At 36.6% G+C, this 72089-nt stretch overlaps 3 protein-coding genes across 5 annotated transcripts; 2 read left to right on the top strand and 1 right to left on the bottom strand.

Annotated features, from left to right (window-relative positions):
- Positions 1–6293: 6293 nt before the first annotated feature.
- LOC130644256 (chromatin modification-related protein MEAF6-like) lies at positions 6294–15220 on the top strand. Its single transcript, XM_057449791.1, has 8 exons — positions 6294–6731; positions 12319–12431; positions 12868–12961; positions 13417–13456; positions 13543–13611; positions 14040–14076; positions 14602–14656; positions 15115–15220. The coding sequence occupies exons 1-8, from the start codon at positions 6657–6659 to the stop codon at positions 15136–15138; spliced, it is 507 nt and encodes a 168-aa protein (XP_057305774.1). The 5' UTR covers positions 6294–6656; the 3' UTR covers positions 15139–15220.
- Positions 15221–32170: 16950 nt separating this feature from the next.
- On the top strand, positions 32171–36399 carry LOC130644255 (cysteine and histidine-rich domain-containing protein 1-like). The gene is made up of 13 exons (XM_057449790.1): positions 32171–32323; positions 32397–32446; positions 32528–32584; positions 32663–32743; positions 33301–33368; positions 33567–33673; positions 33754–33812; positions 34778–34848; positions 35027–35132; positions 35511–35536; positions 35614–35710; positions 35823–35888; positions 36041–36399. Exons 1-13 carry the CDS (start codon positions 32254–32256, stop codon positions 36152–36154), a joined length of 972 nt encoding a protein of 323 aa, XP_057305773.1. The 5' UTR covers positions 32171–32253; the 3' UTR covers positions 36155–36399.
- Positions 36400–37938: 1539 nt separating this feature from the next.
- Positions 37939–54818, bottom strand: LOC130644254 (ralBP1-associated Eps domain-containing protein 1-like). Of its 3 annotated transcripts, none has more exons than XM_057449787.1 (19): positions 54627–54818; positions 47013–47554; positions 46141–46333; positions 45766–45813; positions 45548–45671; positions 45133–45308; positions 44853–44916; positions 44555–44691; positions 44079–44170; positions 43936–43995; positions 43165–43793; positions 42690–42853; positions 42127–42182; positions 41370–41552; positions 40723–40753; positions 40408–40451; positions 40180–40289; positions 39851–39965; positions 37939–38376 (listed from the first exon to the last, which is right to left on the bottom strand). In XM_057449787.1, the coding sequence occupies exons 1-19, from the start codon at positions 54703–54705 to the stop codon at positions 38308–38310; spliced, it is 2916 nt and encodes a 971-aa protein (XP_057305770.1). In that variant the 5' UTR covers positions 54706–54818; the 3' UTR covers positions 37939–38307. The 3 variants fall into 3 exon arrangements, with proteins under 3 accessions (XP_057305770.1, XP_057305771.1, XP_057305772.1); XM_057449788.1 differs by having other exon boundaries at positions 44079–44167; XM_057449789.1 differs by lacking the exon at positions 41370–41552.
- Between the last annotated feature and the right edge of the window lie 17271 nt (positions 54819–72089).

Genomic DNA, 72089 nt, shown 5'->3' with positions numbered 1-72089 from the left:
GATACGTCGGACCCAGCCTTCTTCGCCTCAAGCCTCTTGATCTTCTCATCTGCCTTGGAAAGCTCGCCATCGTAGTAGATCATCTTACTTTTCACGTTATTCAAGTCGTCCTGGAGCGTTCTAACATAGAAATGAAGCTTTCTTCTTTCACGCTCCGTGATATCAACGCTAAAGGAGATATCCTCCATGAGGCTCCTCGTGTCATCTAAAACATTCTCGAGTACCGGCAACATTTCGATGTCACCAGGGTTGTCATTGATGGTATCAATATCATTCATAAGTTTCTGGGCCATCTTTTTACTACCCTTGTGTGGTGTAGTATAGTCGGCAAAACCTAAGGCCTTCAGACGCGTAGGTCCTAAGATCGTCTCTATGGATGTAATAGCTCTTAACTCACCGATCGTAGTCGTAAGCAATATAGTCTTTACTACCCAGCGTAACCGCCCTAAAAACAAGCTTTTTACCTTCATCGACCCTGAAATAAAGATATTTTTTATCGGTTGACATCAATCCTATATGCTCGCTAAGCCTAGCATAAAGATCGTCGACAGTTTTCTCTAAATTCTGTTCTCCAAGTCCAACATCTAATCGCCTACGCGCACCTCCCTGCTGTTGTCCTGGTGTTAGGCTGACATCAGGCTCGGGTCTAATGATCTCGCTCTCATTGCTGAACTCCTCAGGCTCGTCTTCTATATCTTCCTCCGGCGTAAAAAAAATCTGGTTCATATACTGAGTTTATAGGCATTTATTTCAACCCATGTACCTGTATAAATAAATGAGTTTTTTTGGTAAACTAGATCCGCATATGATACTGAAAATCATGTATGGGATGAAAGGCAAACGGCAGAGAGTAAAGGTATCTCACGTGCCATCCACAATCAATCAAAATGAAAATCTCTACGTTGATGTACCAAACATGGGTCAGAATGATGTAATTTTCCCAGGCTCTCTCAAACTCGTCTTTGATCTTGAACTAACGGGTACCAATACCAAGCGTACAATTGTGAGCAATATTCCGGAAGGCCCTGGTGCAAAACCTCAGAATCAGTCTGAATGGTAATGAAATACAAAACATACAAGATTACAACGTGCTCGCGACGTATAGGAATTTGTGGCTGCCAAAATTTGATAGGGACAATAACCTTATTCTAGAAGGCATCAATCCAAACGATGGGACCATTCGGAGTTTACAGGTCAAAGCCAGCGACCATGTTGGTAATAACGAAGAAAAGGTGATCGCTGAGGCCTACGGCAGCACATTTTGTATTCCTATCGGCAAGATGTTCGAGTTGACGAGGGATCTCTCCTTTTACCAGGCTGGAATCCATGATCCATTAACTTTTGTCTTGCATTTTGCGAGATACGATCAGGTCATCAAAGATGTTGGGGTACCAGCATCTGGAAGCACTGCGGCAAAGGCAGCTGATGCCGCGTACAAGATCACCAAAATTTCACTCGAATTTGACAAGGTTGTAAATGCGGAGCTTGCAAGTGCAATGATGTCAAGGTATTCCAGGCTTGCTCTACCATATGAGCGTATACTAAGAAGTAAGGTCGTTACCATAAAAAATCCGATACGAGTTATAACTTGCAAATTGATACTCCGGCCAAGAGCCTAGTGGGCGTATTACTCTTATTTCAGGATCCTACCGTTGTCAAGGCATACGCTGCTAATAACGAAAAATTCTACAACCCGAAGATCGAAAAAATCTCTATTACTATTGAAGGTTCACCTAATGAATTGTATAGCCACGCGATGATGCCAAAAGACCACCTAGAGCAAGTAGCGGGGCTCTTCGGATCCCATGATTCTATCGTGACTGTTGGACAGTTCTTTACCGAGAGTTATGGGCTCTTTGTCGACTTTAGAGCAAGTCCCGACGATACAATCCACGTGTCTGGGCAGCCTTTGCAGAGGCTTAGCGATGGGATCACCTTGCATATTAGCAAGAAGGCGGATGGAAATGGAGATATACGCTGCTACGTCTTCCTTATCCAAGACGCGCAATTAAATATCCTAAACAGTAGATTTCACAGTGTGGAATATTAAGAGAATCAAAATTTGTTTTGTAGACCTACAAAATAAACATGACAAGCATAGCAGTACTCGCAGGTGGAGCAATAATTAACGCTCTAGCATTCTCGGGGGATTAACTATCTCTTCAGCAAACTAAGTGGCCACGGCGAAGAAGAGCGCAAAAGACACGATAAAGCTATTGAACAACTCCAAGCCGCTCAGCGCAGTGGGTGCGGGATCGTCAAGGGAAGATCGATTGGTACAATCAGCAACGGAAGCTTAAGCGTCAAGCTAGCGAAAGTCTTAAAGAACTTGATGAAGGTATGCGACAGTACTATATCGCGACGATCGAAAAAGCTCCCAAACTCTCCGACTACTATATACCCAGCAGACAGCAACAAGACGGCGATCTGACGTTCATCGTAGGCTCTGCTGGGTTTTGCGGTGTACAAGTATATGTAAGGAATATTTTTGATATGTATAATAAACATGTCAAAATCAAAGCATATTGTTATTCCTGAGGAAGCAGGAAAGTTAAGTCTAATCTACTCTCAGCCCGAACATCTCTGGACCGAGAGAAAAGCGATGAAACTACTCAGCGAGCAGAGTAGTCTCTCCAAAAAGAAAGTTATTCACTGGCTATCGCGTAAACTCTTGTGCCTCAGACATATCAAAGGCCCTAAGCGCATTAATTACCAACATTTCACCATTACGAGACCTAATGAGATCCACCAATTTGATCTCTTGTACATGCCCCATGATAAGATCTATGGAAACACCTATTAATATATACTCACAGGCATCGATATAGCCTCACGATACAAGGTCGCAAGACCCCTGAGAACGAAGAAAGCCAGTGAAGTAGCCGACATGCTCAAGGACATTTACAAAGCGGGACCTCTCCAATACCCAATGATTCAGGTACCATTTAAGCAGGTCAGTACAAAGCAGGATCTTCTCAGCTTTCATCACTCCCAACAGCTTCCTGGTACCCGCGATACGTTTTCGCCCGGTCTTGTTTAAATAATCGTGCATATGCTGAGGAATTTGATTGTCAGCGATCTGTCTAACCATAAATAACGGGGACATTTCACTGAATTTTTCGTACACCTCAGTAGGCACTTCAATGTCAACTTGGGCAAACCCGAAGAGCGATCCATCAAAAATGTCTCACACCAGATCATCTAATTCTTTAGTAGGGTCTGCCCTTTTTATCAACTTCTCCTTACCACAAGGAAAATTTTGTAGCAGAGTGCTTGAATAGAGCATGTTCGCAATCATAGCCCAGTATAGTCTTGCACATTTTCGGTTCGTTATAAATATGCGATCTGATACCCGTCACATTACTCTCATGGTACCTACAAAATACGATAGCTGGGCCACCTACCATGCCTGTTTGGAGGAGTTCATAGGCCTCGTTCTTTGTACATATTGTACAAGCGTTTTGAACCTGTTTACAAACCTCGCATCGGACTTTGGTGCAACGAGCCTCACATTTATGCTTACAGGGATCACCCGGTGCATAAAGCTTTATATCTGGGTTCAACCGCATAGACTTGTTCAGAACGTAGCGCATTGACACACCCGGGATGCTAACAGCATCTTTCAAAATGTACATCTCATCCTCGTAGTATGTATTGCGGATTTTGTCGACAGCCTCGATAAATGGTATTACGTCCGCCATATTGTATTCGGCTAACCAATCCAGCATCGTGACGCATTCTCTTTTAAAAAACTCATTTCTGAACGTCTGGTAATCTTCGAGTGATAGGGTGTTTTTACTACTGAGAGTGCTATAAACCGCCTCATGATCGACTGGGCCTCGATGTTTCAACTTTTCGTAGCATGTTCCCCAGTCGTATGGAAACACAAGCTTCTCGAGATTGCAATCCAGCGATTTGCACCATCTTTCATAACTCAAGCCTGGTGCGGAAAAATTCTTAATATCGATAAATTTGAACCTCGAGGTGGTTAGAAACATGTAATCATTATCCTTTTTCGCTACTTTGATATTATCATCATCTGCAATTCGTTCTACAAAATTCCTCTTTATCATGTTGATAACGTACTTGCCACCGTTAAAGCCTATCACTGTTACTTGATTTATCCATTCGTACTAAGCATTTTGAGTTTGTTCCGGGAGCATATCGAAATCATCCGACTTGGGATATATCTTTTCAACTCCTTTAACAATCCGTATCTGTCTCTGCTCTATTTGCTAGACGAATTTTTGCACAAGCACCTTTGGGTCTTCATTCATGATGAAGGTAGGATGTTGTTGTAGGCTATCGTTGTTGGCTACGCTGACGGGTATATGCTCTGATATATATGTTAGATAAGACGTTTGCTGCTGGTTCAATGGTGCCAGGAGAGCCTCGAAATCAAAGACAATGAAGTGGGGATATGGTCGAAATTTTTTCTTGAATACCCTCTTAACCTTGGGAGGAATTTCACACTCCCATGCAGTGACAATATTGTAGCCAAGTTTCCGAATGTGATCCTCTTTAAATTTGGTGAAATTAAAATTATTTTTATCCACTTTGGTTCTATTAGGCTGACATGGGCATCCATGCCATTTGCATCCGTGGTATTCGTATACTGTTTTTGTCTGAGGATCATACCCATCAATCTTGTATACAGCCTTACTGCCGTCGCGTGTCACACGTTCTCCCCCATGCCCACATAGAGCATGATATATATGCCTACCTGTTTGCTTTGACATGGCTTCAATCCATTCGCATGCCGCGTAACTGAAACCCTTATCGGGATAAATTACCTTTTCAGAGCTACTCTGCGTGCGCTCAACCCTATCGCCTTTGCAAATGATCTTGGTCTTGATACCTTCGCATTCATTCTGTTTATGTCGTGTGAGGTTCTCCGATCTGTTGAATCTTTGTGTACAAACCTCGCATTCCCAATGCTGCGTTATAACCTCCATCTTTTTGATATAGAAACAATGACCCTGCAGCATACCAATATTTATCGTGTCTAAGTCTTTTTTGTATTGGCCTTGTCCATATACGAGACGCCATGGGGCCTTGTCGTTGTTTGTTTTTGGTTCAAAGACTCTGATATTAATTTTGAATTTTGTAGCGATACCTTCCAAATTGACGAGCCTCGTGGCACGTACCTCTCCCCTCTTTAACTTGGGTTCCTCGTAGTATTCACGAGCCAGTTTGAGAGCTGGCCTTGTGAGGACCTTTTCGCACTGTTTTCGCCCTTCCCGGTAATGAACAGCTAGGCTTTCCAGAAGCACAAGCTGTCTGTTCTCTCGTCCGTCTTGTCAAAGCTATAAATACACCTTTTTCCGCGCAACCAATCTGGTAATTGGCCACATCCAAGTAGGGGCTCCCTCGTAGAAATTATCTTGATCTGCACGTGCTTGAAGACTATTTTACCTTCATGTGCCCCCAGGGTCTCGATAGTTCTGTCTTGTGGTAAATAAGCTTTCGTCCAGAATTCCGCGTCTTCCAGATCCAGGCGCTTCATCTCACAGGCATCGATAAAAGCCTCGATTTCAGCCATGCTTGAATGTGACCCGGAGCTCTTTGTTTTGTGGTAATTTGCCACGTCGCCTCCGCCTCTGTAAATATCAGAGCTAAAGCTGTATACCACCTTCACGCGCATGTCTACGTGTGGTGTGATTTTTCGCATAATGGTATATGTCAATGGCTGGTTAAGGTTTTTGTTGAACCTCCATGTTTTGATGCGGTTTCCGTCTTCTATCATTTCCGTGTCGTCATCATCAAAAAAATTGATATCAAAAATGGATATCCTCGATCACCTCCGTGTTGGTGGCATGCTTAGATTCTTTCCCAAACATGTGTTTGAGGTCCTCAATTCCTTGGTATTCATCTTCGATGGTTACCCGTTGAACTTTATCGTGGAGAGTTGTTGTTCCTGAAAATTGATCCCTGGCCTTGTTATAATAGTAACTAAAGGTATCCCGCACGCTCCTTAGTTGTTTAACGAGAGCTTCGCGAGTTGCCGCTACTGATGCCGACAAGGTGTGATATATTTTACTGATTGCATTTTTGAACCAACTCATCTTTATTATAGGTATATTTCACTTTCAACCAGCATTTTTTTTTTGATTTGGTCAAGGATTGGAATTTCCCTTACTCATATTCTGTATGCCTTTGTGCATGCGTTGATGACGTCATGTATCTTACATTTAATATTATTATATGTTGGTTATTTGTATTAATATTATTTTGTGTTGATATCAGCATATGATTTAGTTTTTACTTGTTTTTGGGATGAAGGTGGTGGTGGAAATGGTGAAAGCGGTGCTTTTGGGGGTAAAGGTGTGGAAAGAGCGAAAACCTGATTATAATCACTCCATACTACTACTCTTACCGTGGTTACAAGATGTTTGGCGGAACGTCGCCAGATTCGTCCAAACATTTTCAGTCACATCTGCGCATAGTCGAACCTTTATAATAAATTAAAGAATGTTCGGACAAGATGTACAAATCAACCACGGTACTCTCTGGACTTTGTGGTAGCTTTTACCTCTGAAATGATTGACCTCTGAATGACACACACACACTGAGTATTTATCAGATGGGCGCTCCAAAGCATTTTTTTATTTTTTCCTATTTAGGCGCACTTTCAAATTTTGAAGACAAAAAGCAACATGGCGCACGACCAAAACATATCTGACACCAGGGCAGAACTTGCTGACTTATTAAAAAAGAAAGAAGAACTGGCAGTAAGTTTCAATCCTTTCTTAACCTTTTTTCCTTATATACAAATACGTTACAAAGCCATAATTAGATATACGCAAACCACGGAGGTAGACTGAGACAGGTTTGGCAGAAAATAAGGACGTAGTACTGGCTAGCTAAACGTAATGTTGAAACTGTCGACTCTGAATGACGTTTTGTTTAGCCCGTAAAACCTTAGGACCAAAAGTGATCCTTTGGACAATTTTGGAAAGTTTAATATTTCATCTAAATCATCTTTAATGGCCTCGGAATCCAAAGTAATGTTTTTTAATCAGTTAATAAACAAATTTTATACATTCAGGCTCTAGCTAAAGGCCGTTTTTCACATATTTCTCACATTGGACACGAGGGTGCCCATAAGCCCCATACGCCGTAAAAAGTGTGGGCGTTTTCGGGCGAGTTTAAAAAAAAGTCAAGTATATATTTGCCTGAAAACCCCTCAATTGACCCGAACAATGCTCAAAAAAGAAAAGAAAAACAGACACTAATGATTCAAAAAACTATAAAAATAAAACTTACCATGTGGTAGCGAAGTTCTTAAAAGAACTGTTTTTAATAGTTCAAAATAAGATTTACTTGATAAATAACTTATAACTATCGTCCGCATGGTATGTTACAAGGAATTGCATTTGGGGAATGATCCGGGCGTGTTCGGGAATGTTCCGGGCGTGTTCGGGAATGTTCCGGGCGTGTTCGGGAAAGTGCGGGCGGTTCCGAGCGACAACCGCCAATTAAATTAGAAAGGTCGCCCGAACTCGTCCTTATATATATATGCAGGCATTTGCAGCTTATCAGCACCCTCTTCATTTGACCCCAAAACAACCCTTTGGACAATTTCGGACATTAATAAAATTTAAGTATTTCTCATTGCAGATATTTAACCTAACCTGTGGACCATAAAGAGATGTTGTGGAAGACATTCATCTAAATGATAATTTTTAAGCCATTTTTAGAAATTTTGGCCTTAATTTACCAATTTCAGACAGGTGTCCAAAAATTTTGTTGTTCTAATAACATGGACAATTTATCTGCGATTATTCTTTTTACAGAATATAAAAATCTTATTTTGTTTTTGAGATATATATATATATATATCCTGTTTTAAATAAGAGGGTAAATCGAATTTTTTTTTCATAACATTTTTGTCCGCTACGAAACAGCTGTGAGCTAACTATAAACATCTTTGATTTCAACAATTTTATCTTGAGAAAGCCCACAAAGGTCTTAACTAAATATGAAAAAGAAGTATTAAGTTACTTAGCTACAGAACACGATGCAAAATGCAAAACTGTATGGCCAAAAAATACCTATATACTCTTTGCAGAAAATTATAAAACAGAAGAAACAAGATTAAAAAAGATAACAATATCTATAAAACAATTTCTTGAAATCAAATGTGCTCTTATAGCAAAAAAATAATATTAAAATCCCTGCAAAATAAAGTAGTTTACTGTTTTTTCCCTTACCTTGTTCTCTGCCAACCTTCAGTTAGCTTCAAAATGGCTGAGACACTATTGTCTTGCTTATTCCAATATTTGCAAAAAATTCCGGTTTCAAACGAAGATTCCTGGGTCAAGCAATTCAAGTCCAAGGTAAACACTATCCGCCGTAATTTTTTGGGAAAACCATAAATACCAAAACATTATACGCCATCGCTGTGACTTGCCTTAAAAGTTTAGATATTTATTTAATTAAACAGAAAAAGGATCAAACTACATCAAATTGCTGTGCACCACTTTAGCTACTTTTTCTCCTCTTTTTTAGCGCCTAAAGCAGGGAATTCCACGAAGAAAACAACACGCGTGCTACACATCGCACGCGTAAATCTATTTTAGAAAATTTGCGCGTGCGTTTTTTCGATTTTTTTCCTGGTTTATTTCACTCTTATCAGTCCCATGAGTGTTCTTTAAGTGGTGTAAAAGTGCTAAATATATTAACAAAACACCTTGGTTCGTTGTAGGAAGTAATTTATAATAGGTAAATAACATAGAATTAAATTTAAACAGTGGACGAAAAGACGCTGACACGTGCCACACGTTGCACTTACTGCAATAGTCTGCCATTTTGTTTGTAGTGCTATTTATCGCCAACCTTGTTCCCAGGGTTATATTTTCTCTGTAGGTTATCTATAAAAATGGTAAAAATGGGAGTCATTTTTTATTTATTGAGGTTTCAAGTTTTGTTTGTTAGCTTTTGGGAGACGGCTTGTTTGGAATAGTTTAAAGTTGTTTTTAGATTTAAAGTTGTTCTTTAGATTTTTAAAAGTAAAACAAGTATGTTATGTTCTTTTATACAGTTAGAATTTTAAAATAAAATGTTCAACATTTAATTTCACACAGGCAGAAAAAAACACATTTAGTTTAAACACGGGGAAAAAAACACGGCGTTTAATTAACGTTTTTAAAAAAATTTAATTTAACCACAAGTGGTTATAAACTGTTTTTAATGATACAGTTGAAGCTGTCGATGTAAAACGATTGGTTTTTGGATTACAGTTTTTAATAGTTAAATGCTTAAAGCATAGCCTTAAGCGGCGATATTAACTACGCTGTAGAAAATCAACTATTAAAATTCATTCGTTAATTTTTTTACTTTACGCGAGTAAAGAGCGTAATTAGCGCGTGCGATGAATCGCACGCCTGAAAAGCTGTTGCACGTGTGTGGGCGCGTGCGCGTGCGATCGCACGCGTCTCATGGAATTCCCTGTAAAGAAGACTTTAACTTAAAGTTTAAGTAGTTTATAGTTCGCAAGACGAACGGTGCATGGTACCAGCCAATAGAACCATGTTTTCAGGCCCCCTATGCCAAGTCCGTAGCTAGTAACCCGGCGATGCACAAGGCTGGAAAGATTAAACTTTCGCCAAAAGTAATGTAGTTTTGTGTGTTTTGTTCGACGAAATAACTCGAAACTCATAACACGAGGATATATATTTAAAAAGGATTTTGGATTGAAGCGAAAAAGTAAATTGTTTTAGTACTTTTTATTTCAGTAAAATTAAAACAATATATATATATATATATATATATGCAAGAAAAGTATCATTAATGATAAAACTACAAAATTTCCAAAAAAATTGTGGAGACTATTTTAATTTTGTCCGCGGTGTGACCGTAGCGAAACAGCCATGAGTTAATGCCCCCCCCCAATCGGTTGAGTATTTTTCTCGCTCAAAATTCCAAAAAGGGCAAGCCAATGGCTAAAAGTGCAATGTAATTTTTGTTTACATAAAATCATATACTAAATATGCGCCGATTCACCTATAAAAAAAAATCACAGTGCGCAATGTCTAGGCTTGAAACATCCATTTTGAGTGTGCTAAACATGTGGCTTCAGTTAGTTTAGTAGAAAGCATGTATAGGTAACTATAAGAAAAAAGTGTGCATGTATTATCAATATCTGATCAAAGTATATTCAAATCTTTATGGAAAAAGTTCTAAATATGCTGTTACAGTATAATTAATATGCTACCTTTAATTTGAAGGTTAATCATCCAATACATATAACTTAAATAAGACAATCACAGCATAACTATGCTGTGTTATATTTTAAATGCTAATATATACATTTATTCCCTGTCCGCATTGTCTTTTGTTTTTAAATAGAAGTAACTTAAAAGTTAGCTTTGCTGATAAAACCAGGTTTGTATACTCAGCAAAGGGTTTATAAGGTAGCATGCTTCCAGTAAAAATATAGCTTTGCCTGTAAACAACCATATGTATACAATCAAAATAAGCTTGCCATATTACCTGTACACACGGTTTTAGTTGAATAAAAAGCAAATACATACATTGGTTTCCTGCTATATTTCACGTACACACACAGTTTTAGTTGAATAAAAATAGGGTGGATATTACAGCTTATGTAAGCATGGAAGTTTTCACATAAAAACCGGTGTTCCCTTCATCAATTTTTTTATTGGCTTTAAATAATTGTAGTTGGTCACAAATCTTTCCTTCTCAGCACTAAAAGAGAATGCGAATTTCAACTTAAGTGTGTGAATTTTGCTTTCAACAGTTTAAATAAAGTGATTTGCTTGTTATAAGTAGGATGTAATTGATGCATAACTAGGAGGTGTATATACTTTATTTATACTGGTATAACAGCATATTTAAAAGTTTTCTCTGACTACTTTAGCATAGCTATAACTAAGTTATTCGTGTGATTTAAAGATCATGTACTGCCTGAGCACCATAAAAGATAGGTTATTGCTTCCAAAACCTTGAAGGAAGAATGTTTACCTTTGTAGTGAAATCTTATTTCTAAAAGGCATTCAAACTGTGATCATCCTGATTATATATGTTATGTGTTTGTTTATACAGAGGGATTAAATTCAAGATTAGGATATTAGGATATTTGAATCATCACTAAAAAGAATATTCTAACACCACTTTCACTTCCCATGCTTAAATCAACCATGCTTTCTCCTCAAAGTTCATTTTAATGGAAGGAAGTATAAAGTTACTTAACTACAGAACACAGTGTAAATTGCTAAATTGTTAACAAATGGCTGCAATAGTAAATTGATATGAAAAATTACATTCTTTGCACCGTTCACACATCTATTTTCAAGCAATCAATAATGTAGAACTTTTGTTTTAACATATACAAAGTTTAACAGTAACCATAGTCACAGATTAAATAACTTTTGTATTACAATGGAGCTGATCTTAATGGGAAATTATGAAACAGCAGCAAAGAGAAACAAGAATAAAAATGGGACTAAAATATAGCCATGCTAAAAGTTTGACAGCCTAACCCTTAAAATCAAGAAAGCTCTAACAGCAGAAATACCCCTAACCCCTAAATATCCCTAACAACAGTGCAAAATAAAGTATTTTCTGTTTAGTCCATTACCTCTTTGTTTGTTTCGTTTCTCCCCAACCCACCAACATTCCCCATTTTTTTTTTCTGAAATATATACTTATACCAATTGAAATCCAGCTCCTGCCACACATGTTTTATAGGCATTACTCAGGGTCAAAGGCGCAAATAAGACAAAAAATAGATCGTGTCCCATAAGCCACTAGTAATTTTACTAGTGATTTTGGGTTGTTGGCCTGAAAACACATGCATATACTTTACCAATTTGAAAATATCCGTTTTGGTTGCAGTACATTGCCAATGTTGTATATTGGAACCATATAAAATCTTATTAAGACAGAAAAACAAAATTTATGTTGATATTACTTGGTCTGTCTACAAGAACTGCGTGATTCAAACATGCCCAGAATTGTATGCGTGAAGCATATAACTTTGATAAAAAGCATAATGATATACATCGGCAAACAAAAGCTGTATTTAGTGAAGTCACGCAACTCTGTGGAATCAATGGAAAAAAGTGCTGCCTTGATATTAGATGAATTTATATATGTATGTGGACATTTGTGGACATGATGCTCTTGTAAAATACCACGATGGAGTTATTGTTAGGGTATTAAATTATGACTTTCAGCTAACTATACATCACCATGAGTCTTTGTTTCTCAAACATATATACCTTTGTTCACTAGGGGCAGGGTTTGTGTAAAACATGAAAGCGTTTCGGATTGTAACTCTTTCTTCTATTTTAGCTTAGTTTGGCAAATCTGGAAAGGCAAGTATATGCATTTGAAGGAAGTTATTTAGAAGATACTCAATTATATGGCAATATTATAAGAGGATGGGATAGATTGCTGTCACAAAAGTATGTTTAACGATAAATTTTGCCATATAATTTTGCTTTTGTTACCCACATTTTCAAGTATATATATATATATTAATTCAAACTGTGTTTGTTTTTGTATATATATTTTTTAAATATAATTTCAAGAAGTCCTTTTCCTAATATTTGCCTCCATCTTTTTCCTTTTTTTAGACAGTTTTGTAAATATACGATTAAAGATTCCGACAATTTAAACTCTCTTTTCACCTCTGTAACTCTATTTAACTCTTTTTGACATTAATTACTAGCTGTAAACTGGTGGAGTGTTGTTGCAGTATTATATATACTGTTACTAATAAATAGAACATTAACAGTGTTGAAATTTACTAAACATTCAACCGTGTTAAACACGGTTGAATATTTTAGTAAATTTTTACTCCTTTTTCCCCAGCTACATGTGTGTTATTTTTTTTTATAGAACTGGCGGACCTAACCAGAAAATTGAGAAAAGAAATCGCAAATTTAAGGAATCTGAACGATTGTTTTCAAAATCATCTATAACTTCAGCAGCTGTAAGTTGTGACTACGTCTATCAAACGCATTCAACATTTACCGGAATTCATAACATTTCGCTGTGTAAAAAAACCTGGAAAAGTATCTTTAAGTTTTGTGTTACTTAGGCAATTATAAAGCTTCCATATATTTAGCTGTTTTTTATTGAACGAAAGCACATTCAGGTTGCTCCAATCCAAATAACCACGGGGATGATATACTAGATTAAAAAATAATCAGGAATGATTATATTGGTTCTAAAAAGGTTTTCGTGACTTCACCATTTCATAATACGAATTATGAGTGTAACTGTGATATTCTAGTAATAAACTAGGAAAACTTGGTAGCTTGGTAGCTACAAATTTTGTTGATAGTAAATTAGCTAGTTGGATTTGGTGGCAGATTTTAATCCGAAGAAGAGGAAATTGAATTGTTTATTTTCATGGCTATCTTTAAATAATCACCTTGTTTTTAGGCTGTGGCGGGTATGGGAATAGCGCAGCAAGAAGACAAAAGTAAGTATATACCAAGTGTTGATATTACGGTAATAGAAGATAAAACAAGATATTTGCCTATAGGATGTTTTGTCTTCTTGTTTTAGAAGATAATTTTCAACTGGACAATGCACTGCATCATACACATTCAGAACATTCAGGTAAAATCATGAAAGGTAAGGAAATTAATTTTGGATTAACCTGCGAGAAAAAAATGTTAAACGGTTCCCCTTGGTTTTTAAAAGTCAATATTGGAAATACAAGAAATCAGTTTAAAATGTTCTCATCCTAATGTTAATAAATATTTTTTAGTAGAAATTAATTGACCAGCAATGAGTTTTTATTTTAAATATATATTTCGAATATCATTATCCAGATCTAACAACGATCAATAAGAAAAGTGAAAACAGTTATACTAGTAGTATATAATTTTTTTCGCTAAAAACACTTACTACAAATGTCGTAAATGAAGAAAAATAATCTCGTAAAACGACTTAGCATGTCCGAAACATAGTATTATAATAAAAACTCATTGTTGGTCAGTTTTTTTTTACATATTTTATATGCGATTGCATTTGTATGAGAATTAAATTATGTTTTATAGGCCATCATCACAGAAAGAAAAAGGGTAGTAAACACAGGTAACATCGTTTCAAATTCTTTGCAATTTCTACTGCAGAAATTTTCGCGCGGATTTAAATTCGCGAGGTTAAAAAAGTCGTATTTCAAGAGGATTCAATTTCGCGAATTTAGTATATTAAAAAATTCACGAGGATTAATTTCATGAATTTGATATTTTCAAAAATTTCGCGAATTTACGATTAAAACATTTTCTCGCGGATTTAAAATCACGAGGTTAAAAAATCTTATTTTGACAGGATTCAATTTTGCGAATTTTGAATTGGTATTTTTAATAATTTCGCGAATTTTTTTTATTTTTTTTAATAAGATCAAAGTATTTCTGTGTTTCCTTATATGTAAAAATTTCAATGTTAAACAGTTATATTTTTTTTTATATGTTTTTATGATATTGGTTTAATTTTTTTTCAATGAATTTATAAACGTTTCCTTATAAAGATGCTTTCCTTCTGAATGTCTTAAAATTTTAAGGAATCACTGTAAAATTTTTGATGTCATAACTATCGCGTGTTGTTTGTTTTATCTAGAATCGAACTGAAGTTGAAAAAAGGTTTAAGTAAAAATCGAGAGATCGACGTAGATGTAAGTTTGTTTATATTTGGAATTCCGGCAGACTATTCAAACAGAAAGGATAAATATTGAAGATGAATTTTGTAGTGTAAAAATTACTCAATTTTGTCACTTTAACGACAGACAGTTTCGCAAGCAGAAAATTTCGTGAGTATAAGATTTTGACTATTCTCGTTAAAGCTGACTCCCGTTTTTTCCATCATAATTTTTCGTTTGTTGTTATTTTCGTCAAACGTAAAATGCTATAACTTTCCTAAATGAATCTCCTTGCCTTCCCTTTTACCCTAAACGTCAAAATAATGATGAAAGTAGCGATCAGTAGAAACAAGTTACTAAAAGAGACGATTGACTTTTTTAAATCTCAAAAAACCTAAAATGCTCTTGGAGTATTTTATCTGCCAATAATTATTGTTTTTCCTTCTTGGAAAATTAGATACTTGCGTAACCTGATAATCTCAATTTTTCTGCAGGGTGACGATGCTTACTCGAACTAATGAGATGGATTGAAATATTTTTCTATGTAATGTATGACATGTAAATAAATATTATGATTAATATACCGTCTTTAGAACTAAACACATTCCCATATTGTCACTAGCATACGATGCGTTGTTGGAAGCTGTGATAAAAATGGTGAAATGAACGACAGAGCAAACAATAGTAACTTCTACGGATAGATTGATCCCCAACCATGTGTCTTCGCTTTTCAAAACATTTTCTTTACTTTCCAAGCACTACCTGAATGAAATAGATTATTATGGTCTGAATTATAAATTGTGTCGCAAAATGCAAGTTACCTTTGTAAATCGCAATAAATAATGTCCAAAAATGTAATAATATAGTAAACGGTAAAAATTCCAAATAAAGCAATAAGTGTATCGCTATGTCGATTTAAAAAATTCAAATCACAGTAATTTGTTGCAGTTATTTTTCTTTTCAATAATTCTTGTTCTTAAGGCCAAAGGAATGTATGATTTGTAACTGTAAGAAGAAGCGATTGATGACTTAAAAGTATGTGGTTACCTTTACTCCCATGAAAAACACGTCACACCTAAAGTTATGTTGGGCGTATATTAAACTGCCTATCCAAGAGGCTGGCAAGGAGCGTAGATATTTAAAGTTTCTGTTCCCCAGGACCTCTTACGCTTTTTATATTTGAACGGTGTGAACAAGGCCCTAACCAGTGCCGGCCATGTGACGACAAAATAGCCACGCATAGTGGATATTTTGAAAATAATTATTGTCTCGCCCTTCCAATGCGTACATTAAAAATATACACAGGCAGTCGAGAACATCAATAAAATTAATTATTAAATCAATATTACGTCGGAGGCGACCTTTAAACCCCTATTCAGAACACCAAAACCAAATCTAACACCTACAACGACACTACATTCTTGTGAAAGTTGGTTCTGATTTCCCGTTGGAACTTCTCCAATGCAGGGTTGGCGCACGATCTTTTTTCACACTTATGTTGGTGAAGCAATGTCTTTCCAACGCTTCTACTTTATACAACATCTGGGAGTACTTCGCCAATCACTCCGGGACCAGACCCAACAACATCGCTAACACAGAGCCCACGCTGTTTAGAGTCGCTTAGGATCAGGTTCTCGACATACACGTCCTCAATATTGTATGGCATTACGCCACTGTAACAGTCTTTTGATTTAACGTGTTGTCTCCAAATAATTGTCGTGATTTTAAGGTTCAGCTAGCATCGGGTAAAAGACAAACCTAGGTCATGACATGCGTAACTGCCTCCGTTATACGTGATGTAGAGATAGAGAAATGTATGTTCTAGCACAGTCGCGCACGCACATCTCGCGCACGCATGGTTAAACACAACAAAGTCCCCATCATACAAGACCTAGTGGGGTAAAGTCCCTAATATACAGTCCCTAATATGCTTAGTCATGCATAACGAGGTAAAGTCCTTAGTTCTAGCGCATCTATAGGGGAAATTCCCTTATATAATGCTGACGTCATAAATAACCAACGCATGCGCAGTAAAGATGTGAACTGTGTTAGTTTTGACCACTATGAAATCCTCCGACAATGAAAAAATTCATATAATTTGTAGAATGAATACGCGCACCGTGAAACAGTTACGTGATATTGCAAAAAGCCGTGGCTTAACCGGGTATTACAAGCTACGCGCAAGGCCGAACTGGTTGCCCTATTGGAGGATATACCACAGAGATCGGTCAAGCCTATAATACTAGAGGCCATGGACCTCTTTGAGAAACAGGAGGTATCAAACTATAGGGGTAAATTAGGGAATGGTATGAATGGATTTTGCCAAAATCGGAAATGGACATATTTGAAAAGGAGGAACTGAGAAAAAATCGTTCCATCGTGAAAACCAAGATGGGTGGATGGCACAACTGGTTACTGTTCGCAAACCTATAAAGGAGGTGTCGAGAAAACATATGCGTCATTCAAGCGTAAGGTGATGGATCTCTATGATAGGACAGCTAACTCTAAACCTATGCTTCATGATGAAGTTGAAAAAGAGGCTGAAGAAGACTACCTCGAGGATATGCAAAATCTATATGATCAGCCAGGGCAAGATTTTACACCGCAGAGTCATAAGCATGACCTCCACAGGACATTTCGAAGTTTTCGCATTCCCGGTGTAGAAGGAGTTGACGTCGACGGGTATATGGGGATGGTGCAACCCAACCTAAGAACCTTGATAGAGGACCAGGTAAGAGTTATGAGATCGGCAAAAGTACAACTATCCGTATGGATCACGTGGAAGAAGAAGATAGTTCCAAACTCGAGGGAGGTTAACGATGAGTACATCGAGGTGAAGAAAGCCATCAATGGTAATATGACAGATATCTTCTAGGGTAGCGGCGTAGACGATGTACTGGATAGGATATTTACATCAATCAAAACACACGTAGAACATCCGGCACCGCCTTAGAGTGGCTTCACGATTAGTCGAATTCTATACCTTGATATAAACTTTCATAAACTACGGTTAACAAGGGGTTCATCATACATAGAACTACCTAAATGGATAACTTCAAAGAAAGCTATCATCAACCCAGTGAATGAGGATGATGAATGTTTCAAATGGAGCGTCATTGCATCACTACACCATACGGAGATCGGAATGAACCTAAGTCGAATATCACAAATGCATCGCTACATTCCCCTCTACAATTAGGAGGGTATAGAGTTCCCAACAAATATCAAAGATATATCCAAGTTTGAAAAGAACAACACGGATATCGCGGTAAACGTCTTGTACGTAATGGGAAAGAATCCCGGTAAAGGATGCGAGGGAGACAAAAACCAAAAATATGAGTAAGCATGTACCATGTGGCTGGTGTACCTATAGCACATTGGCCTATGGGTATGTACTGGACCCACTAACAGTCCACAGGGGTAAGGATTGCGTCAAGCGATTTGTGAACCAATTAGAGGATGAGGTGAAGCGGCTTTACTATACCTACCCGTATCAATCCATGCTGGAACTGACAGAGATGTTAAAAAAGGGAATATGATGAAGCCACAGAATGCCATATATGCTTGAATCCCTTTAACGATGAGAATAACCATAAGGTTCGAGACCACTGTCACTATACAGGGCTGTATAGTTTCATACCTTTCATCTTCCACAATCTAAGTGAGTATGATACTCACTGATGCTTCGAAAAGGCGTATACCCTTACGAGTATATGGATGATTGGCAGCGATTAGAAGACACGGATCTACCATCCAAGGAGGCATTCTAAAGCAAGCTGAATATGAAGAGGATTAGCGACAATGAGTATTCATACGCGAAAAAGGTATGGAATGTCATTGCCTCAAAGAGTGATAACGTAACCATGGGCGACTGTCATGATGTGTACCTCACCATGGACGTCCTGCTATTGGCCGACGTTTTTGAAACATTCCGGGACGTGTGCCTAACAAACTACAAGCTTGATCCTGCACGTTTTTACTCAGCACCAGGCCTGGAAGGGAAGGCAACACTAAAGTATACCGGAATTAGGTTAGAGCTCCTTACGGACCCTTCTCATGTTCGAAAAAGGTATCCGTAAAGGTATAACCCAGGCTGTACACCGGTAGGCGAGGGCAAAAAAAAGTATATGGGAGACCAGTGCGATCCAGAAATTGAATCCTCCTACCTACAGTACCTAGATACTAATAACCTGCATAAGTGGGACATGCAGCAAGACCTACCAACGGAGGGTTTCAAGTGGGTGTCAAATACCGAGGTATTTACAGAAAAGCGAGTTGCGAAGCTCGTTATGGACAATAAACATGGGTACATTTAAGAGGTTGATATAGACTACCCTGAGAGGCTATACAATACAGATAATGAGTTACCTTTTTTATCTGATCGCATGAAGATGAACAAGGTCGAGAAACTGGTACCGAAGAAGGTGCACAGGGTCATCCAGTTTAACCAACAGCCATGGCTCAGGGGACATATAGATCACAACACGAGGCTGAGAATGGCTGCAAGGAACGAGTTTGAGAAGGATTTTTACAAGCTCATGAATTTAAGTGTATTTGGGAAGACAATGGAGAACATTAGAAATCATCGCAACATTCAGCTGGTCACCAACGAGGACAAGTATATGAAGCTTGTGATGAAGCCAAATTTGAAGGGTGGAAACCGGTTCAGTAAGCACCTCTTAGGAGTAGAAATGGGTAAGACGAAGGTGAAGATGAACACGCCTGTATATATAGGCCAGGCCAAATTGGACATGTCGAAGCTAATCATGTATGAATTTCACTATGATTTCATGTTACCGAAGTATGGCAGCAAGCTGCAATTGTGTTACATGAATACGGACAGCTTTGTGTACTGCATCCGAACAGAATACTTTTATCGTGACATTGCATAAGACGTTGAGACACGTTTTGACACGACTGCGTACAGCAAGGACGATAACAGGCCTCTTCCCATTGAGAAGAACAAGAAGGTCGTAATTTTAATGAAAGACGAGCTAAGTGGAAAGGTTATGACAGAGTTCATAACACTAAGGGCTAAGCTATATGCCTATGAGAGCCTTACAACAGAGGGTGGTGAATGCAAAGCGAAGGGCGTGAAAATGTGTGTGACCAAAAAGGCCATCACCTTCGACGATTACCGATGATGCCTGAAAGAGGGGGTTAACATATACAAAATCCAGGTGTTAATTCAAAACAAAAAGCATGAAATATATACCCAAAAGGTGAACAAGTTAGCCCTTAACAGGGCAGATGATGAGAGGCTCGTGCAATCAGATCAGGTTACCACGCTAGCTAGAGGCCATTACCGCCTGGTGTTTGCCCAGTAATAAAGCCATCGAAGTGTGTCTACTAATCGCTGTACTTCTACCCTATGCCATGATTTCTTTTGTTCTTTTTCGTTACAAAAGAGTATTAATAAAGATGTCAGAGCTTGCACGAGTATTCGACAATGCCTCTGCAGAATATGAGCATATAGAGCCCCCACCCAATAAACGCTAGGTCCTAAAGGAAGCCCTACGCAAAGGTAAGGGGCATCTTCTGCCCATAAAATGCACAGAAGGGTTTCTCGACAAGGCTCCTTATAAAGCCATTGACAAGGTCAATACTGAGTACGTAGAAAGAGAACTCCACAAGAGAAGGGGGAAAAGACCGCAAAGGCGTTGACTACTCACACGATAAGCCTATACGCGAAGCTTGTTGGAAATATCGTGGATATCGACTGTGTCGATGAATTAGATCTCGGGATTCTGGTGGAGACATATGGGTAAGAAAAAAGAGGATGACGCGGAGGAGAAAGAGCCCTGAGGACCTACAGTGAAATTTCTTATAAGTCATAAGGCTTAAAAGAAATTAGTGAAGAAGAGAGACAAGAAAAGAGAGTCATTACAAAGCCAGTAAAGCATCCGGGGCGTGTGGCCCAAGGACACAAGTTGGCGGCACTTATGAAGAAAAGAAAGGAAGAAATTAAGCCACAAGAGTGTACTGTAGAGCCTACAGTCAAAACCTCTTCTCTGGCCAGTTGCGTACAGTCAGTCTACATGTACGGTGTAGGGACTTTGGTCGTGCTTGCCATAGAAGTTGGTGTATGGTATAGGCTTGGCAGAGGTAAAAATAATAAAGAATCTAACAAGCCAGTAACTCTAGAGCCCCAAAAAGGCAAAGCTCAGCTTCCCGAGATAAAAATGCTCAAAATGTTATAATAAATGACTACAAGCAGGGATCACATGGTCAGCAACATTAGCCCAAAAGAAACCATGGTTATTGACTCTTTATGGGAATCAGTCAGGCTGGTATCGTAGACGATCCTGATAGCCATGGGTTCAAAAAAGACTCTAGGAGTTTCAAGGCCCAGAGCTAAGATGGATTTGGAGGACGGCCTGAATCTCGCGGGCTATATGACGGCAGCGATCTTGTTCGACGAATACGCGATCAAGCAGAGATGGTATAAGAAATCATTGATACCCCCAAAATAGACCGTCTAGTAAAATTTTTATTTGCCCCTGAGGCATATATGGATGCAGATAAGGGTAAGACATGTTATATGGATAATATATGGATGAGGGTAAGACATGCTCAAAATGTAAGCACTATCTCCCCTTGAACCATTTCAGGATCAAACGTAATGGTCGAATATCAAGAAAATGCATCACCTGCCTCGCTGCCAACACAGCGTCGCGGGAACGCACAAGGTACCCGCATCAAAGGCGGAGATACCATTGTAAAGACTGTAAGGGAGGTGGGATTTGCTATCATGAAAGGCAAATATACCAGTGTAAGGATTGCAACCCTGCTGGTCATCTCACTAATGTTAACCGCTCCAGCAACCAGCCTATACAGGGAAACAAGGAAGTCATAGCTATCTGTAGGGCCCATATTGAAACCCAGTTTTCCAAGGGAATGACCTAGGAAGACTATTGAGTTTCTTCATATTCATAACAAGATACCCTATAAATATCAAGAACTGGCAAATCTCCGACGCTTGATGATGTTGCTAGGGTATTACACAAGGCGAATCTTGGAATAGTAAATGGAAAAGACATGTTCAAAATGTAAACACTTTTCATCTACAGACAAGTTCAAGATCAGGGGCAACGGTCGAACGAAAAGTTGCATTGGCTGCCTGGATACAGCGAAGGTGCAAAGACATTGACTACGAAGTAAACCCTCTTACTATTGACAGGGGAATTAGAGGGTTTCAACAGGATGAATATTACCCACTTCTCTATACCCTGTTCACATATGACATTATAGCCCGGTACGCCTCAGATCCATACACCCCCATGGTTACTAAAACCATGGGGGTGTATGGATCTGTTCCACATGCGCCGCACTATACACAAAAATATATAACAGGGAAATGGGGTTATCAATTAATGTCATTAACCGTCATGAATGGATCCCATACGGCAATCTTCACAGGTCCGACATTATGCGGCAAAACGCAACGTGTCCTGGACCTCCTCGAGCAGGAGTATAAAAAGCATCTCAACATAGTCATTTTGCTCCCAACAACTTGATGGAATACAACCTATTTAGAAAGGGGCTCACTCTGGAAGGACGACTACGTGTTCCTTATAGACCTTGGAAATGAGCTGCTTGAATGAGTACAAAAATTGTCGTCGTTACTGGCAGGTGAGGAGACGTTGTTTATCGTGGACGACGTCATTGCCGATGAAAGTCTCGATAAAAAAGGCAATCCCTACTTGAGCTTGCCATCAGTGGTAGGCACAGCAAGAACAGTCTTTGGCTATTAACCCAATCGTATACAGCTCTACCCAAGAATTTGAGAAGGCAGAAAAAGCAGTTGTTTTTGTGGTACCCTCATGAGAAGAGTGACACGAAAATGGTAGACGAGGAAACCAATTTTATTTCAGACTGGGATGATATCAAAGCTGGGCCGAAAAAACCCAAGCAAGCGTGCTTATACGTGAGGTTGGAACATCCTAGGACTTGAAAGATCCTCGAGTAACCACGGTGAAACTCTCTGGCTGAACATTGGTATATAGAAAATGTCGTCGCAAGTTATGTTTAATGCAAGAGCCATCGAGATCCTGTATAACAACCAGGATCAACCTATGTTTAATCGCGCTAATCTTGGACGGTTTCTTAGTATTGAAAAGATTGCGGAGTCTTATCAAAATATTTCCACCCCAACAAGTCATGAGATAGGTCTGGTTTCAAACCAACCCTTAAAACAAGACCAAAATAGGCATGAAGCTTTCGTGACATTAGACGAAGCATTGGAGATTGTTCGTCGTTCCAGGAAACCATATAAACCACGATATGTGATGTTTGTGACATGTCTTTATTATACATGCCAAAAACTTTTTAAAGATACTTGTATGCTACAAACCCTAGTAGGGACAAGGAGCCAACGATGAAGCTTAATTCGCCATCTTGTTGTTTCTTGTAGGGTGTGTAATAAACCGATAATTTCTGGGTCTTTTCGTTTGAAGCAATGTAGTTCTTGTACATATCGTCGTCCGACTCCTGAAGGCTCTTCCCTGCCTGTTTTTTGCAACTCCCTTTGCTCAGCAAACTATTCCAATTTGGCCTGTCTTTTCCTCACCCACTGTGCTTGGGCATCCTGGAGTTGTTCCATAGCCTCGTCATGCCTCTTGCGCTCGGCCTCACCGTGTCCCGATAGCTTAGAAAACAAGAAGTTAGTCCCGCTGAACGCCAGTGCGTTGATTGCTGCATTTAGTACTCCACCGAGTGAAAGCGCCCATCAAGTATGTTAATTTGCGCATCTTGAAGAAGGTACATATAGCACCTAAAATCCCCGGTGCCGTCGGCCTTCTTGTTCATGTTGAGGATAATGCCGTCACTTAGACGTTGTAAAGGCCTACCCGATCCATGCAGAGTATGATCAGGAGAGGCTCTGAAATCGATAAACAACGCATACCTTTCGTTGAAAAACTGGCCAATCGTGACGTTCGAGTCGTCACTGCCGAAAAGGTTGACGATCTGTTCCAAATGAACCTTTGGAAGCATCGCATGAGAGTACAGCTCATTGGGCTCCCCCTCGACAGTGATGGATATTTTTTCAATCTTGGGGTTGTAAAGGACCTCGTTGACACCAGCTTAGGGCTTTACTTTCCCGGGGTATATGAAGAGTAGCAAGACGCCCTTTAGGCTTTTTGCGGGGTGTCAGTTTGGAGGTTGTAGCTGGTATCAGCCTTTTTCATTGTGACAAACTTGGAACGGAGTATTCTCTCGTAGGGCGGCGCTAATCTTGCATACCGAGACATCATGGCACTCACTAGACCTTCATAAGTAATGTTGTCAAACTCCGGCTTGATGTTACCGATCTTGTACGCGGCGTCAGCTGCCTTGGCTGCCGTGCTTCCCGAGGCTGCTATCCCTGCATCTTTGATCACGTCGCTATGCGGTGCGAAATGTAGGAAAAACTGAAGCCTGTCATGGATCCCTGCCTGGTAAAACGGCAGGTCTCTCGTCAACTCGGAGAGCTTGCCCAAAGGAATACAGAAAGTATTACCATACGCTGCAGCGATGGCCTTTACTTCATCAGTGCCAAAGTGATCACTAGCATTGACCTGTAAGGGCCGAATGGTATCATAATTATGGTTAATACCCTCTAGAATGAGGTTGTTTTCCCTATCAAATTTGGGTAGCCATAGGTCACGGTAGACTGCGAGGTTGATGAAATCAGATATATTTTGAATTTCATTACCATTTAGAGTAATACGTAGATCTCTCACCAGACTTTTGCCGATGTTGCTGACTAGGGTACGTTTCGTATTGGTCCCCGTCAGCACCAGGTCAAATAAGAGTTTGAGACTGCCGGGAACGATGATATCATTCTGCCCCATGTTGTTAATATCAACATAGAGGTCTTCATTCTGATTGATGGTGCTTGGTATGTTGGATATCTGAACCCGTTGATACCAAAAAGCTGCTTTATTTCTACGTAGGGGTCTAATGTACTTCCAAATGCACTCATTTATTATTATAGGAATTTTTTATCCTCAACCTCATATTAAGATGAGGTTGAGGATTAGGGTGGTGGGAGAAATGGTGATAAACCAGAAGAAACTTTAATCAACGCAGCAACTTCCATCTACGTCGGGACAACAACAGCATGGAGACATCACAACTATGGGCACGGATCCGGCTAGGGCGCTAATGGTATTGAGGGTCCACAAGCTATACAGACAAATTAGAATGGATCAGAGGGTGGTCCATGTGATCCACTATGAGGATTTTCGATTGGAGGGGATTCGTCTTTTTTACAGGGGTGAAGATATTACGGATCTAATTTATAAGAAACCGGGTGTTGGTTTTACTAAGCGCTAGGACAATATTAGCAAATTTGCAGGCAGGTTGCGTGCGAGACATGGGTTTTAAAAATTAAATCACCACTCCGAGCAAAGGTGGTAAAGCAAGGACCCAGGAAAGGCTGATGATATTATTGACCCAGGAAAGGCTGATGATATTATGGAGAATGGTGAAAATATAGAGATGCACTTGTTAGATAAGTCTGGTGGATTTGAATAACTTATGGACGATGCGGGAAAGTTTATAGGTGAGACGGAAGACCTCCTTCAAGAACATTTTCCTGGAGGGTCCGATCTGGGATGGATCTCAGAGCGTGAGAGAAAAGATTTTGACGAAAAACTTCAAACAATTAGGGGTGCTTTGAATTTACATGAGGCCAGTGTAATGTTATACAACAGTGAGATTACCAGGGGGGAGGTCAGGTTAAAAGATCTCGAAAAGCAGAAGGTCGGGGGACCAGGGAATCCTGATAATAATAGTGATATAGAAGGGCTGAAGGGTAGGCTTAAAAATCTTAAGGAAGAAAGAGATTATAAGATTAATTCACATGGCTTGCTATCCTCCGAAATATACCCCCAGATGAAGGTTATCAAGGAAACCCTAATAAAAATCGCCGCAGATGATAAGTCCCTACTCGAAAAGCTTAAAATACTCTTTAAGGAACAAGGTATAACTATAGCAAGTATCGTGTCAGCTGTTCGTCTACTGATAAGCACCATTGTACTCGCCGTGACGGGAGGAAGTGCCGTGGCAGGTGCAAGAGGAAGTGCCGCAGCAGGTGCAGGAAAAGGATTCAATGAGAAGAAGCTTGAAAGGCTTTGAAAATTCCTCAAATATCTGGCAGGTAAAGCAGGTGCCACATTACCTGGCATAATCGGTTTGTTTGTATCCTTCTTTTTAAGAGTAGCGGCAACCGTCGTCGAATATGCAGCTAAACATCTGTACATGGCGATCGCTGCTGCCGTTGGGCTTGTTGTGGTATATGCTGGAAAGACTAAAAAATCATGATCTATTTAAGCCATATGTAGGCAATGATGAGGCCTACCCCTGTTGTGATGAATCTGGCCTTGGTATCCTCGTGTTGGTTTTGACCTTCCTCGAGGGGAAGCAGCATGGCGTGCTCCTTCTGCATATGTTGTTCCACCTCCCTGTGTATTGTTATTTTGATAGCATGCTTGTGAGGTGTAGATGGTATAGCCTATATAGTATGATCTGTAGGTATAGGAGGCGTGGTATGTATAGGTGTTTTGATAGTATGTTTGGGAGGTGTGGTATGTCCGGGGGTATAGGTGTTTTGGTAATATGCTTTGGAGGTGTAGTATGCCTAGTGGGCGGTTTGATAGCCCTCTCTGTATGCCTCACAATAAGCTTGTTATTTACATCAACCCGGACACCAACGCTGACGCCGGCAGGTGCGATCAGGATATTGTTATTATACCCTACAATTTTACCAATACGCAAATTCATATCAGAAGGCAGCATGTAGACGCTGGGCATGGCCTCAAATGTTTGTAGCAAAATCTGCCTTGCTGTGTAGTTGTCGGCACCGGACCCGATTAAGGATGCCTTAGCTCCTGCCTGTGACCTAACCAACAAGACCACGTAAACCCTGATACTTTCACTTAGCTTGGTTAGACCTTCTGAAATCAGACCCTGACTTCAGAAGGTCTTCAGAAGAACTTCGCTCAATCACCATCAACTTAAGGCAACCACCTACCGTTGGTGAGTGACGACATGATAGCCTTGAATTTCTACAGACTATTACGTTCTGCACCATACTCGCGTGCATATCCGGATGTGGAATAGGGGCTTTTGTATGGAAAAAACTTATCGTTATAGGGCATGGGTACCTTCATTCTGGTAAGGATGCGGCGCATGTAGTAATAGGCATGGAATTTAAAGATCGAGTTGACAAGGGGTATGGAGCTCGTCATGTGCTTGGCAGATATGACTAATGCAATGGTTGCGCAATGGGTTGCAAAATTCACCTGGATATTCCAGTAGTCTAGTTCCTGTCCTGTCCGACCCACTCTGACAGTGTCATTCAGCAAATTTGTAGGGATTTTTATGGCATATTTTATGAATTCCGGGAATACCACAGAGATATGTGAGTCTGTAGGCACGTACAGGTCCTGATGCTCCAGGTTTTTGATACCAAGTGGCCATTCTCCCCTTTTTGACTCGTACCTAGCTCTTGGATTGTACGAATACATGCCCATCCTTTCCTCCTAACAAGAAAGGGATGAGGCAACTATATGTTACTGATATTGATAAACCTACGATATTTGAAGACTACCTGGGGCAGGATACTAGGATAGTCTTAAAATCCATCAGTATTCAACCTACATGGCTGAACATTTATAGTAACAACGACTTTACCATCCGTAAGGTAGGGCTCGATCAGAGGGTGACTCGGATCGCAATTAAGAACGGTCTATACAAGATCGAGGATCTGGCGGCTATCGTCAATAGTCAGGCCTAGGACAAGATCAAGCTATTTGTCTTGAAAAATGGAGTCTGCAGGCTCGGTGTCAGTAACGGGTACACAGTTGTTATAAACAGACCATTGCAAGAGCTCTTAGGCCTACCCTATGACCCTAGTAAGAAGTACTACACAAGCGGTGACCACGATGTGGTCTATAGGACTGATGTTTACCAAAGCTTGAGACTCGTTTGTCCCCAGTTGGATGAAGACGACTGCCTGCTGGATGGTAAAAAGTCTAAAATTCTGGCTTTACTCCCCACCAAGGAGCTAAACGCTTGGGGGATATGCTGACCTGGAGTTTTGATACTCCGATCTAGCTACCTCTGAAAGGTTCCACAAATCGCCTCGAGTTTATCCCAACGGACGAATATCATCACGAAAAAATGTTTCCTTTACTGGCCTCACGATGCATTTGCTGATAGAATAAATGAATGACGTGACCAAGCTGTACCCAAATTTACCGAGTGCACATGCGGAGGACGATACTATTCATGAAAGCCAAAAATATAGACTTGACAAGATTGGGGGGATTGAAAAGTATCTGCGAGATGAAATCAAAGAGCGGAACAGACTCGAAAAAAGTTCAATATGCACGGCACGTGGGTACGCTTCTTCGACCATGTACTGCTGAGCATTAGCATTATCACCACGGGTGTTGGGATAGGGAGTTGGCCTCGGGACTCGGTGTTCTGATCTGCATTGCTATGGGACGTATCACAATAGCTGTAGGTAAAGGACAAGCCGGTCTTAGAAACGCCGGGAAAAGACTTGATGTTAAGAGTAAAAGACACGAGACTATAAGGCTGTTGGCTGAGACAAAGCTGAACTCTATAATCGATTTAATTTTGAAAGCAATCGAGAATGGAGTCATCAGCGACTATGAGTTCACCCTCATTACACATTATGTTATGAGATAATAAAGAAACAGATACGACTACGTGTTAAACAGATCGTTGAATCCATCAACGAACGAGAATGTGCTCAGCTTGTGGCGAAAGGTCGGGAGGAAGGAAGGCAAATGTTTTAAAAAATCTTGTGTACAGTATGTAAGCGCTAAGTAGAGTCTCCACCTGTTTACAAGCATTAATTTTATATATTTTATAGGCCTTGTGGGGCCTATAAAATATATGTTTTTTTAATCTTCACTTAGCAGCCATTCTTTCTTGAAGTCCTTATATCGACATTCCACAACATGTACCTGGAGGTAGTAGTTATTACCTTGCACATACACCGATGATAGTGCTAGAATGGCACTGGGTTGGCATGGTTCATCGTAAGGTACTGGCATACCGTGGAATTTAGTCGTGATTGCATCCTTGTAGTATTTGAGTTTAGCGTTCACGTAACGGTCTTTTTTCACAGGTTCCGTCGTCAATTGCTAAGATATCAACTTCTCGATCTTGGACCAGACTTGATGATACTTCGCAACCCAGTCGGGGTACAATCAAGACTCATTACTGCACTGGCGTTGTACCGGCTGACCCCATGCGGGACCAGATTTTTGGTGTTTTTACCCTGAGCGCTACTACGAGGTTCTGTGTATGATACCCTATAATGTACCGATTATCCTTACATCCATTGGCAGGAATCACACTATTAGATATATATTCAAATTGTAGGACCTTCTTTATTGCTATTTCAATGTCGTCAGAGGGTTTCATCTCGTTGTACACACACGCAACTACCCCCGTTATAGGCGATGTATTCCTGATAGCAGTACCAGTACAATATTTTGGATTTTACCACAAACCTACTGCCGCAGCTACATCTGTCATACTCGTCAAGTACCCTTTCACAGTCCTTACATTGTTCCATTTATTTAAAGTTTTAAAGTCCTCCGATCATTATCCTTGTTCCTCTCTGATTCTTGTACTAATATTAAGGCCAAAAGTGGGACTTTGTTGTGTTTAACCAAGCGTGCACGAGATGTGCGTGCCCGACTGTGCTAGAACATACATTTCTCTATCTCTGATGTATTTCTAATGACAGCAGCAGTAAGCGTTTCACCCATCTAAGATACTCTCCGACCATACTAGATTCTATCAACTCATCAAGATTGCGTTTACAATTACGTATTGCTGTTTCATATCGCTTTATTCTATGGACTAGTCCAAATTCCAGAGAATGTGCACTCAGTTCCACAGCTTTTTAAGATCCTTTTTCTTGATCTTTGAAAAGTACCAACATATAACTCTCTGTCAGGATGCCGGAAAAACGGCAAAAAACGGAGTTTCGGTCGCAAGTATGTGAAGTCCCCATTCACGAGACACCGGCACTTAATTACGATGACCTGTCTAGAGATGGTCAGCTGAATTAATTTATTTTTGCCTTGCTTAGGGAAAGGAAGGCTAAAAATAATTTCGACATTTTTAAGGGTGGGTAGGAAATGTTTGCGACCAGGAATTTCCTATCTAGGGCAGGAATAATTTGTGTTTTTTTAGATATTTGACAAAATTGATGCTTCAAATTCGTATTTGTAACCATGAAATTATCTTGCTCTCCTATCCGAGACCGACACTATAATTTCATAATTCCAGTCCCCCTCTCTAGAATTGGCCATCGTAAAATATTGAGGCGACACACTCGCTACTTTGGTCGAAAATTTTTACGATGGCTAATTCTAGAATGGAGTGGCGGGAATTACCGTGCTATTAAGTAGAAATTCAACAGCCGTTTTCGTAGCTTCTTTAAAAAATCCACCAAAAAGACGAGCATTTTTTAGTCATTGTCCATAACACCTAAGAAAATTCTGGAAAGGTAAAACAGTAAGCACGTAAGCATTTTGAGCATGTGTACTCTACCAACCCAGTCGTCGCACTTTTATCATTGTTCTTTATAATATATCGTGCTATCGATTTGTGATTTTCTTGTGGGCCACGATTTTCATGTAGTTTATATATATATATATCCATGTTTGCCTTTTAGCTATATAGCTATCACCCACAAATGTGAATTGTTTTGTTTATTGATTGGCTTGGACATTAGACTAACACTGTTTAACTGCCTTACAACTGAAGAAAACTTCGCTCTTCTTGGTTAATTGCAATGGCTTCCTTATTTTTCTTTAGAGGGTAGGCTAAAAAACATGGTGCCCCACCACACAGTGTGGTGTGTAGCTTGTGTTTTTACATTCATTTAGCTAGCTAGTGATTTTTAATTTTGAAAAAATACATAATTGTATGTTTGAAGTCAATCTGGTAACTCCACTTGCTTCCAACATAAGTTTATGGTTTTAACAATGAAGCTATTCCCTGAAGCAAATTTGCAAAAAGTGCTGATGAACTATTAGAGGGAGCCGATAAGACGCAAACGCCAGCATATATACGGTCAAATTCGGGCGACTTTTCAAATAAAGTTGGCGGTTGCACCCTTGTTATGAACTATGGTTTAATATTGTATTCAGGGTAGGGTTGGAAAGAAAGAGCCTAGTATAAATGTAAAAATAAGAACATTTAACTTTGTGTGTTTACATCGCCATCTTAGTTACTTGAGTGAGGGTCATCTAAACATACGCACAAAACGAAGAAGATTGTGCGAAGTGAATACCACATAAAGCATAGGTATATATTTACACAGGGTTGAGCAAAAAGGAAACTGTCAAAACATGTTTGTTGTGTGACTTTCATCTCAGTTCTGTATATAACATGTTTATTTTAATGTGAGATATATATACTGGAATTATTTATAAAGCTTATTTCATGATTATAATGGTTGCATTACTTGCCGACTTGTGCCAGACATGTGTAGTCTAGCTGGACTAAAATATATGCAATTCCTTGCGTAACAGTTTTAATCACGAGATTTGATATTTATTCCACTGAGGCAACCCATTGACAAAAAAAATTAGAACCTTGTTTTCCCATTGTCTGATAGATAGATAGATGTGCATATTTTACATGGCTAGCCTCACAAATATCGAGGGATATACCCTGTCTATTATTTCCAGGAGGGGCCATGGCTTAGATGGAGAGTCCTAGAGTATTTAATGCTCATTTTGAGCGACGCAGACCCAATTAGGGCCCGCGCTCTACTAGACAACTCCCGGCAACATCCAACGGCCCACACAGTGTGCCATCTTCCCAATTTCCCTCACATGGCTTGGGTTAACCCGGGGCTTTGGTAACATTCACTCGCCCATGTTGAATCGCCGTCAAGAGGAATCGAACCCCGGTCTCCCGCACAGAGTACGAGAGCTATAACCACTAATCTACGGCGCCATGTCTCTATTGTGTGGAGCTTATACTGCTGATCAAGAAAATGTATATGACCATCTGCTTTTTATGAGCGGTTAATGAGATATAAAGGGTTTAAAAATTTTGCTGACATCAGCAATGGCCTGTCAAAACCCCAAAAATCTCTGATCATGATAGGATCATGTACTTTTAACAAAGGGTTGCAGAGATATTAGGGTTTAAAGGTTTTTTGATGACGTTCATTCCGAAACAGATTTGGGTACCCAGGTTTGGGAAAATTACCCAAGTTTGTCCGGTGAAAAACCATTGACGTCACCACCATGTTTCCAAGTTATATGGCCTCAAAGTTTTAGGTGCAATGTAATATTGACATCGCGCTTTAATGTCAGATAATTTAACGTCAGTCATAACTTTTTCGGCTACATCAAAGGAAAATAAAGACATACACCTTGACTGTTACAGACACACACACACACACACTCTCCGTATTATTTTGTAGATAGTAGTTCGTGTGATTCTTCTACATGGTCAGAAAACATTATAATTGCATTTTTAAATCGAGCACTGTGTATAATCAATTTTGTGAAGTTATATACATACTGCAGATATTTTTTTTATTTTTTATGGCTATAGTTTAAAGAAGTTAAAAAAATTAAATGGAAGACCTGCAACAGTGTTACAATACTGGTTGTGGCTCGAAGTTCAATGCAAAGGAAAATATAGAAGGTGAATTGGTAATAAGAAATTAACTTATAGTTTTATTGTTATTTTGTATGTAGCTGTATTTTATTAATTTCAGATGTTTGCCAGTATCATCCTGGTGCACCAGTATTTCATGATGCTTACAAGGTAAAAATGTTGGTTTTATAATAAGTATTAAATTCTTCAAAAAAACACAGAAAAAGTCTCACTTTTATGCATTTTTCCAAGGGCTGGTCCTGCTGTAAAAAGAGGTCCACAGATTTTACCGAGTTTCTGAACATTCCAGTAAGTTCTCTTTGTCTTCTCAAATGTTGAACACACGTATGATATTGGCACTGTTATAAGAGAATGCATATAATTTAGGGATGTAGCAAGGGGTTACACAACCCTAATAAGCCAGAAAAAGAAGAGAAGAAAGTTGAAAAGCCTTTAGCTGTTGGCGAGGTAAAAATTCTGTCTTTTTGTGCAATATATATGTACAGAGTAATTCAAGATTTCTATATACAAAAATTCTACAAAGTTAATTCCCTTTTTTTCTCCTTGTTGGTTTAAAATTACACAATTCATTTGTTTAGTATTTTGTTGTACTGACAGTTTAACTGCATCCTGGCCCCTGTTAAGAGAATACTTTGTTTGTGTTGATGTTGGTGCAGTGTCCATGAGCCAATTGTAAACTTCTTAAGTAATTCATCAAACTTGAAACAGGTTTAGAATGCAAAATCAGTCAAGATAAAGTAATATAATAAGTAACGTCACACATTATATTGGACTGTTTTACCGCTGTAAAAGTCTATTTTCTATCTACCACAAAATCAGTATTTAGACCATCTCATTAGGACTCACCAATAAGTGGATAGGGTTATGTAGAATGAAAGAATCACAAAACTTTCATCAAGCCAAGTTAGTTGTTACTTTGTTATGAACTACTGTTCTAAGAAGAATGTTAAAATAATATTGGAGAAACAAAATATAGAAAATAAAGCACTATGCCTTTCGTGTAGGTCATATCTGATGGAGCACCTAAAATGATGAAGTTTAAGGCGCCCAATGTTGCGACTGAGCGTCCTAGGTAGGATCGATTTTGACCTTTGTGTAAGAACGGCAAAGACCATATTAGATCTTAAAAAATGTAGGGTTCCTTTAAAAATAAATAGCATTTAATCAGGCCAAACACATGTGATCTGTGATAATAAAACTGTAAAATATTTGATGCAGGTCTTTGCACATATGAATATCATACAAAGTATCATACTTTTATATGCTTCAGCGATGATATCCCAAAGATTAAATTAAAGTCAAAAGTAGCAAGCTCATTAACCATGGCTTTAAAGAAACACAAAGAAAAAGAAGAAAAAGAGAAAGAAAAGATAAATGGTTTGAAAAATGTTGCATTTATAATATTTTTATTTTTTATTCAAATTAGATAGAAGGTTATACATCTTGATTGTGTTTAGGTGAAGAAAGTGACGCAGTTAGAATTGGTGCACCATGCAAACATGGTGGCTGTGATGCTGTGAGTGCAGTTCCAATCTTTTCTGCATTTTTGTGTTTTTAGAAGTGGTTAAGTCTTTTTTGTTGTTCTCCTGGAATTTAAATCTTTTAGAAATCGTTTGGGTAATAAGGTTGGTAAATAAAAACACTTTACTTTAATAGGATAAATTTTCGCGTGGATTAGATTTCGCGCATTTCGCGGAGTCCAGGCCATCCGCAAAAATTTGTCCCCGTGAAAATTTTGAAAAATTGCTCAATCCGCGAAATTTTAAACTTTTGTTTTTCTTTGTTTTCAAAGTGTGAGGCTTCCTTTCTCAACCGAGTACTGAAGATGAATAGATAAGGGAAAACTGATCTCAAAAACGGTCTCGAATCAGTTGACCCTTTCAAGGATATCGATCCTTTGCTCCCAGCCTCTAATGCGGATGATCAACCGAATTTGAGTTTTCTTTCCAGCCTTACGGATAAACAATTGAATGTTCCTTACTCCCCACGAAGTGAACTAGTAGTAGTGGATGTAACAGATGAAGAATCAGTTTTTTTAATTTAATTAGAATTTCATTTTGTTTTTTATCTAGTTGTGTTTATTCTACCTGACGTTATAGTTGTTTCGAAAGACCTTTGAACTAAAATGCAAAACTACATTTTGTCTCGGTCGATGTAGAAATGACAGGTGTAACGAGGGCCGATATGACAGTGCCATTCGGCCCCGAACCTTTTTTGACAACTTGTTTTACTTTCTTCAAAAATTGCTATTATGACCTTATCCGCGAAAAATTAGAACATCCCTTATCCGCAAAAATAAGTCCCTGCGAAATGCTAAAATTTCGCGGATGAGCTCAATTGCAAAATTTAATCCCCGCGAGAATTTATCCCATTAAAGTAGTTATGGATGGGATGTTTATCTCTATTTATATGCATGCTTGATCAAACGTAGCCGTTTACTGCCATTTTGAACAAGTTTTATCACTAATGTTTGTGCTCTAGAAAAACCTAGGCGGTGATAATAACTCAATAGAATGCACTTATCATCCAGGATATGCAGTTTTTCATGAAGGGTAAGTAAACTAATAAAATTTCAACAATGTAACGTTGAATTTGCAATATTTAAACGACCGCAAAATTAATTGTATAAAATATAATTTGACGTGAGAATTTTTGAGAATCGCTGCTTTAGCATAGCAATTATTATATTAAAGTATATATTTGCAACTCAAAAAATTTATTCTGTTTTAGATATAAGTTTTGGTCGTGTTGTAACAAAAGAACTTCTGATTTCAATGAATTTTTGAAGCAGGGCGGATGTGAGATTGGAAAACACGAATGGATGAAGCCAAGTGAGGTGTGATTAAATAAGTATTTCATTTTGTACTCCTCTGCCCACTTTTGTGTAAACTTTTTCATTCAGCTCCGTAAACAACACCAACAAATCAAATTTCCACACAATGTATTTCATGTGTAATTCACCATCGGAATATTTACGAAGCTTTTTGCGTTAGTCGTTAATGCAATTCAGAGTTCTTTTTCCTGATATTTAAAGTAAAATCAACATTAGAAGATAAAAAATGACATGTTGAGAACCAGTAAGAAAGTCTTGTTTTTGCCACACGATCGACCTATAAAATTAAACATTGACCAAATTATTATGTTTGCGATATAGTTGTTATGAAGTGCACGAGTATAAAAATTCATTCGTTTAAAAATATACACTTATTTTTAGGTCGCGGCAAAGAAATCAATGTGTAGGTAAGGTTTGGTATTGTAGAATTATCATATGAGGTTTTTTAATTGAAAGACGTTTGATAACATTGATCTCGTTGCAGATACGATTGGCATCAAACTGGTTCGAATGTACTAATATCAATTTTTGCTAAAGTGTGCGATCCGGAAATATGCATTGTCGAAGCAAATCCAACTAGTGTAAGTCAAGCATTTCTTTATCTGATATTTGAGCTGGACTTATGTTGATTTATGCCATACAGTACTAGTTTTGTCTTGACCTTGCCTTAACTCTCCTTCATATTTGTTTCAGGTGCAAGCAACAATAGCATTTAACGGTGGAACTGACGTTTTCGAACTTAACCTTATTTTAAACGGGGTATTTACTTTTATATGTTTTTGAAGTATACATTGGACAAAAAAAAATGGAAATAAGAAATTTTAAAATAATTTCTACTCTAATGTAAAATTCGATAACAGATTCGCCATATTTGCTTTCTTTGTTGTAAGAAGCTATAACCAATTTTTTAGGTGATCGATCCAGAACAAAGCTCGGTTGAATACCTAGGAACGAAAGCAGAAATCAAACTAAAAAAGAAAGAAGCATTTAGCTGGCCCAAACTCGAATATCTGAGCTCGGAATAATTTTTTGCAGTGCAACATGCATGAAGATTTTCAGACTTTTGCTTATGGATTGGTTAGTGGATAGAATTGTGGTGATGATGTCATTATAGTCACGTTTAGATCGCGAAGAGAAAATTTAGATAGTCCTGTATATTATACATAGAGCTTTAACAAAAAAAAACAGATGCAAGTTTTGTTAAGTGCAGCCATATTTTTTACAATTCGAATGTATTTTATGTTGAGCAGTTACAGTGCAAGTTATTAAATATTTATATTTTCTGTATCATGTCCATCTCTCTATAAACAATAATCAAGAAATCTTGACAATCACAATTTTAGTACCTATGATTCTCAAGTAAAATGCTGAAATATATACATGAACAGTGTAAACGGAAAACGTGACGCATGTTTCGTTTAACCGTCAAGAACATTGATTCTGAACGAGTACGATTTAACTCGAAAAAAATTAACCTACAAAAGAATAAATCACAGGATTTATTTTATTTTAATATTTTTTTAGTTTTTACAACAGGCGAATTTTGAGCCGAAGAAGTTGACATTTCTCTTTCCACTTCGTTCTCATTACCTCAGCTGAGGGGTTAAAAGACCCTAAGTCGCAACCTCGAACCCAGGACCTGTAGCTTTTCTTGATATGAAGATGAAATATCATCTTCATATCAAAAAATGTTACAAGACCTGGGATCGAGGTTACCTAAGGATAGCTCTACCTGCTCGGTAATTGTCAATATTTTCTTAAACACACTTTGATTTATTTGCTGGAAATCTTCAGGATTCCTTAAAAACATTTTATAATTATTACAAGACTGCATTAGTATATATTGCTACATTTTATTAGTTTGGCATACAATGTGACTAAATATCAAGCAGTTATACAAATATTTTTCGAATTTTAAGAATAACTTTTTACCCATTTCTGCAATTTTGATGACGCTAGTAGAACAAATAATGACATCAGCAATTTTTTGACCAAGACCAAGATTGAACGCAGCAAAACCTTTATAACAAAAATAAATTATAAGAAGGAATTCTTGGCTATTTTAAATAGGCTAAATTAAATATAGTTAAATAGGGAATATTCATCACAAATTGATTACAAAGTTTCTTGCATAAGGAGACCTCAAATACTTGCTTATTTTTGATTGAAGAAGATGGGCTTTTAATAGCGACTCCGCGTTAATTATACGGATTTTTGCCTTTTATATGAGCAAAACGTGCTGGGGACGAGTGTGAGGGATGCTTATTACAGACGGACGCGTTTGATACAGGCCAAATCAGAATTAAAAGACAAAGTAGCTACACATTTAAGAATATAAAGAAGGCAAGTCACAAATTTATGCTTATTCAAAACAAAGTTCAAAATTAGGTGAATTGTAAATCTTAGTCGGCGATTCGTACGAATTTCTGAAATTTCGTGAAGGCCAAACACGAAAATCTTGAAAAATCTGGATTCGTCAATGTTCATCCTCGCGGAAGTTGTGCTTTGCAAAATTAATCCAGTAGACGCTGTCCAAAAATTTATCCAACTTTTCAATCGCAGAAATAAATGCCGCATTACTTCTGGCAAAAATTTCTTTACTTACGGAATAAAATGTTTGAGACATATCTCCATATTTACCTGTTTATTATAGAGAAACTCTGGTCTAGCCAACATTACCACACACGAACCATATAGGTCTTTTCCTTAGCCGTCAATGAACTTTGATCAGGGTTAATAACATCTAAAAACCCCACCCTTATATTTGATCACATCATGAAAGACATATTGCAACGAATATCAACATACAGTCAATACAACGTGTTTTCACGCTTACTCTTATATTCGCAAAAGAATTTACGTCTAAATTAGGTTATGTTATATAAAATAATATATGTAAATTTATTCGAAACACAAACGAAAAAAAAATATAGCACGTAGCAAAAAATGAATAAAATATTCTCAGGGTTCGTCTTTGAGCTAAGATATTCAAATGAATCATAATTTAATATTGCAAGATAAAATCGTCCCTTTAACAGAAACTTTGATGTAAGTTCCCAATTCTTTGCGCCACTGCAAATCTCCGCACCAAATTGTCCACACACACTGTAACTAGGTTGTAATCATGATGTGAATGATTTTAAAGTAAAAAAATATATACTACATGCAGGGCATCTGATTAATCCGCAAGATCTTGTTGTTTTAAATTTTGTAGTTTGACGTCTAGCGTTAATCTTTCTTCGCATATCTAAAGAAAAATCAAAGTGAATATAAAAAAAACACAACGGAATGAACAAAGGCTACTTAAAGAGCATGGCTTGAAAACTCTTTTTCTTTTCATAGTAAACTTAAATTAACAACTCGATAATCTTGAACATTAAATATGTCCGTATATTAGCAATCTTTTATAATCAATTTTACTTTATTTGTTTTTGTTTTTAAACGCAATATAATATATTAAAGTAGGTTTCCATACGACTGCACTTTTCGTTTGAACAAAAAAAGTTCGCTCTTGAGCTTTTTCCACACGCATGCGCAATGAATTAAACATACCGCTGACTCGGCAGGTGCTTCTCTGAAAAAATTGAACTCTTCGACTTTTTCACCGCGTATTTTTTTCAAGTTCAAGGAAATTGTAACAATAGCACTATCCATTTTATTCAAGAAAAAAACACAAAAATTTCTTCTGCACTTTTTTATTTACAAAATAAAAACGGAGCAAATATTTGTTTGGTGTTAAGAAGAGGAGAGACCTGCTAGCAATGAATTTATGAAAAAAATTATAAATTTATAGATTTTTTTTCAAATTTTCCTGACAAACACAAAATCAACTACTTGCATTGGTAATTAACACTATTATCCTAGGTTAAAGTCATAACTTAAACAATAATTTTCCCTTCTTTACTGACAAACTTTTCTCATCTGTTGTAACGTCTTCTTTAAATTCGCTTCCATAAAAAACAAATTGTTTAATTTCAAATTTCGCAGCAAAAGAATTTTTCAGCTATTTTATTCTGAACATCTTTATTTTTCAAGTAGGAAATTAATTTTCATAAGTTCAAACTTACGAGAAAAATGCTCCGAGCTTTCTTCGTTAGAACAGACAATGCAATCGTATGGAAACCAACCTTTAATAGCATTTGGTCTGTTTCTTTGGTCTGAATAGCGACTGCTTCAAAAGGTTGTACTTTCAGACCCTCACCACTCACAAAACCAACATTTTATATATTTAAGAGAGAGAAATGATAAGTTGTTTTTATCTGCAAAATATTGTCAGAATTGATGTTACATTCTGACAAATACTTGAGATCAATGCCACACATTACAACATTTGTTGCTGTTCTAGTTCAAGCAAAATTTAATCTCGTCTTAATCCATGTGGTTTTATACGGATATTGCTTCGCCATTTCCCGTATTTCTTATTCTCTATATTGTATGTTGATTTTACATTTTGATATTTTAAATGTCCCATTTTTAGCCTTATTTTTCTATTTGTTGATCACAATAAGTAATGTCTATTGCTAACTCGTGAAATATCAAAAAGTTGTAAATCTTATAGGAATTTTAAGTCTCTGTGGATTTTCACTATGATTGCTTTGAAATTAACATACACACATAACCAAAACGAAGTTGTGTATAAATTTAACAATTACAGAAAGGTGGTATCCCAGAGCACAAAGATATCCGTGACACTCTTGTGAAGTTTTTTTTATGGTCATTACCTCTTTCCACTCGATATCCAACTGACTATTTAAAGTTTCTAAAGCCGTGTTCTTGTTACGTAAAAGTCGAATACTGGCTTGAAGTTCGTTCTTGCGCATACGCCTTTCTAAAGGACTAAACAAGATAGAGAAAACGATGTAATCCGGTATTTGGCAAAGTGGACAATATATGCTAAAATGTTGGAGTTTGATTAAGGTTTTAGCATGAAAAGAACTCTCTTGTGAGTTCTAGTACACACCACTGCAACAATATCAAAGCCATAAAAAATTAAAACAAAAAAAACTATTTTCCATGGCAGAAAAACAATTCCTTTGTGTCTCTTTGATACCTTTTCTTTTGAGACATAACTTGAGTTTCTTCGGAAAAACGAACACCGTGTTCCTTTGATTTAGGACTTTGCACAGCAACGACATCTTTTTCGACAGTATCGGCACTCATCTAAAAAAATCAACTTGCAGGGAGTGCTAATCGAGAAGTAATAAACCAAAATCACCAACTATCATATAAACAGTAAACAAATGATAAACAAGAGAAAACACTACAACTCATTGCATACCAGTCTTTTTCTTGCAACATTCTCTTCTGTGCGAGCAACTAAACCTGAAAAAGGAAAAAATGAGTATTTAATAACGCACGTGCGCTGCAAAATATTTGTAGTTTGCTGGGCGCTTAACCAACAGGGTGGAAGCTAGTAAATAGAACTAAAAACGTTATTGAAGATTGAGATCACGCTTAGAAGGTGACGCCTAAAAAAAGAAATGCGGTAGATGCATACTCGTCTTACAGGACACGTATTAAAAACGGAATTAGGTACGGAGTGGACACAAAATTGACCAACTACAGCCAGCTATGTTTCAGAAAGCCGTCTTACCGTCTGACTTTCGTTGTGCATCGAGAAGGACCTAGAAACAAAGAATAAATTTGTTAACGACAATATAAACAGACCTGAGAAATGGTTTGGTCCGCGGATAATTAAGTGTTATGATAGCTCCATCATTACAACGTCAAGTTGTGTGCGTTAACATGAGTGATATGTGGTGACCGTGTGTGTGGCGTGACAGCATGTTTCGTGACTACAGAAGGTAAGATGAGTCGAGAGTGTGTCCAGTGCAGTCGAAGAAGACGTAAGTTGTTGTGTCGGGTAACACGACGTCGTGTCTCGTGGTGCATCACAACGGAAATGACAAAACAAAAAAAGTACGAAAAATATATATTCTTGCTAGGTCCGTTGTTTATAACTTCGAGGATTCGGAGTTGCTAGGTTAAAATCCTATTTGATTGAATGCAAAATTAACCACTTTTCTTTACGTACACTTTCACCTTATGGAATGAATTTATCTCTTACCAACTATTGATTTTCTTGTTTAAAATTAAAAACTTGAATAAAGCAGACTTTAAATCACATTCGAAACATTTTTTCGTGCTACTGATTGTAAAGGTATGAAAGTATATACAACTAGAGCAGTACTTCACACTCACCAGAGCGTACGTGTGAAAGAAAACAAAATATAATCTTACGCTGGACTCGAGGGAAAAAGAGCGATTTCGAATTCTAGTGGTGCGGTTGAGACTAGTTCTCAACGCCGGCTGTGGTGGTGGAAGATGACATGCCGGCTGTGGTGGTGGAAGGTGGCATGAATCAATTGATGACGTTAGTTGGATAGATTTTGCAGGAGCACTAACTCTGGGTGGTTTTTGAGGCTGAAATATTTGAGTATTAGAAAAGTTTTAGGTTATTAAAACAAGTGGTTAAATTTTGAGAAGAAGAATTTATCGCGAAATTATGCATATTCGTGAAAATTTATTTGCGCAAATATGCTCGCAAAAGTCAATTAGCGGAAATAAATGATTTATTTGCTATAAGATTAACTTTAAAACTTAACTTTGCAAAAGCACAGAAAGATTTTTTGGTATTTTCTTCCCTAGTTTTTCTTAGTAAATCTTTTTTAGTAGTTTACAAAGTAATTATCACCAGCTTGAACTTGCTCACATCGCCTCTGTGATATGAGGAAGTTCAATTAAAGGCTACCTTATCTCAATAAATAGGCCTGAGATAAATTAAAATTGCAAAAAATAATACAGTTGAGAAAACAATTCTTCGCAAAAAATCTAAAATAGTCTTCGCAAAATGTGTTTTGAATTTGACAGAGAAACAACTGATAATAATCCTTAGAAATAGAGATTACAAAAAATAGATTACAAAAAACAGGAGAAATAATTGACTGGTTCTGACTTAGCTATATAGTTATAAAAAATAACAGGAGAAATAACTTACCGGTTCTGACTTGGCAGAAGTTTCATCTGAAGCTGAAGGGTAGCGGACTTTTAGTTCTGAAAGAAAAGTTCAATATTGTTTTGTAAACAAATAATTTGGCTACCTTTCAGCAACTAAATAGCCTTTATTAAATAGCAAGGCCAACATTGTCATAGGCTAAACTCGCATATGTTTAATATGGGCGGTCTTTGAAAAACCCTTCGCATCCCCATAATCAAACAAAGCCACTAGAGAAAAACGAAACGTGATGGTTGAAACACTGAAATAGACATTTCTGGGATTGGAGAAGGGAAAAGCTGACGTAGAGGTTACAGTTACGCGGCACAACAATTCCTTCGAATTCACAAGTGTCAACTAGTGTCGTTGACGGAGAATAAAACACGTTTAACAAATCGTTGTGTTCTTAAGGTAGGGAAAGAAATGTCAATTTGACAACGTAGTTGTGATATCTCCCTAACTAACAAAACAATATAGTAAAAGGATAGGGCTCTCCCTGTGACAGTTAATGACGTAATGAACACCACAGTGTTTAGATGAAGTTAAAAGTCAGTTTGGATGCTCACCTTGCGCAGAAAGCGTAGCCTTTGCACTGAAAAGTTGATTTAAATCCAACGAACTTGCTCGTGCGTGACCTTTGCTCCTTGGTGGTGGAATAGGTGGTACTTCAAATTCTTTTACTTTCGCGTCTTGGTTTTGTGGCTCGTTAAGAGAAGATCCAGTAAGTGATCTATAGCAAAAAAGCAAAACTGACAACGAAAGAAAATAAAGTAAATGTGCAAATATTGAATAAACCATCTATGCTATCATGAATACACAAAATAAGCAAACAGATGTATGTTGTTACTTATATACGGAATAAAGTCAGGAGTGTCTTATGGATGCTGACATTTACTTTGCATTAAATTCCACAGATTAAGAGCTATAATTCTGAATAATTATAAAAGACTGATATCTCGACCGCTATCTGTGCTTTTCGGCTAAATACATATAATATAATAAAGGTAAGTAACTGTGTCATCAAGGGATTAATAAAGTTACCTCGGTCTTGAGTCTCTTCGCAAGGACTGGCGTCGCCAAGAAAATTCGCTGCTTTCAGATATATCTGAGCGTAGACTATCTATGGAACGGGACTTCTCCTTAGAAAGATTTTTAGGAATTGATTTAATAGTAACTTTTAATTGATCGGCTTCGTCAGGCGAGTCGTCGCTGTCATCATCAGGTAAGTTAATACCTCGTATATCATCAGCTGTTTTCTCTATAGTCACTAGAGTATCAACGTGCTCCGCTGCTGTTACAGTATTAAGAGATGGATCCGAACCCAACTCTCCTTCCAGCGTAAGAGTTTTTTTAACCGTTTGTTTCGACTTCGTGGGAGGAGGGAGCAGTTGCCATGGTGAAGCGTCCATCAAATTAACATTTTTATTCGCAGAAGCTCTAGGCCTAGCGATTGCAGTCCCAGCAGAATCTTTATTTGTCGTCACTGTTTCTCGTTGAAGTTGTGGCGACGTTGTAGGTTGTTGTAGCTGTTCTAATGATGACGTCATTTGAGACACAGTACCACTTGTTTGTGAAGATATCGGTTGGACTCTCGCTTCCATCGGGATTGTGACTGGTCCAGGGGAGACCTGTCCCAGAGTTTGCACGGTATCAGATCGCATTGTTAAATTCTGGAAAGACAAAACATTTCGGATTAGAAAAAAAAAACTGCATGCAAAAAAACTTAAAGGTTAGGTCTACCAAACGTGATAAAGAAAGGTTACACATGTATAAGGAATGTACAAAGAATCGTGCATAAAATTAAAAATTCACCTCTGTACTCTTGTGTGCTTGTACAACACCGCCGTCTACACTGTCAAAGTCTGCAGCCCACTATAACAGAAAAAACAGTAAGAATCACCGCCATGTCAGTGTTCGCAGAATATTACTAAGCTTAAATCTGAGTAATATTATACCTCTGAAGGTGGATCTTTTTCAATAGCATCGTCAACATTGTGCAAGGATTCTTCTTCTTGTACTATAGGTTCAGTAACTTCGTATGGTTCTGCTTTAAAATTAATCAAAAGAAATTGTGAAACCATCGTAACATCTTTTCTTAACACTGGAAGACTTTTAGACAGAAAATTTAGAAGTGAAATATTCAAGTACAGTGCAACAACAACGACAACAACAACAACGACAACGGCAACAACAACAACAACAACGGCAACAATAAAAGATGCACACATAATGGAACTAGAAGTTAGTCACCACACTATTGACAGATTTTTTTTTTAAACAAAACAGCAGGTCTATTCAACAATAAAATCCTGTCAAAAAATAATGACAAAAATTAGTGACTACACGTAAATGAAGACAAATATAAGAGATAAAATCAAAAAAATAGCAAATCATTAAAATTACCATCAAGCATGGAAAATGGGCAAATTACCTTCTTCTTTTGGCAGTAAAGTGGGTGGTAAAAATTGTGGCAAATCAACACCATGCCTTACTGCAACAACCAGATGCATTGCGATAGAGAACTCGTCAAGGTTTAAAGCAAAATCTTTATCAAGATCTGACAAATGCCTAAACAACAACAAAAACTTCAACAACAAAACTAAAAGAAAAAGATGGGAGAGAGATTGTTTATTAAAACATACACTGTTGCTGTGAGGTATTATGGCTACAACAACAACAACAACAACAACACAAAAAACAAAATCTTTGAAAACATAATTCATACTAACCATATCTTTGATAATATTTCCGTAGGAAGGTTTGATTTCAAAAAAAAGTCTCTTGCTTGGGGACCTAAATGGGGTCAAATAAAATGTCAAATTAGGCGAATTAAGTGAAAATAACTGCGGTAAATAAAAGCCACAATCATAATACTGATACATTCCTAGTGAACCAATCACAACATAAAACAAGTTACAACCTGCAGGGAGGCTATAGAACATGCCACAACCTGCAGGGAGGCTATAGAACATGCCACAACCTGCAGGGAAACTATAGAACATGACCCACCTTTAATTACGTCGCTTGTGTTTGGTTGCAATTTTACAAACTGATTAGTATAATATTCCCTCTGCTCTTCATTGATACACCATACCGATTCGTCCATATCGTCATCTATACTACTCGTACTGTCTGGTATGCTGTGTTGAAAACTTTCAGGCAAACTTTCTGCACCATGACTTTCTCTAAAATAAGAATAGACGCTTTCAAAAGAAGATACTTCGATAACTATAGGAATTAGGAAAAAATTCGCAGTTTTTAATCTTAATTCCTGTAGCGTATACTAGATAATTGAATGATACGATAAACAGAATTTAGCAAAATTGATAGGTTAAAAGGTTACTGTTTAATGTTGTTGGAGTAAAACTTTTTACTACTACAAACAATGAGAAAAATGCATAACAAAGAATCTGGGATACTATACCTTCTATTTACAGAATATTCATCCTGGTTCGGTGGAGATGTTGATATCGAAAATTGTGCCCACTTCTCAGCATTTTGGTCTACCAATTTACTAACTTGTTGTCCAGAATCATGTAACCAAAACTCTAAACATAAAATAAATTACCTTGTTTATAAAATTTTTTAAGGAGTAATTGTTAGTCTTGTGTCCAAATGTAGGATTTCTCTCTCTTACATTACCTTGTGGTGTTTCAGCACTTGGTGTCAAAGGTGGAGTTGTAAGCGAGGCTAAAACACAACGCAGTAATAGAATTAAACATCTATATTAAAATGGCCGTATACGGCTGTCCCTCCGTCTGGCTGTCACGCAAAATAGTAGCTTAGCTGTGACAGGCGAACCCGTGGACTTTTCCACGGGCTAACGACTAGTTTTTTATAATATGAAACTTCAATGGTAAAAACATATAATGATGTTTTATTTTTCACTGTAATGTTTTGGATTGCATGTTGTGGTGATAAACCACAAATTTCGTAAATATTGAACTTCATATGCAAAAACAACTGTTTATACGTTTATTAATATAGCTGAGCACATATTCACAAAATTTCACAAACCTGTTCTTGTTGGGGTTCTACTCTCCGGTATAGGTGAAGTTGAAAACTCATGGTGAGATACTGCACTGGTTTCATCATTAAAGTTAGCTTGGAAAGGTGCACCATTTACTTCTGGCTGGTGGAGAATGGGAACTGACATGGCACGGGAATAAGATTGATTGCGATGATGTGTAAGATTGTTAGGTGAGGCAGGCTAAGGAGAAAAAAATTTACAAGTTTATACATTTAGCAAACGCCAGTATATACCACAATAATAATATTGACTGAATGTGTTATTTAGACTTGTTCAAAAAAGGTTGGTACAAATGTGAATAACTTGAAAATAGCTAATTTGATATTTTAACAAAGATCAGGGTTTTTTGAGAGAAAAGATTAATAGTGATTGTTTACATATAAAGATCTAGGTAACAATGTAATAAAGAAATATTTTGACAACACAGTGCTTTAAATTTTAGTAACCAATCTGATAGTTTAAGTGTTCTTGCTCCTTGCACTGAAGAAGAGAAAAATTTGTCATGTAACATGATAAATTAATTTAACTGTATCATTTAATTTGTTATATCATGGTTTCATAAAAAAAAGACTGACTTTACTTGTTTGAAGTCCTAAAAATACTCTCCGATGATTTAACAAGATTTTGCGTATCTTAAAGATATGCTGTTTTTGTTTTAATTTTTACTAAAAATGCTTGCTAAGACGAACAAAAGTAAAGCATGATTTAACAATGTTCATAAAAAGCCATGTCTTTTTAAATATGTGGAGGAACAATTGCCATTATTACATGGCCAACACCGAGTTACTCTACCCTAAAATTTTATAGCAAAGTTATAAGCAAATTTTGCTGGAATGACTATGCTTTTATAAGACAATACCTGGCCATAGTTAGATCCCATTGCTTGTGCCAACAGCGTTGATTTTTGTGGCGTCACATTTTGGGGCTGCTTAAATGGTGTTGGCGTTTGTGGTGATTGGCGATCCTGCAACAATGCGGCTGATGAATGTGGCCTTTCTACTTTTGTAGACATGGTTGGGGGAAAGTTTGGTTGGAATGATGGAACAGGTGGATTTGGAAAGGAAGGCTTAGGTAAAGGCACAGTTGGCTGTTTATATATTGGCTGTGGTACTGGCTGGTTAGGCCAAGGAGATGCTGCTTGTGAGACTGCATTTAAACTTGCTTGATTAGGATTTTGTAACTGTACAGTTTGGTTGGGTTGTATGAAACCTGGCATGTTTGTTGTAACTGTTGAAGTTTCATTTGGTGGACTACCTCCGTGATCAAATATATAATCTGCAGGACCAACTACTCCATGCACGCTATGTTTCTGTTTAATTCCAGCAGGAGAATTTGAGTCTATACTTTTATCTTTTTTCTCGCTGCGAAATAAGGGGCCACCTTTTCCTTTCTTCTTCCTATCTAAAATGAAAAGACGTTGTATACATTTATATTTTGTATACAATAATAAAGAGAGATCTTGTGCTATTAATGGGCAATCAAATAAAAAAAAAATTATATTAGAACAACAGCAACAGTAATGTTAATAACACCTGCTTCTGTATTTTTCAAGCAAAATAGTCATGATGAGAAGGTTGGGCTGGTGTGAATTACAATTTGTGTACAAATTGTGAACATACATTGTTTGCATTCATGGTTTTTTGACAAATATACTGTAATAATTGCATAACACATCCAAAAATCTTTAATGTTTAAACTTGTTCTTTTGTAATTTTATGCAAAGTTCACCTTGCTGACACACATCAGGAACTTGAATTTTATTTATATATATTGAACAAAATTGCTCGGGCTACTTAAGGCCAGTGCTTTTTTATTTCAGGGTCATTTTCAATAACTCAAGTTATAAAGATCGTGGCATAATTTACTGGCCACCGTATCATTATATTAATAGTAAAATGCAGAATTCACCCTTTGTGAAAAATTTTGATGACGTCATATGCTATAAACGTGCTTTACCCGCAGTGTTTTTGGCGATTTACATAAACTTACAACAGGGTTATCCTGTAAATATACCACGTACAACGCGCTTTTACACCCTTTGTCGCAAAAATTAGAAAAGCACATTTTTGGCATATGTTGTCATCAAAATTTCTCAGAAAAATTGAACTTTGCGTTTTGTGACCAATAAATTATGCCAGATTCTTTATAACTTGAGATATTGAAAATGACCCTTGAATAAAAAAGGACCGGCCTTAAGTAGCCTGAGTGTTGAAAATATTAATTCCCTTGCCAAACAAAAACAGTTTGTAAACATTTCTTACACTGATTTTTTAAAAAGAGAATGTTCCCGAGTATTTGTATTGGCTGCAAATTAGCAAACAGTCAAGATTGAGATATACACTGATAAGACAATCCATATTCAAAATATTATAGATGCTCTGCTTTATGTTATCAATTTTCAAGAAAGTTGAAGAATATGCCAAAGCGGTGTAAAATTGCAATACAATCTAGCTATTCGTGAAATAACAGCTATAGTGATAATAAATGAAAGATAAAAACAAAGTAAATAAAATTATTAAAAATTTTTCTATTAGTAGAGATTTTCGTACATAATGTACATCGTCATGGAAAATATAAATAAAAAACTACAGTAACACCACGTTACACTGTCTCTAAACTTAATATCTAATTGATCATTTAAGTCTAGTTCCCACCTACGCGTTTATTATTAAACATATGTTTATGACTAAATTCATGGATGAGTTCATTTTCATCTAATTAATTACGCAGTAAGATTATGCATACACACTGAATCTAATTTTCGAACGAAAGTTAAGATTTGTGACTGGTACAAATTCAGTGCCATACCCAGAATTCATTTGTTAGATACCGTTTACTCGGTATAAAAATAGTCCAAATTTTTTAAATAAGACCATTTGAGATCTTTGGAAAAAGCATTTCTCAGTGTGTGAGCAAAGTCTTCCTGCAGAAATAAGTATAGTTCTGGGTGAAGGGTCTCCTTAAGAGACAAGAGAGGAGTTGAACGTCCTCCACCATACCTTAGTTTAAAGGGGCGATTGTGGAAGTCCCATGAAATGCCACATAGTGATGGTGTCACTTTAAAAAACACCCAGTCCGGTCTGTGAACGGTTGGCGCTAGGAAGGGCATCCAGCTGTAAAACAATGCCAAAACTCTTTATTAATGGCCGTAAGAATAGTTAATCAGACAAACTGCGTAAACGGGGCTGGAACTCTAAGGAGTGAAGGTGTCGCGCACGGTAGGACAGATGTCAGATGTGAGCATCGTCAGACCGTTACCCAGCTATCACATCACAAGGTAGATAACACTAGGTTGAGGATGGCTAGTGTAAATGTTGGTACTCTGAGAGGTAGAGCAGGTGAAGTAGTTGAAATGTTAGAACGTAGATCTGTTGATATGTGTTGTGTTCAGGAAGTTAGGTGGAGAGGAGCTTCAGTGAGATTTGTGGAAGGTAGAAGGGCAAGGTATAAGCTTTTTTGGATTGGTAATAGTGATGGATATGGAGGAGTTGGCATATTCGTTGCAGAGAAGTGGGTAGAAAAAGTAATAGATGTTATGCGTTTTAATAGTCGTATTATAGTGATAAAGTTTTTGATAGGTAATAGGATTGTCACTTTTCTGTCAGTTTATGCTCCGCAGTGTGGACTCAGTGAGGAAGATAAAGATAAGTTTTATGATGAGTTAATAGCAGTCACATCAAAGTTTGGAGACACTGAACTTGTCATGGTGGGCGGCGACTTTAATGGTCATGTTGGGAAGTCATCTGAAGGTTATAGAGGTGTGCATGGAGGCTATGGATTTGGGAGCAGAAATAAGGAAGGGGAGAGATTGCTTGAGTTTGGAATGGCAACGGACATGGTGGTTTGCAACACATCATTCAGTAAGAGACAGAGTAGGCTGATAACATATGAGTCAGGTGGTTGTAAGACACAGATAGATTACTTTTTGGTTAGAAAGTCAGACAAGAAAGTGGTGAAGGACGTGAAAGTTATATCGGGGGAAGAGTGTGTTTCCCAGCATAGGTTGCTGGTTTGTGATATTATCTTGAAGAGTGTCAGAGAAGCCAAGAGAAAGTACAGGCCCCGTCGAAAAGTCTGGAAGCTGAAGGAAGAGATTGTAGCAAGACAATTTAGTGCAAAAGTTCAGCAGTTAGCCTACAATAGTCAATGTGATAGTGACAATGTTGAAAGTACTTGGACTACTTTGAAGAATTGTCTTCTAGAAGCTTCTGATGATACCTGTGGGTGGACGAAAGGACCAGCTAGACATAGACAGACCTGGTGGTGGAATAATGAGGTTGACCAGTGTATAAAGGAAAAGAGGAAACTTTGGAAAGAGTGGAAGTCAGGTGGTAGTAAAAATATTTACTTAGAAGCTAAGCGCCGGGCTCGTACAGCAGTGTATTAGGCAAAATCAGAAGCAGAGAGAAACAGACTTGCAGATGTGTTAAGAAGGGAAGACCAGCGCAATGAGGTATTCAAGATAGCAAAGCAAATGAAGAAGACTAATCAAGATATTGTAGGTGAGAAGTGTATACGTAATGATGAAGGTGTTTTGGCTAGCACAGAGGAGGAGAAAAGGGTAGCTTGGAAGAATCATTATCAGAGGTTGCTTAACACTGAGTTTGATTGGGACGAGGATAATTTGTCTGATGATGATGTCGTAGAAGGGCCAGCCATGCAGATCAAGACAGAATGGGTAGTGGAGGCTATTAGGAAAATGAAGATTGGCAAGGCTGCAGGAGTATCAGGTATTGTTGCAGAGATGGTAAAAGCATCTGGATATATTGGAGTTGAGCTTATTACAAGTCTTGCTAACCAGATTATAAAGGATGGTGCTATTCCGAGTGAGTGGCGGTCGAGTGTAATAGTGAATTGTTTCAAGGGCAAGGGTGATGCATTAGAAAGGGGTAACTATAGAGGTTTGAAGTTGGTTGATCAAGTAATGAAAGTTATTGAAAGAGTGATTGATAAGTTACTTAGAGAAAGAATTGATATAGATAAGATGCAATTTGGTTTTGTTCCAGGGCGTGGCACTACAGATGCAATATTTTTACTCAGACAGCTTCAGGAAAAGTATTTAGGAAAGAGAAAGAATCTCTATTTTGCCTTTGTAGATTTAGAGAAAGCTTTTGATAGAGTGCCACGTAAAGTTATTTGGTGGGCTATGAGAAAATTAGGTGTGGATGAGTGGCTAGTTACGATGGTTCAGTCCATGTACAGCAATGCTAGAAGTCGTGTCAGGATTAACGATTCACTTAGTGATGAATTTAGTGTAAATGTTGGTGTACATCAGGGTTCTGTACTTAGTCCTTTGTTGTTTATTCTAGTCTTAGAAGCGCTGTCGATGGAGTTCAGAACAGGTTGTCCATGGGAGTTATTGTATGCAGATGATTTGGTTCTCATAGCAGAGTCGATGGAAGAATTAGTTGAAAAGTTTGAGAAGTGGAAGAAAGGACTAGAAGAGAAAGGGCTGAAGGTAAACACAGCAAAGTCTAAAGTTATGATAAGTAGCATTGCAGCCAAGTGTGACCTTGTAGTTGGGAAGTGGCCTTGTGGAGTTTGCAGGAAAGGGGTTGGTAGTAACTCAATTTTTTGTCAGACTTGCAAGCATTGGGTACATAAGAAGTGCAGTAGTATTAGTGGAAGGTTAAGGGCTGGCATACAGTTTGTATGCAAGCGTTGCAAAGGTGAGATTATAGAGAATGAAGTATTTCCAGCTTTAATGATGTACAACAGTGGCTCGTTAGAGATAGTTAAGAACTTCTGTTACTTAGGTGATATGTTGGGCAGTGAAGGGGGTGTTGGAAGAAGTGTTACTTGCAGGATAGGTTCTGCTTGGAAAAAGTTTAGAGAGTTACTTCCTTTATTGACTAGCAGAGTCCTGTCACTTAAGGTAAAAGGTAGGTTGTATGAGGCCTGTGTAAGAAGTGTTATGTTGTACGGTAGTGAGACATGGGCAGTGAAACAGGAAGATCTTGACCGTTTAGAAAGGAATGATATGAGAATGGTTAGGTGGATGTGTAATGCCAGTCTGAGAGACAGAAAGAGTTCAGATGAGCTAAGAAGCAGGCTAAGTCTCTGTAGAATTAAAGATGTTATCCAGATAAGAAGATTGAATTGGCTGGGGCACTTGGAAAGAATGGAGGAGGATAATTGGGTAAGAAAGTGTAGAGACTTGATAGTTCCTGGGGCAAAGCCCAGAGGCAGACCGAGAAAGACTTGGCAGGAGGTTATAAGGACAGACTTGATACAGAGGAAGTTGAGTTTAGATCTAACACAGTCTAGATCAGATTGGAAGAGGGTCATTAATATACCCCGTCCAACCCATGCTAGCATGGAAAACGGACGTTAAGCCGAGAATGATGATGATGATGATGATGATATGAGGCGCAGAAGTATGGGTTAGTGATAACAACAACAGAAATTCATCTAGGCTCAACAACCCAATCTATTGACTAAGGTTAGTTCCAGGAGATTAGTTTTTGGCACCCATTCAGTTATTACCAAAACAGTAATGAGTATGGCACTAAAATTATGCTTGACAATGGAATTATAAATGGTAAATATATTCGATGTAATGATGATATAAAATCGCGGATTTACGAATGTTCCAGTTATTCTTATATGGTCACTTAAACATAGGATGGAATATGGCCAGATGAAACCAATTATAGTAACAAACCAGCACAATTTTTTTATGAAATTAATCATGATAAACTTAAATTAAGATCCATTATATATAAATCAAACAGGAACTTGTTATTACAATGCTGGAAAAGTAATTGTTGAATATTTACAAACACTTGAGAAAAACGACTTCATTATTTCAGACACTCAGGCTCTTCTGGACAATGTTCCTCTTTTGGATGATGAAGAGAATGTCAGTTATAAGGTCAAGTCCGTCTTCACCAGTACACCAAAGATGAATCAATATAGTTGATTTGTGACAAAATAAATGTCAACAAGAAGCTAAAGCCGATATGTAAAAATCAATGTTTATTAAAATTTAACAAACTACTAAACAGTGTACACTCACAGCTAATGATGAATTGTTAAAAAAATAGCTGGTGTTGCGATGGGTGGTCCCGTCTCAGTAGTGTTATCTAGTTGTTTTATGAAAAGCTGGAACAAGAAGTTCTACAAATGATATGTACACAATAGACGAAAGACAGACGTTCCTAATATTTTTTACACAGAATAAAAACACAGAATAAAAGATAATCTTAAAAAGTTTCTCGATGCAGAGTTGATTATAAACAAATGATTCGTTGAGTTTTTGAGTGATAATGGAAGGACTGTAGGCTACCTTTTCATTGGAAATAGACTGTTCCCAAAAAGTACAAAAGAAATGTTGTGTTGGGAGAACTGCATTGCGCAAAACAAATATAAGCTTAAACTTGAGAAAAAAGGCATCTGAGAAAAGTTTAAATATGCTGAGTTATCCAGTTGCTTTACTAAGTCTACCGTTAGATTGTTCTAAAATACTTACCAAGAAGAGATCATGACCATAAATTGGTTCTTTAAAGAAGAACTTCCCAAACTACAAGTCCAATTACGTTATTGTATAAATATTGAAAGAGCATCACCAAAATTTTGCAGTACTGTATATATATTCATAATGCATCTTTTCTAATTCCTGGCAGCACTCAACTATCCAAAAGTTTGGCCAATTTACCGAATTTTGAGACTGATGGTTTAATGACCTCATTAAAAAACATCTCTGCAACCGCTTGTCTGACATTGTACGTTTTCTTGATCAGTGTTCCAAGGCTTGCATTTAAAGTAAAATTTCTGTACATGCTGACATAATCAAGTTTTATTCTTTATTATTTACCAATACAATAGATTGTTAATGGAAGTAAAATTAAAGTGAAAAAAATTATTAAAAACATGCTTTTTCTACATAATGTATGTCAGCAGGCAACATTTAAGCCAAAAACTATATGAATTAAATGAATGTATTATTGCAAATACTCAAGGGAAACATAACCATATGTCGTTCTTAAGTAATTGTAAAAACGTTTTGTCTAATTCATCTTTTATATAGCTGGCATGAATTTTTAATATAGAATGTTACTAGTCTTACATTTTCTTTTGTTCAGTGAGGCTGAGCACAATACCTCTATCTCAGCTTTTCATTCAAACTTTTAAAATGCGATCTAAAAAACATTTCTATCGCCGCTTTTCGTTTTACTTTTAAATGCGATCTAAAAAACACTTCTATCGTCTCTTTTCGCTGGCTATATACTGGCTATAAAAATCGTGGAGCTCGCGAATATAATCGTGGGACACATGATCCTTCGTGGAGATAATAATATTAGTGGGTGGCCACGATAGAATGTTTGAATGTTTGTTATACATAAAGACCACGATTTTGTGCACCACGCTCGTTACACGAACATGATGTTAACAAACCTTTTCACAGTACTGTACATAAACTTATTTTGTCCAGAAGACATTATCATTTAAAAACTACATTTAGAAATCATACCTGATCCATCTCTCTTTTTCTTCTCTAGTATAATTGTAGTAGCCTCTTCATCATCACTATGGAAAGGCTCAAAATCCATTTCTGTTTTTATGATGTCATTGCATTGTGAATAACAAGTATGTTCTGTGGAACTACTTCCAGAAGAATCATTTTACATTCTAACCTTGATTATCTAAACACAATTGTTTCTATTACATTGCGACAACAGAACGATGTACACATACATATATAATAAATCTTACTCCACTTATATACTGCAGCAATATTTCAATGATTAAATTAATATAAAAGTTACATATACACATATATAGAAAATAATTACATATATAAGCAGGCATGGTCAGGAGTAAAATCAGCCACACATAGCACATCATTCTTCTAAATTAGCTATGGCGTGCGATGATAATCATAATGCCAAATTTGTGTTATTGCATGCAGTTATATCTAGTTACAAAAATCTCACTACTTAACTAATCTTTCTTTCCTGTATTATTTATGTAGCATATTAATTATATGCATATATAATTAAAATTGACAGGCAGCATTATAGTAAAGCATTCGCTTCCAGTATGAGAGGTATTGGGTCCAAAACTTGGCCAAGTCATCCAAAGACTGTAAAAGTGTGAATCTATCCTTTCTGCTTAGCGTTCAGCATGAGAATAAGATTGACAGTTAAGCGATTGCTGTGCTTGCATGACTTTCATAGTTTAAATGGGAGCTTTAAATGCACTATAGGACCGCCTTTGCAGGGCCCTTGTTGATAGCAGTACCTGTAGGAAATGAAGAGGCCATCCTGGGTAAATAATTTCAACAAGACCGTTGCACCCACCATGACGATACAGCAATGCCTTCTAAATCATTGACATTTGAAAATAATTTATATATATTTTGCCTCAATTCCAGGGCATTTAGTGCTTAGCTTTCAAGTTATTCACATTGAAATTAATTGATAATAGGAACCGTTCAATGCAAACTTTTTAGGACAGTTTTTTCACCTAAGAAACTAGACGTCGTCAGTTAAATGAGAACACAATCTTATTTTCCATTAACTTTTTTTGCCTCGGCTGTGTTTTTAATCAGGCTGGGATCAGGTATGATGGACTTACTGTTTTGTTAGCTGGTACTTTTCTGCCCAGATTGCGAAAACAACCTGTTTATAAACACGATGAGCAGATTATGTACGGATGGGCCGATTATGTTTTTTTCCCTGGTTATGTCGTGGTAACCGAGTTATGAATGCTGATATAAATGGCAGGCCAGGCAGGCTGTGATTGGCATTTTCTTTGAATTTTTGTGAATGAAACATTCTTCTACAAGATAGAACACCCTTAAAAACTAGGCATAGCGAAAGAAAAAAAAATAGTATAAACTACTCTTGTAAATACATTTGAGCATAATATATATACTTTGAGGTAACTAAATTTCAGGAAACCTAAATTAAACGTCCCTGTCGATTAAACGACCCCCTAAAATATCATTTTTTAAATAAACACCCCTGGTGTTTATTTGATCATTTACAGTATTCTTTATGCGGGAATTAAGTTTGGTGAAAAGTTATCAAACTTGCGAATCCCAAAATTTAGTTCCCACAAAATTTAGTTTCATTTGAGAACAACAACAACTTTGCCACCAGGGCTATTTGCTTGTCAGAAGTGTATATAGCGGTCGGCCCCAATTATGATTGTTCTAATAGTGAGAAATAATATAAAAAAAAGCCGGCCTGCCCAGATTATGTTTGTTCTAGTTCAGTCTCAAATAATATTAGACTGTTGTACATAAACCGGCCTGTTGTGATTATGTATCTTTTATAAAGTGCCAAATAATATTTTTTGAGCTGTTGTACATAATAAACCGGCCTGTCCTGATTATGTTGTACTAAATACGTATTCTCTGCCCTGTTCCTAACCGGGGCAGGCTGCTGTACATAATCAGGGCAGTGTTTATTATCCAGGCAGAACAGTACAGTCAGAGTTCTCCAAGAAGCTGTATTGGATACAACTTGCATAATTAAAATACATTTTTATTCATATATGTGTATATATACGTTATGGTCCGTCGACAAACAGTTTTCATCTTCATTAACAGTAAATTGGCCGCTTAGGCTCAAACCCCCCCCTGCCCCTAACAGCAAGTCCATTTCCCCTACGTTAGTTTTCGTCTCCATAATCGGCAAATTGCCATTAAATAGAGTTTTGGCACCCTGCCTGCCCCCGCGCTTTATGGAACAATCTTTGTGGAGACTTATACCAACACGAGATCAATTTTTTTAACAACCAATTCAAGATTATGGCGGATTTTTACTGTGGAAACATTTTCTAATTTGTTTAATTTAGCTATAGATATAAAAAACGTGAGAAAGTGAAATTTGTCTCCATTTTTATAATTTTAACGGACGATGCATTGCCCCCTTCCCCCTCTAACGGCGAATTTGCCGTTAATGGAGACAAAGACTGTTTGTCGACAGCCCCTTCATAAAGGTTGTTTTTTTGTTTCTGAAACTTTCTTTTAAAATAGAGCTACTTTTCATCGTCTCAAGATCTCATGATCTACCTATTATATAATAATATACATAAACTAAACAAAGACAGCTATCTAGTTAGCTTAGCCAGCAGGCAACGTTGTGTGCAAACTAGCACTTTCTTTTTCAACAAATTTATGGATAAGCTAGCTAGCTAGCTAGATAGCATCCCTGAATACCTGAAAATCAATTTCTATATGTATACCTACAAGCCACTTTAAACACTATGAAATGTGTATCATTTTAAAAAAGATGAAGATTTCTAGATTTTATGAAAGAATAAGGGAAAAGAAATAAAAACAACTCCCACTACATAGTAAAACTACAGTCAGTCAGTATTACGACTACCATTTTAGAAAAAGATTCGGAAAAGATCACGTGATAAAAACAGATCAGGTGTTCCGATCATCATATGTTCGCCGTATGAAACTGGACCCGTTGAGATGTGGTATTAGTGAGGTGTTAGAATGAATCATTGGCAAATCCATAATGTGTCTTTTTAAACGAGACATTATTGATGCAGCCGGAAACCTCCAACTATGCGCTGGGCACGATTCCTGTGTAGCAGATTATCTTAACTCCCTGTGAACGATGAGAGATAAATCTAGAGTAGAAATAACCTAGTAAATTATGACTCCACCAGTTAATAAACACCTCCAATGTTTTGAGAATTTTAAAGGTAATGGAGAGTTAAAAGAAACTGGTTAGGGAACTTCTCTTTAAATTATTGACATTGCAGCATTCCTAATATATTCGAACTTTTCGTTTTGTTTTGTTCGGTGGTTGTGAGCAAAATAGTCACACATGTTTTCTTATTGAAAATGGCTACCAAATATATTCCTTTGTTTTTTTTTGTTTTTTTAATATAGCCAACCGTTTGGCAAATATGTAGAAATACTGAATTATAAAAACATTCAGCACTCACAAAGATGTAAAGAAAACTATTTTTAAGGCTACTGTGTAAAGGAAATAATTTTTTTTTTAGGTTTTTTTCAAAAAATTCATGACATATAGAAAAAAAAATTATTTTTCCAATGACATATTTTATATTCCATGAAAATATTTGGATTTTCCTTTTTTCTGGAAAAAGCCTTTTCAGAGGTGTTATATCCTTCACACCTTCGAGAAAATATGTGCAAAATGAGTTCAGCATATTTTTTGTAAACTATGCATGATATGAAACTACCGTATAAATATATGCGTAATAATATTTTTTATATTTTTTTTATATATATATATATATATATATATATATATATATATATATATATATATATATATATATATATATATATATATATATATATATATATATATATATATATATATATATATATATATATATATATATATATATATATATATATATATATATATATATATATATATATATATATATATATATATATATATATATATATATATATATATATATATATATATATATATATATATATATATATATATATATATATATATATATATATATATATATATATATATATATATATATATATATATATATATATATATATATATATATATATATATATATATATATATATATATATATATATATATATATATATATATATATATATATATCTCGTTAGTAAATTTTTGCATACATGCCTTCACGTTTGTGGTCCATTTTCCGAAGGCTTCCTATTGGCTCATTAAATTTTCGGTAATGGAAAGCTGAATAAATTATGCACAAAAGGTTCCCGGATTTTTTTGTATAAATTACTGATTAGCGAATTATGACGACAGAAAGAAAAAAATATGCATTTTTTTGAATGATTATATATAATTACAAATAATTTTATAACGACGTTGTTACAAAAAAAAGCCGGGATTCTTTTTGAATTTAATTTATGCTGAATATAATAGTGCAAAAACGAGAAGTCTGCGACCACGCGTTCGGAAAAAGAAGCCATTTTAAAACGTACGGTGAGAAAAAATGGTGTGTGTTTAATTCATTATATTTTCTTTTTGGAAAATTAACATCTCACGAAAATAACACCATCAAAAAAGTCTTTCATCAAACATTCAGAAACAAACAAAAAAAAAAAAAAAATAAGAAAAAATATAAAAGTATTGATAAATTATAAGGGTTTTTCTGAGACTATTCATCAAGTGAGTTTTTTAGTGTGATGTCGTTCTGCAAAGTTTTATGATTTACAATTTTTATATGAAAAAATTTTTTATAACCCTACGATCATTTTCAATATGAAACATTCTTTTTCTTTAAGATGCTAAAAATGTAAATTGATTTATTATAGAGCTGAATATGGCAGTCGGTCTGGTCTTTAAAATCAGCACAGTTATCATGAACTTTTATTCCGCAGCCGTACCGTGTGCAGTTCGCCTCTCCTTTAAAGTGTACATATATTCAATCAAGATCTAAAAAAGGTTCTCCAAGATCCGACTTTATAGATAGAGCCTCACCCAAATGTAAAAATAACGAAGATAATAAGTCCAAAAAACTGCAGTTTTTATTGATTTTCTGATTCCCATATATATATTTTCTAGCACTAGTCCTTTTTCAAAAAAAATCGAGTTCAGGCTATTCGTAAAGGCGCTCGCTTTGTTAATCTGTCAGCATGAAAGAGCTATTGTTTAAATTTCCAACGAGGGGTCATTTAACTCTCAAACATTTTTCGTTACAAAGTTGTAAAGATATGAAGATACCTAATTGGAGCCAAAAATTAGACAAATTCTTGCGCATCCTTTCCATATAAACACTGACAATATTTTCGGCTAAAAAAAGGCGTATTTTAGTACTCAAGAAATAGTCAAAATGATGGTAGATTAACATAACTTGCTAAAAAATGATCAAGCAGGGCTAATATTTGGTAGGAATAAAGAAAAAGATAAGTAGTACATGACAAAGTCGTATATTTTTACAAAATGTTATTGCGCATGCGCCAAATTACAATACCAAATATGGTCAAAAGTGATAAGAATATCAGAATTGGAAAATGCATAATAATAACAATAATAACGGTTGTATTTCAGCTCCATAATTGTACAAAATGGTTCATCTCCTGAAATAATATGTGATATTCGTATGTGCATAAAGGTTATTATATAAAACAAAAAAAAAAACGATTTTAAACTTTTTTTAAGTTCACAAAAACAAATTTGAATCATTGTTTATAAGGACTGAAACGAAAAGATCGTTTTAGGTAAGCGATTTTTGTATTTTCCTGTGAGGTATAGAAATCGCATTTTTTATTCAACTGTTGTTTTGTATCAGTCAGGTGATAAACAAAGGAAAGCAGATCTTTGTATCTACATATCATATAGATCCACTTTATTCATAGCAACATCTTCTTGTAAAAAGTTCAAATTACATTCCAAGTTGCCAATCACTTTGTACAAAGTTTTCTCTAGACAAAAATATATTCGACAGGACAGGGTTTCCACCAAACCTATGGTATCAAATTTTCTGACTTTCCCTGACTTTTTGAGGTCAAATTCCCTGACTTTCCCTGACTTTTTCAAGAAATTCTACAGCCAAACAGAAAATAAATTAACTAAAACCGTTTAAACCGTATTTGTCGCAACATAACTTACAAGAGCTTTAATCCATGTACTACATAAAATGGTCAAGGGTATGTTAGTTCCACTGAATGACTAACAGAGCCTGTCAGTAACTATCAAGTCAAGGTAAAAGACACAAAATTCCCTGACTTTCCCCAAATGGGTCTTTTTTCCTGACTTTCCCTGACCAAGATAAAATTCCTTGACTTTCCCTGATTTCCCTGACTCGGTGGAAGCCCTGCAGGACAAAAAATATTGCGAACATGAACGAGAAAATTCTACTCAAAAAACACCAAGACCTACTAAAACTACAAAACCAGAAAATCTCCCTTTTCAAGATCTGTCAGTAAAAGGAAACATCAACCTTAGCTATTACTTTAAATTTTCATTTATATACAGAAATCTTTGTGAATCACACTATTTTCAAAATTTAATACAATTTACAAGCATTTATTTTAACAAATCGATTAATAAAAATTTATTTTCGCGACTAAACTTTTTTTCAGAAATAATTGAAATTTTTAAATAAAAAAGGTTACGATACGTTTCTATTGGCCATTCATTGCAACTACAAACTGCTCAAAATGTAAGAAAGGATAAAAAGTTGTATTAGAGCAAGTCATCACAACCTAGCTAACTCGCTAGACTGTGTTTAACAAATTTTTAGAATGCTTAATTTTGAGTGTAAAATTATATTTGAGCAGTAACTGTTTAACTGTTGGCTAAAATCAGCAAGATAAACACCTGTACTTGGCACATGGTTTAGCTTCTATTAACCAACTAAGTAACTATAACTAATTAGCTTGCAAACTTTATTTAGTATATTCTAGAAATAGAGACAAAGAGGGCCCCACAATACAATAACAGAGGATAGAGAAAAATCTTTGTTTTCTTTGCTAAAACATTGCGTTGTTGTAAAAAACCTAAGGTACCCATATGCTTACTTTTAAAAACTTTGAAGTTCTTAATTTCCGCCGCGCCGAGATTTTTTTCGACGGCAAGAATTGTCACGTGACTGAACAGCCTAAAACTAAATTTGCGGACCAAAAAACTTTCGGTGTTTCTAATGTAGGTGAGAAGTTCATGTACAAGAACGAACGATTAGTAATCACATCACGAGAGAAGCGGACAAAAATAATCCAAGATGTCCATTAAGATATTGAAAACAACAACAAAGCCAATGCAATGGCTTCACATAGTGAAAGAGATGCCACCTACCGAAAATGTGCAGCAAGATTTTTTTGGCACAATATGTTAAATGACATTGTTGAATTTGTCAAACGTTATTTTATTATTTTTTTTTTAATAATTTTTTTTTAAAACGATTTCTCCTGATTTGCAGAGCGTCTCCGTGCCTAGTGAGGTAATGCGTCAAGTTGGGATTAAATTATGTAACTTCCCAAAGGTTGACGGGTACAAGCAGTTGATAGTTAGCATTGATTATTTTTCGAAATGGTCCGAATCTAAGGTAGTGAAGGACACATCAGCTGAAACGGTTGGTACATTCTGGTACAAGGTTACTTGTAGGCATATTTTCATGAAAGTTTAAATTAGTGACCAGGTAGAGGAATTCCGTAACGAGTGATAACAAATTTGCATGACATGACTGGTGCAGATGAGATCAAAGAATAACGAAACTATCCTGTCTTCGACGTTGAAAGTGAGACAAGATACCAACGACAAAGCAAGCAAAAGTATCACAGCAACACAAAAGAAACAACAACCGTCGCCATTTGTTACCAACCACATTAAAAATCAAAGATAAAGTTTGGCTTCGAAATTAGAAGTGACTTGATGGAGAAGAAGAAGGAAAGTATACATTCAAATGGTTGGGACAATATACATTGGAGAGCATTTCTAAGACTGGATTGTGCCCGTTGAAAGATGAGCGTGGTCGTTTACTAGCTAAAAAGTACAATGCTGGCCTCCTTAAATCATGTCTTGATGCTTTAAATCAGCCTGACGATGAAGCTGAAACACCGCCACCTTAATGATGATCTCGAACTGTTGCCACCACAGGACGATAAACTCGAACCATTACCACCCCATGACGATGAACCTGAACACCATCACTGCTCCATCTTGTTGAGTCTGGACTAATACCAACCCATCACGATGATGCACCCAAACAATCACCGACCCAAGAGGATGAACAAAAACTGCCCCTGTTTCACAATGACGAAAAGCCACCTAGTAAGCCAAACAGATGGAATCAGTTACCCGATGAAATCGTAGGGATACTCCTTTTACAAGCTTCCACAAAATCTCGTCCAATCTTAATTCTTTGACATACATCCTTTTAAAGAAATTCTTGTAAGAAGGAACGATTGAGTGCTACAAAAATAACATTTCTTTATTTACTGAAAAAGAACGGAATGAATTAAAGAGATATAATTGAAAAGTCCAAATAAGCACCCGAAAGCTCACAAAATTATTCTAAGCGCATGTGGTATTAAAGAAATCTGATTACATAATGAACAGTCAGAAATGGAAGTCATTTTGGCTTTACTAGAGCCAAAAAGTAATGTTATATTTCAGGTTCGGAAGATCTACTGGAAAAAAATAAGTTACCATATCTTAAGCAAAAATACTACTAATTGAATCGTCAGATATCGAGGAGGAGAGCGAAGAAAATGTTTGTATCAAAAATCAGTATTTTCTCAAATTTAAAGATATAGAAAGGTGCTTGGTTGTATGACCGTCTCATGGATGCCGCGCGGAAATTGATATGCAAAGTACTTGGCGAAGAAGATAACTATTAATATGTTTTGAATACTTAACACCGCCATCCCTTTTGATCCTGTATACCAAGTCCACATTCTACTGTTACACGACGGAGGTTCGCATTTGTTTTTGAGCTTTTGCTCAAGTGGTCGGATTCAGATTTGCGATAGTTTGAAATCAACTTTGAATTATGTTTATAAGAAATCCATATATTCATTGTATAAGCATGTAGTTGGTGAATTTCGAAATGTTACCCCAAAATTTCTATCCGTGAAAAAGCAACAGGAGGGATTTAATTGAGGAGTCTTCGCTATCGCTTTCCCGGCAGAGATCCTTGATGTTAATTCCCCAATGTATGCAGTATTTGTTTTAGCGTTTTGTTTTTTTTGTTAACTTTAGTTTTACTTAGATTCATACTTGTGAGACTTGAAAGGTACCAGAAAAATCCTTTTTTCTTAGGTTTAACCGACTTTGACGTTATGTTAGTTTCTATTTTTATGAGCAGATTTGAAGTTTTCATACTTTTGTATTCCACAACATTTTTTGAGCTCTTTTATTTATCAGAAAAAAAGCTTTTCTCATGTCATTAAAGTAAGGAAACTTAAGGATTTTTCTCATATTAAATTTATAATACAAATACACACTAAACAATTCTTTCATAAGGCATTACAAGTTACAAAGAGATTTTTTTTTATTTTGATCTTAACCTCATTCTAAAAAACGCCTTTGTTACGTTTTCTACTATTTCTATAAAGGTTTGATCTTTTTTAGGATTTATAAATAAAAGACACCTTATCTTTACCTTACGGGTACAATGTCTTTATTCTTTTCTATTTTTATTAATTTGTAACTTTGCTAGGATTTCGAGAAAAATATTCTTATCTACTGTACTTCATATTCTGTAGTCATGTGTTTTTTTACAGTAAGTGTTGTCGATTAACTTTGAAAGTTGGTAATTTTTTCCGACTAGATCTTTCAAACAAACTTACGGCAAAAAATTGGAGAAAGATCTTGATCGGGTACAAAAATGTCGGGTAAATTTGTGATCATATAAAATTTAGTAACTGAACCGACTTTCTACCGTCCTATCCAAAAAGAAATATAAGGGGGTCAAAATAAATTAGGCGAGTTATTAATAAATAGTTTATCTGAACTGAGGGGTCATTATAAACTAGTTTATTATAACTGGATTATGAGTGGGGGAGTTAAAAATTCCGGTGAGACCGGAAACAAAGCAACAGTTCATGCGATGAAATATATATATTCGAAGATCAAAGAAATGATGATGGGCTTTTAGTAGACGCATCAATCTCTTTTTAATAGTTTGAACAGAAGAGTTTTATTGCACAATCTAAACATTATTTTTCCAAAACTAGCTATTTACGTTACTGACTGCTAACAGACTCCAGCGAGATTATTTGTTACAGGTGGAGTAGAGATATCATCTTGTGAGGCAACAACTAAGGGTAATCCTACAGCGATGGCAATAGATGCACTTGGTATTCGACGCCTGCTACAAATGTTGATGATACACGGGATAAAACATGACATCAGTGTTGGGGGCGAGCTAGAGCGCCTCGGAAATTGGTGGCTAATGATTATCCAAAAAATGACCCGTTAATTGGCTACTATATAGAAGCGTCCAAATCATGGCTGATAGTTAAAGCTGACAAGCAGGAGCTGGCTGGTGAAGTATTTAGAAACTTTAACATCAACATATCTTCTTAAGACAGAAAAAAACATCTTGGAGCCTCAATTGGTTGGCTTGAATACAAGAAACGTTACTTAGAACATTTGATCAATACATGGGTAACGAAATATTGCGGTTATCAGCAAATGCAGAAGTTCAACCTCAAGCTGCTTATTCTGCCTTTCTATCTGGATACAGGCATAAACTATTATATTCGAACAATACCTGGTATTTCGGAGATGTTGCAACCAGTAGAAGATGTAATTCGCACAAAATTGATTCTAGCCTTATGTGATAGAAGGAAATGTAACCACGAAGTGAGAGTATTTTTGACCCTTTTGGTAAAAATGGGAGACCCTGTTTACGTTATGGATGAAGTATTAAAGGATTGTCACCAATTTGTGCGTGTGGCAAATAAAATTCGACTGAGCGTGCATTGTCATGTCATGTTTGTGGTTTCCCAAATATTCGTCACAACGAGTTAAGTGATTTAATGGCTACCTTATTGCAGGAGGTATGCAGAGATATACTGTGTAAACCTCCTCTGATTCTCCTGATTACTAAAACAAATTTTTTTTCACGTTCTGCAGTTACAGACGCTGAAGCAATAGCAGATATTAGTGTAAGAAGTTTTTAACAGAGTGCATTCTTAGATGAAAGGATTTTTAATCTTATCGCTCCAAGCTATCGACGCCAAACAATGTCATCATTATTTGCTTCTCAAGAAAAAGAGAAAAAAAAGATCGTACAATATAGACGCATCATAGATGGTCAACCCGGGACATTTACACCGTTAATATTCATCATCAACGGTGGTATGAGTCGAGAAACAAGTGTTTTTATACTCAGACTAGCCAACATGATCGCGTAAAAAAGAGATGAAACAAGGGGAGAAGTTGTAGCGTGGCTAAGACGCAAAATTTTGTTTGCTTAGGTGCTTTGGGCATTTTTATGTCTGCGTGGTTCCAGAAGTTATTCTGCCCGTAGTATGTGCGACCGCGACGTGTCAAACACAAATGAGTTGGCAGTTATCCGTGAAAATTGAACCGTTAAATCGATATCTTAGTTATTGGCGTTATTGTAATGTCAACTTTCAATGCTTTTTGTTATCTTTCCACATGTAACGTGTAACGTCTACATCCGTTTAATGTTATATTGCAAAAACTTACTTAGTTAATATACTTTGATCAAATCGTAAAAAAATACCTAGCCCTGATCCACACCAACTTCGTACAACTTTAATCTGCGTACGAGGTTGAGCCTACCCACTTCTCATTCATATTGTATTTTGCTGATCCATACCAACTTCGTACAACTTCAATAACTGTGTACGAGCTGGAGCCTTCTTCACTTCCCCTATATGGTATAACTGCATGTGGATGCCGTGTAACAACCTTGAAGAGTACTTTACAGAGAAGTTTGTATGTTGGTTGGTTACCACCTTATTTGCTCGCAATCACACTTTGAAACTGTTACAGAGAAATTATCCCATTCCAGAAAATTAACAAATTTAATTCGGTTTCCATTACTCTGCTTTCTACGCATCATTTCAGCGTTTCTTACTTTCTCGTCCACAACATTTTGTCGAAGTTCTTTCGCACATGTTTTTTCAAATTCATCGTCCGACAATCCGACAATTTTCTTTTACTTGGGCCCATTAAGAACACTATAAAATCATATATGTGTATGAAAATATTCTCACATTAGAAAATGGGGCGCACAAAATATCTGATATACTAAGTGTAGAATAGCTCATCACTTGGAATTTTTTTCTCGCATTTTTCGTTTCATAGCTCGTGGGACGTTGTCTATTCTTCCACATAAAAATCCACCATTGTGTTATAAGTTTCTTTCCGCCACTATTGCAGAATTCCGTTTAGTCCTTTCAACTTCATACCATTCTTGAAACCTTTTTTTGCATGTAGCTTTTTTTATTTTTCATTGTACTAAAACATTAAAGCGCGTCAAAAAGTTCAAATAACACTTTAAAAATGTACACTCGAAAATAATTAAAAGGTTAAAAATAATCAGAAGTTGCTCGGGTAGCCACTAAATAAGGCGGAATTCTTATAGGTAATTTTTCTATATACCACCCCTTAGTGTAAAATGTATAATCATACTTGCGCTGTCTTGAACATCCAAAATGAAGTGAAAGATGATAGATAGCTAAACAGAAAGTAAAAAGGTTCGGGAAAGAACTGGCATGAAAGACAACAATAGATTATTGCTTAAAGAAAATGTACGCCCAAGAAATTTAAAGAATTTAGAAGATTAAAATAAAATTTGGCGATAAAGTACTCCAAATACCACGTCTTCAGAACATTTTTCCTTTTTAGGGCTCAAATGACCCTGGGGACACGGACATGCCAAAATAGCATTATTACGCAGCGAGCTTTAAAATGTTATTGTAACTATAAGAAGAGCAGTGGCAATAAAAAAGGAGAGAATTCCAATGTGTTAAATGCACATTAAAATATTTCTTTGCAATAGCATAAATTTTAAAACCTGTGCTTAAAATATTTTGTGAAAAACGGCATTGCTCGGGTGATAGGGGACCCAGGATGTGCAGGGCCGGTACAACGATAACTTTGTTACTACAGTGGTACTTGAACCATTGCAGTAATTTGCCGATCCGTGTTTTTTGAAACGGTTTTTGATACGGTTTTTTGAAAATAATAGAAAACATAGAAGATCAGCTGCTTGCGAGACCGTACTGCAAATTCTCGCACGTGACGGCCGAAAATGACCGCCCTTAGGCGGTCAAATAACAGAGCCATGTTTGCAAAAAAACGTATCGTAACATCATGCAAAGGTACTGGGTACAAGGGTAATTTACAGATGTCTTGCACGAGAATTCAGAAGAGAATAGAACTCAAAATGTCGCTAAAATAAATAGATAAAGTCAATACCATACCAGATACAACCTAATTTGAATCACATCGATTAAATTTATATCTACGAACAATTACTATTTTTTACAAACATTATTCTTTATTTTCTGGTAAAGCAAAATAAATTATAAGTGTAAGTTATATAGTCTATATTAAATGACCCGTATACGTCTGTCTGTCACGCAAAATGGTACCGCAAGTAGCGAGACGCACGCAATGCGTATAAAAAGAACAGACGAACCCGTGAATTTTTTCACGGGCCACCGACTAGTTACTTATATAAGTATAAGTATGATGGAGACTGGAGTTTACCCTGTTCGTCCCATTGGTGTTTTCCAAAGAGACATCAAGATCGTAAAACGCATTTTTTTAAAAAAATATTTTTAAAAGAGTTATTATCTTGTCATTTTGAAAGTTCTTTTTTTGGCAAAATTCGCCGCTGTACGAAGATGGTCATTCTCCCCGCGCTACGACAGATAAGCCCAACTTCGTACAGCGAATAATATCGCACGTCATCAACACTAGAAAATTAATTCGATCAATGCACCAATTCGACATTTAGGGGTCATTTATTCATTCATAAAATAGCTTCTCGTTAACTTGGCACAACAGCCACGGCTCTTGTTAAAACGTAGTCAAAGAGGTAAATAAAATTATAAAAGACCCGTCCTCCAGGATAAATGAGATGAGCAAGATTGTTTTCTCATTGATGGAAATCGAATAATCGAGATGAAAGAAAATAGGTTTTGACATTGAAATCTATTTGCTTTTGTAAAGTCACATAACTTTTTCGAATAAAAATGAACATTATATATTTTAGCCTCGGATTGGAACAGAAATGCATGTTTTTAACTACAAGGCGGGCAGTGGTGTTAGCATAGCATTGAAAACAGACGTTCACAATGCAATTAAAAATTCAAACGTGCAAAATAGATCGTCTACAACTAGCAATGTTGTAGACAACTTAAAGCAATTCCCAAAGTTTGGGAGGTCAATTATTGTGAAGAAAGCAAACAGTGCATAAAACTCACACCAAAGTCTTACGTGCAGTAAAATGTTTGGAAATCACCAAATTTAATCACATAGTTTATGTGAAGAAATTACCAAAAAGTGTACATAGCAACAGAAATAAATGTTGCGATTTTATGTGAAATGAAAAGCCCTGCGAGGCTAAAAGATTTTGGGATTTTGTTTGCGTGTAATTTTGTTTTCCATACCTTTCGAGTTCGCCAGTAACCTGTTTTGTACAGAACTTCTGCAATGTTGTTCCGTCATTTGAATAAAAGGTATTATCCCATGGTATTATCGTGAACTTGCAAAATGTTTCACTGCATGAGATAAACGAACAAACAAAAAGTAACGCATTGGTTTAGAACAAACCAACGCGTTACTGTTAGCGGGTCATTAGTAGCCCAAAGCGGTAAAAAACGCAAGGGGATTAGACTTCAGAATCAGATGCTCGTGGAGATCTAATCCTATTTCAGCGCCCTTTGCCAGGCGCCAACCAAACAAATTGCTTAAATTTTTTGAGGTTTCAATTTTTGATTTATTTCGACCTGTTTGTTAGTATATCTTAAAACATTTATATTGTATTTATTTGTTTTAAATTATTTTTAGAAATACTAGGTGGGGTCCGGCGTTGGAAGCCGGAAGTAGCCCTACAGAATAACGCCGGGTTAAGCCACAAGTAACTGCGTTAAACGCTCAGGAGAGCAATTAATAAGAATTGTAATCTGTTCCACACATTTAGGTGGAGCGCTTTAGTATAGTATGTCGTAAATTGACAACCTCGTCCCAAGAGCATCTTGAAACTTTTCTGACCCCGGGACGGCGATACGAACATGGCCCTGGAGAAGGCATCGTCACGTGACCCTCCAATACACAGTATTTCTGTGTGTGATATTTAATAAGATTTGTCTTAATGTACCAAAGTTTTATATATAACCTTGCAGAGCTAAGCGAGATCGGCGTTTACCGTCACAGATACGTGCGGCGAGTTTGTTTTGATTCCTCTCATCGCAACACACAAACTTCTCGCATATTGCCCTTGATTGTTTTGTGTAAATGTATAAATATACAATAATGTTATTTAGGCTGCTGTTTACTTGAAGAAATTCAAGCAATTTAGTTATGTGTATTTCACTGAATTGGTTGACTAGCAAGCACTGGGTTGCAAAACTTGTAGCTAGGGGAAACTTGGAAATTAGTAAATGATTTGCCCATCTGAACATAGGACTTCGCTGGTTCTCTAAGGTGCAAATATGGCTACATAATTTTCAAATGTTCGTATCATTCTAGGTGCATGACTGAAAGTAGCTAGGCAGAAATTTAACCTCATATTAACATTTACATTTTTTATTCATTTTGGCTGAACTTTAGAATTCTCATTTACCGTGAGTTCATATCTGTGTCTGCATTACTGCTTTTATATGATGACAAAGATTTTGCTGTATTTAAACAATACTTAACTGAAACTGAATTCATTTATGGTGGACTCACTGTTTGCAGTTATATTGGGTGAAAAAGGCTTCAGAAAAGTATTTACTTCAGAAGTATTTTTTTCTTTTACTTTTGTGGCCTTAACATTTCCAAAAAGTCACCCATTACTGATAAATTCTGCTTTTTCTTTTCATAATGACATTTTTTACTTAACAAGCTCACATTTAATTTGCACACACAGGTATACAAAAACAAGTTTTTTTTGTTTAAAACACAAATAATCCAAAAATTTTATCAAAAGCATTATGATGGCTTGAAAATTGAAATCGACAAGTCTACGTGTGATCTGTTTTCTCGATTTAATGTATCACTGCCTTAATAGTTTAGAAAGAATTGGTATACGACTTTACCAACAGCAAAGTATTGCTACCTTGAGAAAAAAATGTTTTGGGAATAATTTTTTGAGAAATTATTTTGGGGATTTATTATTTATTTTTTTCAAAATTAGTTTCATAAATTCGCACTTTTTAGAGCTCATCAAAATTCTGCTGCTGGTTAAAAAAAAAAACGATTTTTAATTGATATATACATCTATTTATTGTTATCATTCTGCTTAAAAAATATTTAAAATTCCAAACTAGCTAACCGTGAAGATTAATTCAGTATTCTCATAAGAGCATCCTATCACAAAAAGATATCAGCAAAGAGATATTCCTTGCAACTAAATTTTTTGTTTACTGGCATAATTTTAGGTTGAATCTTATCTGACCTATTTCTGAGGTTAGAATAGCTTTTAAAATTTTCTGAATCTGTATCTTGGTCAAAATGGATATGCTGTCAAAACGGCGTCTCTGAAAAGGGCTAAATTCTAAAACTCAGAAAGTATGATGATAATAGAACTATTTTTTGGATCAATTTCATCAAACCAATCTAAAACCATATCATACCAAATCTTAAGTCAATATTTTAATTTTTACTGAAGTTATGGGACGCTATATAAACTATATACTCGGTTTAGACTTTTTTTGTTATTTTTTATGTTCACTGCTTTGTAATTTGTATTAAAACTCTTGAGATAATGTATCACAGTGGTGAGCTGTTAAATATCTATCACCATCTTCAGTACATCCTGGATTTAACCATATGCCTGATTGAGCGCTCAATCAAATTTAATTAAGTTCGATTTTCTAAAATTTCTTCATAGCGTGTTAAAAAAGGCCTAGCAAGAATCAGTTTAAGAAAATCTTCCTACCTTTTTCTCTTCCTCAAAATGGCTTTGTAAATTTTTTATGCCTCGTGTAAAATTATATTTTATCAGATTGGTTTAAAAGTACTCCATAACAAGTTTCAAGTCAATAATTTTATTTTTTTACCGAAGTTATTACACTTTGAATTTTCTTGAATTAGGCCGGGTAAATGTACAGTCAATGATAAAATGGCTCCGACGGTTAACCTACTGGCTTTTTATATTTTTTATGGTAACCAAAGCATATAAGGTAATAAAACATGTACACTAATAACAACCTGATATAATTTATTTTGTAAAAAAAACATTTTCGACATTTTGTGCAAAATTATTTTGTCTATAAAGGACACGGGCGGCAATTTCATGCAACGTCATTCTTTGCAAAAAGCCGCAACTTAAACCTGGCCAC

Source organism: Hydractinia symbiolongicarpus, chromosome 5 (assembly GCF_029227915.1).
Source record: "Hydractinia symbiolongicarpus strain clone_291-10 chromosome 5, HSymV2.1, whole genome shotgun sequence".
NCBI classification, from domain to species: domain Eukaryota; kingdom Metazoa; phylum Cnidaria; class Hydrozoa; order Anthoathecata; family Hydractiniidae; genus Hydractinia; species Hydractinia symbiolongicarpus.
This window is presented reverse-complemented; position numbering and strand designations above follow the sequence as displayed.

What these genes read in the sequence shown, in the direction of transcription:
- LOC130644255 (XM_057449790.1), top strand. Translation starts at nt 32,254, where the DNA reads ATGGAAGACCTGCAACAGTGTTACAATACTGGTTGTGGCTCGAAGTTC. An exon ending in TATTTCATGATGCTTACAAG is followed by an intron (nt 32,447 to 32,527) that starts GTAAAAATGTTG and finishes CATTTTTCCAAG; the next exon opens with GGCTGGTCCTGCTGTAAAAA. An exon ending in GCAAAGAAATCAATGTGTAG is followed by an intron (nt 35,537 to 35,613) that starts GTAAGGTTTGGT and finishes ATCTCGTTGCAG; the next exon opens with ATACGATTGGCATCAAACTG.
- LOC130644256 (XM_057449791.1), top strand. Translation starts at nt 6,657, where the DNA reads ATGGCGCACGACCAAAACATATCTGACACCAGGGCAGAACTTGCTGAC. An exon ending in GATAGATTGCTGTCACAAAA is followed by an intron (nt 12,432 to 12,867) that starts GTATGTTTAACG and finishes TTTTTTTTATAG; the next exon opens with AACTGGCGGACCTAACCAGA. An exon ending in AAAAAGGGTAGTAAACACAG is followed by an intron (nt 14,077 to 14,601) that starts GTAACATCGTTT and finishes TGTTTTATCTAG; the next exon opens with AATCGAACTGAAGTTGAAAA.
- LOC130644254 (XM_057449787.1), bottom strand. Translation starts at nt 54,705, where the DNA reads ATGGATTTTGAGCCTTTCCATAGTGATGATGAAGAGGCTACTACAATT. An exon ending in GAAAAAGAGAGATGGATCAG is followed by an intron (nt 47,555 to 54,626) that starts GTATGATTTCTA and finishes TTTTCATTTTAG; the next exon opens with ATAGGAAGAAGAAAGGAAAA. An exon ending in GAATATTCTGTAAATAGAAG is followed by an intron (nt 45,309 to 45,547) that starts GTATAGTATCCC and finishes TTCTTATTTTAG; the next exon opens with AGAAAGTCATGGTGCAGAAA.